Source organism: Adiantum capillus-veneris, chromosome 20 (genome assembly GCF_014529385.1).
Source record: "Adiantum capillus-veneris isolate H3 chromosome 20, ASM1452938v2, whole genome shotgun sequence".
In the NCBI taxonomy this organism is placed as follows: Eukaryota; Viridiplantae; Streptophyta; class Polypodiopsida; order Polypodiales; family Pteridaceae; genus Adiantum; species Adiantum capillus-veneris.
This window is the reverse complement of record NC_140950.1, coordinates 79,291,686-79,363,774: the sequence shown is the minus strand read 5'-3', so window position 1 is coordinate 79,363,774 and position 72,089 is coordinate 79,291,686. Positions and strand designations below refer to the sequence as shown.

General features: G+C 39.1%; 1 pseudogene; it reads right to left on the bottom strand.

Annotated features, from left to right (window-relative positions):
* Nucleotides 1-59,392: 59,392 nt before the first annotated feature.
* Nucleotides 59,393-70,450, bottom strand: LOC147432805 (uncharacterized; annotated as a pseudogene).
* Nucleotides 70,451-72,089: the final 1,639 nt, after the last annotated feature.

Sequence of the window (72,089 nt, the reverse complement as noted above, 5' to 3'; positions counted from 1 at the left end):
ATATTCCAAGGCATTGACTGCATATATAAGACAATGAACCCACCCTGACACATCAAATAGGAGGCCCTCTCTAAGAATGGTGGAAGATTGCCCTCGAATCCTCCTTAGCACCTATATAGGCATTACGAAAATGGCCGATTATTGGTTTGATCAGTTCCTCGATGCACTGATGGAGGAAAATCTTGATCCATCACCGCGTCCACAAAAAATGGTTCCGAGCCTTGAGAGAGAGTGTGTGAGGGAAAAGGTAGGTTCGCTTTATCCAAAGCTTGTTCAAAATGAAAAATGGCCGGCTCAGTTTGGGCAAGAAGGTACTCTCGGCAATTCAAATTATGGAACTTTTAGTTATAATATGAGATTTTTAGTGTGATTTTTAGCTTGTTAATATGCGTGTGAAAAGGTTTCAAAGCCGGGTCCACAAATAATGTTTCCCTAGTCCTGATTTGAGTGTGTGTGTGTGTGTGTGTGTGTGTGTGTGTGTGAGAGAGAGAGAGAGAGAGAGAGAGAGAGAGAGAGAGAGAGAGAGCACTCGGAGTGTGCAATAATATATGCTTCATTTGTGCGCAATGATAGGGGCATAATATTCATAGCGCACAAATCAAGCATATATTATTTCACACTCCAGTTAAGCAAATAGTGGTGGTCACTCATGGCGCGGCACTAGTAGATGCTTTTCAAGATTTGAGACTACTCGTGGCACTAGCATATGCTTTTTGAGAAGTGGGAACCATCATGGCACTAACACATGCCTGTGAGGGGGATTTAATATTTGAGAGTTTTTCATTTCAAGTTTTTTTGACAATTTTAGCAATCTTTAGAGTTATTTTAACTAAATAGGTGTCATAGCATAAAGTATTTATTTAATATAATTTCCAATCATCATACGACTCCATATATGTGTGGTTGACGGAGAGAGAAAGTATAAATTCTAGAGAGATAGTATTTATGCGCATTATCATTGGAAGAAGAGATCATAAATACTCGAGATATCACTACGCAAAGAGAGAGAGAGAGAGAAAGGGCATAACGATATGAAAATGTAAACCAAAAAAATCACCATTTCACAACTCATACCATTAGAGTCAAATATATTCACAGCACATGTCATCAAAGTCAAATAATCCATAGCATATATACATGCGATAAAGTAAAAAATCATGCTAAATAGAGATAATACTATTTTCAGAGTTAAATAATCCACAATATATACAAATGCAATAAAGTCAAAAATCATGCCAAATAGAGAGAATACTATTTTTTTTCAAGCTTGATATTTTTTAAACAACTTAAGTTTGAGGATGTAAGTACATTCGCTAAACAACCACAAGATAAGACCAAAATTAGAGTACAAAAAAGGAATAGTCGCCATAAATGTAATGGTCACTCTAAAAGGCAAGTAATTTTCTCCCAAATAGCTTGCAAGTTGCTTCTATCTTTTGCTTGAAATTTGAAATCTTGTGCTGCATAAACAATGTTTTTCTAAGATAGATAATCACAAGTGAAATAAACCAAAATAAATGTAGAAAAACACTTTAATATCATAGAATAATATTATAGTTTAGTGAAAGATGCATACCAAACCAGTTATAATTAAATTGAGGGAGAAATCCTCCTTGGTTATCCAAGAATAAAGGCGATGTTCGTTGGTGAGAGGGTTGGCTGATGAATAATCATGTACTCCTTAGGTTCAAGTCCGAGCACTTTTGTGTACACATAGTACATATGCTTGCATGCCAAAAAGGATTTGTTGGTCTTCTCTTGCTTTTAAAAATCTGGACACGTGCATGTTGGACTCTCTTTTATATGACTCTCATAACTATTTTTAGTGAGAACTCGGAAAAGTACATGCTCTTGAGACATCCAAAAATATAACTGTCATACTATTACATGCTTCCAATTTCTTGATGGCCTCTTTAGAGATTCCATGCCTCCACTTTTTCTTCCTTGAGCTACCACCACCTTCTTCGTAGTTTTCGGCTAGAGGTTGTGGATTTACCATTGAATTCTTTGTCCTAAATCCACTTTGATGCAGTGTTGTAAGTTCTTGTGTGGAGATATCTCTCCCTCTTGCTACTAACCAAACATTCAGAGCAGGAGGTAAATCTTTGACTTGTCTTTTGATTGATCGAGTATGCAAAATATCATGATTACAAAACCATAACCATTGCTGAATTATTTTACCCTTGAATATTCTTTCGGACCATATACATGGAGCAACAAGACCAATTGAGCAACTATGCAAGATATTGTCACATTTTTTTCTCCCTACTATTCCAAAACATTTTCTTTGACTTTAAATGGGCATTCTCCTGAAGGCCCACTGAGTGCGTGGTACATTACTCTCAAAAACATTGTTTATTTGAGATGACAAAGGTGTGGTTGTTTCTTTTTGAGATCCAATATCATCATCACTATCACTAATTTGTAGAGGAATGTTAGAAATACTTGGTCCTTGGGTATCAAACCTGATTTTTTTTTGGTCGACCATGATGGTTTTATTGCTTAGATTCCATGACATATTCCAGTCGATGGAAGCTACTTGTTCCTGTTCTGCCCCTCTTTTTGCATTGTACTGTTTCTTTGTCTACATGCAAAATTGGATGCACATACATTGGAGTCCCTGCAACAACAGCCTCGTGTAATAGATGGGCCACGTTGGTTGGAGTTGGAGTTTGTTGAGATTCAACTCGAGAAAGCAAGGTCTCCATTGTGGGACTCGTTCCTATAAAACACCCAGTAGTATATCCCAAACGCTTTGCACATTGAATATATGAGTTTATGTTACACAGGTATCATACAAGGAAATTTTTCTCTTTCCACCTTCACCTGCTAACCAACTGGCATGCACACTTTTTGATAAATGAACATTGGGAATTTGTGCCCGCTCCCACGGACTTAGACCAGCCTATGAAATTCAAACAAACATGAATCAAAAAATATAAATTTCATGTATGCAAAGTTTACAAATTTTGCTCAAAATATAAACTGTCATGAAGTTACTTACATCTGTTCCAATTCCTCCCCAGTGTGAAATTCGTTGCTCCCACCATTCAAACCATCTGCTCACTCTTGTGATGCTCTCTGTATATAGATACTGTCTCCACCATTTTTGAATTGAAAGTGCCTTTTGAGATGCAAACACAATGGTCTTACAAGCTCTCCATTCCTCACACATATCAATGTGTTGATTTGTTAGATGTTGAGGTATCCACTTTTTAGCATATTTGTGGAGACTCTGCTCCCAATGAAATAGGTAGGACTTCACATCCCTCCATGATATTAGCTGGCCTGCCATTGAAGATTGTTTGAATATCATTCCAATTTGCACCAGCCTCAACACACAGAAAACTTGCAAAGTCAGCTGTACTATGTCCATACTTTTCCATTGTTGAATTAAGGTTCTCCCAAAAAATAACTTGAGTCTTTGCATCCTCCTCTTTAGTTTCACATATAGCAATTATTTGCAGTGATTGTATGCTGCAAGATATTCAACATAAACATTTTCACACATATTCTCTTATTTAATGATAAAAAAATACGAGATATTTAAATACTTAAAGATTACCTTGGATCAAAAACTGAGCATGACATTGTTGCCCATCCATCTATTCTATGGGTAAAATCAAAATGTATCCACACATTTCTTAACTCACTAGTTTTAGTTCTTTTCATTCGATTTACTAGATCAATCCTAGAACCTGGTCCCTTAGTGGACAATTTAAATAGGAAGCACTTGTCATCCTCTTCACCCTATATAGGAAATCTACTCCGATGGAAGAAAGGAAACATGCACTTTTTTTGAAGCAATAAAATATTATCATATCCATCCCCAATAACAACACCTTGACTCTTCCTCTCCTTTAAAACAATTGAAGAAAACCAACATGATGCATCACAAGAAAGTTAAATCCATAATAGTTAAAAAATTAACAAATTCAAGGAACAAAATTGAGTTTCTCTTACCCTTTGGTTTGAACAAGTGGCATCATTTCTTCCAAAAAATCATTGAATTGTACATCGGATGTAACTTCAGCTTCCTCAACAATCAAGGAGTGGAGCATAAGTTGTTGAGCCACCAACATTTGAATTTTTCTTGGGCCACCCTTTTCAATTTTTAGTAATGCACTTACCAGTTTCTGCACTCTTGAAATAGCAGCCCTACAGGTTCCTGCCTTAACATTATGACAATGTTTACCAACATGTATTGCTAGTCCCGACATTGTACCATCTCTAGGCAAAACATAATAGATTTTGCAGGGACAAGCAGCAACACAAGAAACAACCTTCTGACAATAATGACAAGTTATTGTTGTTTTCTCTTCCATTGCAAGGTAGTACTTGTTGAACTGTTTGTCCAAATATCCATGAAAATCTTTACTATTAAATTCTTGTTCTTTAATATAATGATGACATGTTGAATAATTGCAGTGCATGCACCCCAAACAGTGGCTTAGACAAATTGTGCATGCTATTGCCATGGTTGTAACAGATGGGCGAGTCCACAAGTGACCATCAAAGCGTTGTTCCATCCTTGATATTTGTTTTGTTTTATCCTGAGTTGCAGGCAACTCAAAGCACAAATCTCCATCATAATGTTGTGGAAGTTCAAGAACTTGCAAAGGAGCTCCACATAATGTCAACATATCATTTAACTTTTTGGACCCTGGATTTTGTTGAATCCAAATGACGGTTGACTGAGTTTTGACCTGTTCTATATAATCACTACTACTTTGAAGATGCACAATTCTTAAAACATCTTCATATATCTCTTTATCATTTTCTTTCTCACTGTCAGATACCTGTATAAATGTGTCTGAATGAAGAAACTCAAACAAGCTCGACAAAGATCCATCTATTAAGAAATGATGATGACCTTCAATATCCCAGTGTGGTTGCAATAAGACTTTTGCTAGGCCACAACCACTTTCAATAAGAACAGATAGTGATTGAAAATGGCAAGATGGAGGCAGCAAACTCTGCAAATAGTAAGCACTAAGCAACAATGAGTTTCCCTTCAATTGAATGTCGTGGTTTACTATCTGACCACAAACCTTCCAAGTTATTGTCACTTTCATGTTGAACATATTCTGTCAAGCAAAAGATTACAGGGTGGAGGTGCGAGAAAACTGTGGTGAATTAAATGAAGGTGGTGAAGGTTAATGAAAGTTAAAGATGAAGTGAAGGTCAATGAAAGTGGTGAAGGTTAATGAAAGTGAAAGATTGGTAGGTAGACAAAAAGACAATTGCATAAGATCTTGTGACAGCTCAAAGAATAATGAAAATCATAATTGAAGAAGTGCACTTAAACTGGCTAGTACGTCATTTAATGTATGACGGTTGTGAATGTATGTGCATTCAAACTAGTAAATAAATACGTACCAGTGGAATATGTCATCAAATTTAAGGGGCCATTTAATTTCTAAATGGTGGTTCAAGGACTGCTTTAATGTAGTCTAATAGTGCCTCCATATTTTGTGTGTGTGTGTATGTGTATATATATATACTGATAGCCGTTTTTTCGGCTCTTTGTAATTGCCACAGTGAGTTACCTCACCCTACCAAAATCACCCAAACACTGTGGCTATCCCTACCATTTCACTGTACATAGGCGTGCGTGAGTCACGGGACTTTTCCCATATCTTCTTAAAAACCCTCAGCTAGCTAGTCACTGGGCTAGGTGAGCCAAAAAAAATTAAAAAAATAAAAAAATAAAAGTATATTATGGCCTCTTTGTGTGTAAATATTTCATTGTATATATGGCCTAAATATAGGGATTTTTAATAATTATTTTGGTATTTTATTTAAATATTTCTACTTAGGTGTGTGTTTTATTAAACCTATGTACACCTTCTTTCATCCTCTTACACCATAATTATATTTTTTTTTGCCAATATGTACATACTCTAACCTCATATTTTTCCTTTATACAAATCACTCCCACATTTTCACCCTCACCCTCGTGAAAACAAAAAAGTGATTTGTACTCATTGGTTACTTTTATTATATTATTTACTTGCATACCTTTTCCTCTTTCACCCAAAATAATTCGAGGGACCATATCATATGATTCCAATATCTTTCCATATCCATAACTCCTCCATATTTTTATTATTATTTTTACTCATTATTCTAACACCATGTGCTCATTGAGCTAAAGTCTGGACCTAAAGTCCGAGCTAAAGTCCATGAATAGTCCATACACTAGTCCCACCATGTATATATTTCTTATTTCACCAATAATCCTCCTCCATGCATGGGTCAAGGGCAACTTGAATGCTTTGTATTATAATATGACAAAGGAGGGGCTCACTCTTGGATGCATTGTACAAATTCAACAAAGGAGGGGACCACTAAAAGACTTTTGCAGGCATACAAAACAGGCTTTTTGGTGAGAATTTTGGCACCTATCTCCACTCTGAATTTGGAGTGGAGGTCAAAAGAGAAAATGTAGCCCACGCTCTGAATAATCACCCCAAATTTTTTCATGATTTTTGGAGCTACCAACTGTGAGCTATGATTTTTTTAGTGGACCCCAGTTTTCCCATGCTATGCAGCCACACTCTCTCTTCCACTTTATCATTTTCCTCTTTCACACACACTTCTCCACTCATCATCCCCATCTCTCTCACCACTCCTCTCTGCACACTACTCACCTTCTCCTCAACCTTGAAGAATAAGAGAAACCATGGTGAACTCATACCTCCCACACACAATTCCATTCCAAAATTGACCACCTAGTCTCATTTTTCCTCCTCCAAATTACCCATATCTATCAAAAAACCCCAAAATTCAGCCTCTTCTCTTAAAACACAGCATCATGGTCGTTGATTACTCAGCTTCAATTACCTTGTCTCTCAAGGAAGGTCAAGAGTGGAGAAAAAATGTACCGTCAAAGCTAGTGAACCGTCAACAAGCATCAAAATTGGCCCTACTCAAGACAGTTGGAGCATCAACCTTGTAAGAAATCCACCTTTTCTTACCTCTTAAGAGTTTTTCCTACTTATTTGTATCCTACATGGATACTCCCATTGTAAATATTCAATTCCATTTGTAAATTAATACTAACTCTACTAACACTAACCCACTATGAAAAGTCCTATCACCTCCATTTCTCTCCTCTCTCTTTCCCCACCAACTTCTTGATAATTCCAAGCAAAAGAAATTAGATAAATTGCTGAAAATCTAACCCAACCATGGTTAGAGGAGTAACCCTAGCCTTCAAAATTGCTATAAAAGGAGGGTGTAGCTAGCATAAGGAGGGGGGGAGCCATAAGCAAGAGCACTATGCTATAGCTTGAGAAGCCAAGCTCAACCTCTCTAGAAGGAGCTCTTGAGTGGAAGCTCATTGTCTTATGCATGTGCATGTGTTGTAATAGGGGATTAGCAAGGGAAATCTATGCCATTGTAAGAGAGAGAGTGATCATTCAATTGAGAGTAGGAAATCTATCATTTCTCCTACTAGTGTAAGCCCAACATTCGCTGAATCAAGGAGGGTGGATTTGGACTAAGCTTGGATACTTTGTCTCCCTTCCAACGTGAAGAAATGGACAACAATGATGCGTAAGTGTCTTGGTGTTTTTTTTTTTGTTAAGTTCTTGATAGCTTGTCTCTGGTGTTGTCATCAATCTAGCCATAAATCCCACATACTGTAAGAGGGCGACAGGGTGGAGAGGACTCCCCTGGCCTTAAGACAGTGATTGGGGTGGCTTTTCTTGTGATGTGTTGTGGTGAAATTTACGCAAGCTATGTTGAACAAGTACTAATCTCACTTTGATTTGTCATGATAGATTTGTAAGAAGGTATTAATGCAACAAGCACCCCCTCCCCCTTTCTCTCTCTTTCTTAAATATATAGTTGTGTTTGCTTGATCATTGCCGATACGTTTCAAAGCAGCCCGAGCACTATCTCTCTCTCTCTCGTGTTTTAGTGTGTGAGAGTATTCCATTGGTGTTAGGGTTAGTGTAAATTCCTTGCTTGTTTGTGGGTTGCTCTAACGATTCTCCTCTTTTGCGTCCTAGTTCGCTCTTAAACTAGGTGGTGCCCCTTGTGTAGTTGGGATTTGGCGGTGGGTTTGTTGTTTTGGTTTGTGTTGTGTTGTGCCCCAGCCCCATTGTGCTTGTCCCTTTGGACCTACAGCTTGTGCAAGGTGAATTGACAGGCTGCTTAAAGATTCGTTTAACTTCTCAATTACTTCCGCTGTTACCTCAGGAAGCTCCCTCGATGTTGATGCTTGTGACTTACCTTTGGGTCTAAGACCTTCTATTGGAACCTCTCCCCTTAAGCACTTGAGTTTCCTATACTTCTCAGCAACCCTAGTTTCAGCTGCATCAAAAGTAGCAGGTGCACCCGCCTCAACTTTTACCTTAAGGTCAGGAAAGAGTCCGGCTATGAACCTCTCCTTCTTTAAAAATTCTGCACCATCACCAGGGTTAGCAACATTTCGTATCCATAGAGCCCAAAGACGTAGAAACTCTTGCTTGTACAAGTAGTAGTCATCTAAGTCTTTTTGCTTATGAGAAACAATGTCTTGCCATAGTTTTTGAGTGTTTTGGGGATCAAAGAAGTATCTCTTAAAACGATTCAAAACTTCTGTGTAATTCCCCTTAACTTCCTCAGGCAAAGAGTCAAACCAAGTACTAGCATCTTTCCTAAGGACCACCTCAAACATTTCTACACGTTCTTGATCGGTTACTATCCTCTTGATACGGCAAGACATCTTGAAATTTGCTAAAAATAATTCTGCATCCTGTCCTTGGCCCCGTGGGGAGCCAGGGAGGCCTAACTTGAATTACCCAGTGATGAATGCAGGTGAAGGAACTGGTCAACAACCAAGGCTTCTACAAAGGCCAAATGGACCAAGAGCACCTCCACAAGGGGTAGAAGGAGTTCCACCTTTGCCAGATCCAAATGTGCATGTGGTAGAGGTGACAAATTCAAATGAGGTTGACATGGAAGCCAATGGAATTAAGCGTGGCCGAGGAAAAGGTAAAGAGAAAGAAGGAGTCACATCACAGAGTGACCATGGACAAGGCAAGAAGGCAAAGGAAACCAAGGAAACCAAGAGGACTCGACGTCGTATCAACCTCCAAGACTTCCCTCTTGGACATGGTATGGCTCCGTACAACTTGTTGGAAAACATGAGAGGTAAGGGTCCTGATATTTCATGGCCTCAATTTCTTGCATTATGTCCACAAGTTAGGAGGGATTTAACAAGGGCAGTTAGCACTAGGAGAAAGGTAAAAGAGAGTGTGCCTGTTGTAAAAATTGCACAAGCTGAAATGAATGAGGACATTACACCGGTGCTAGACTGTTACATCAAAGGGAGATTGGTTAGGAAAGGTCTAGTGGATGGGGGTGCACAAATTTGCATCATGACAGAGGGACTCATGCAAAAACTAGGCATGCACATCCATGAGACACCTGAAATTAGGGTCAAGATGGCAAACAATAGCAAGGCTAGGTACGTAGGCATTTGTAAAAATGTTTTTGTGGAGGCCTTTGGCATTAAGAAGGCAGTGGATTTCTATGTCATGTCTACCAAGGGAAATGGTTACCCATTTATCCTAGGAAGACCATGGCTAATGAAAATGCGAGCTTTGCAGGATTGGGAGAGTGGAAAGCTAATTTGCAGGAATGAAAATCACAAGAAGGTTGTCTTTGACATGAAGGAGCAACGCCAAGAGGAGCTCCATGAAGAATCATCTCAAAGTGAGACGGAAGAAGGTTGGACCGATAGCACTTCAGAAGAAGAAAGTAGCGGCAGCATTACTGAAGAGGAGTCTTCCATCGAAGTCATGGGGGTAAGGTTTAAGCCAAGCAACCAAGAGACCTCTTGTCAAGGCTTGGAGGAGGTAGGTCCTCAAGAGAACGAAGGTGATCAAGATGAAGGGATGCTGGAAGGTATGCTATCAACAACACTTACAAAGGATGAAAGAGAGGAGTTCAAATGTGTGCTAAGGAAGTTTCCTAGGCTTTTTGCTAAAGACTACACCGATGTGCGTGGAGTAGATGCTGTTCAACACAAAATTGAGTTGAAGCCAGAGGCCACACCTAAGGCTCAGAAGCTACGAAGGCTAGGAGTCATCAAGGAGCAGGCTTTACTCAAGGAGGTAAGAAAGCTTCTAGCAGCAGGGTTCATTTATCCAGTGGAGAATTCAGAGTGGGTCTCTCCTGTTGTTGTCACTCCTAAGAAGAACGGCAAGTGGAGGGTGTGTGTGGATTACCGTCCCCTCAATGAGGCAACAAAGAGAGATCACTTTCCCCTCCCATTCCAGGATGAGATACTAAATGAGGTAGCTGGTCATGAGAAGTACACTGTGTGCGATGGTTACTCAGGTTACTTTCAAATAGGGATTGCACTGGAGGATCAATTGAAAACAACCTTTATCACTCCTTGGGGTTGTTATGCTTTTAGAGTCATGCCATTTGGTCTGACAAATGCTCCTGCAACATTCCAACGTTTCATGAATATGGTGTTTCAAGCATTCTTTGGAAAGTCAATTAGGGTGTTCATTGATGATTTCTGTATTTATAGCTCAAAATCATTGCATCTACAAAGGGTAGAAGAAGGTTTAAAGAAGCTCTACGACATGGGAGGTCAACTCAACCCCGACAAGTGCCATATAGGTGAGGATGAAGTAATCTTGCTTGGTCATAAAGTTTCTTACAAAGGCATTGAAGTGGATCCTTCGAAGGCAAAGGCTCTTATTGAGCTACCATCACCCAAGAGTCTTAAGGAGGTCATCTCATTCATTCAAAAGGTGAAGTATATGTCATGCTTCATTCACTTAGCCTCGGAGTTACTTCACCCTTTGCAAAAGTTGACACAACAAGTAGAATTTGCATGGTCTGATGAGCTTGAAGAGTACTTTTGTAACATTAAAGTCATTTTTTCAGAGCTACCAACACTCATGCCTCCTTGTTGGGAGTACACATTCTTTGTTAGCTCTAGTGCTGGGAAAGAAACAATTGGTGCTGTGTTGCTACAACAAGATCCCCACAGTACAAGGATGCGACCCATCTACTTTGCTAGTAGGGTCATGAATGCTTTGGAGAGAGACTACACAGAAGCAGAACTCATGATGCTTTCTCTCATGTTTGCGGTGAGAAAGTTTAGATCCTACCTGCTACCAAAACCTTTTGTAATTCTCACTGCAGAAAATTTGTTCCCTTGGGTGTCATCTCAAATGAATCTTAGTACTAGGATCTCAAAGTGGATCATGGAGTTGCAAGAGTTTCAATACTCTTTCAAGGTAGAAGATAGTGTGCGTGCACAATTGGCAGGGATTCTCACTTATAGGGTGCACAAAAAGGAGATTAAGGTGCCTGAAGTAAAGACCCTACCATTGCCACCACCAAAAAGTATTCCTAATGCTTTTACTTTGTTCTTTGATGGAGCTTTTCGTCGAGCCACAGGAAAAGCAGGGGGAGGGCTAGTGTTGCTCAACCCAAGTGGAGAGGTGGTCATGAAAGAGAAGTTCAATCTACCAAGTTCAGCTAGCAACAATGAAGCAGAATATGACACTCTACTTCATGGTTTGAAGATGTGCATTGGCCAAGGGATACAACGCCTCATGGTAAAGGGAGATGCACTTCTCATTGTTAAACAGATTTTAGGCATTTGGACATGCAAGAATGAGAGCTTACGGACAAAAGTTCATGCCATTCGTAGATTGTTTAATCAATTTGAAGAAGTGCAACTATATCATATTCCTAGGAAACAGAATGAAGATGCTGATCATTTACTTGCACAACAAGCCGTTGCATGTGTAAAGAAAGAAGTGCAGGTCATCATGGTGGCGGCTGCTGTGAAGCAACCGAGGTACCAGGGATTGGAGTCATTGGCTCCCATCATTGGCTACATTTTGGAGGGTGAGTTTCCACCAGACTTCACAAAAGCTCAGAAGAGGAGACTCATGAAGAAGGCAAGCGTATATCTCTTCCTAGAAGGCTCCCTCTATCAAAGAGGGAAGGATCAAGTGTGCAGACGAGTACCAACTATCAAGGAAATTCCAGCCATTCTAAAAGGTTTGCATGAAGAGGCATGTGGTGGTCATTTTGCCCAAGAATTAACTGTGACGAAGATTTTGCTTTCGGGGTATGTTTGGCCAAGTTTGCATGTGGATGTTCAACATTGGTGTAAAAGCTGTCACACTTGTCAGATAAATGGAAATAGAAGGTTGGTGCATGGCCCGAGGCAAATAGTGCTTACAAATGGACCCTTTGAAAAGTGGGGCATTGATGCTATGGGTCCTCTGCCTAGGACAAAAAATGGTAAACTCTACATTCTAGTGGCTGTAGACTATATGACTAGGTGGGTGGAAGCACAAAGTGTGGCAAAGGTAAATGAGAAGACAGTGAGCAAATTCGTCTACACTCACATTTGTTGTAGATTTGGCACACCTTTGGAGATTGTTTCTGATAATGGTCCAGGGTTTAGAAAAGGATTGCTCACAGAAGTTTGTGAAGAGCTTCACATTCTACATCGTCATAGCACACCATACTACCCACAGTCAAATGGTTTGGTGGAGAAGGCTAATGGTGTCATTGCAGGAATCATTAGAAAGATGATGCAAAACAAGACAAAATTATGGGATGACTTCTTGGATGGTGCCTTGTGGGCATATCGAACCACATATAGGGAAGCCACGGAGTTCACACCATTTCACTTGGTCTATGGTCAAGAGGCTTTGCAGCCTATCGAGCTCAACATTCCAACAATGCGACTTCATGGCAAAGGAGCACAAGATGATCAAGAGGTATGGATGGATCGACTTCTTACGTTAGTGGAGCTTGAGTGGAAAAGAGAAGCAGTATATGAGTGCTACAAGAGGAAAGCCACACAAGCGAAAGAAACGCACGACAAGAAACTGAAGGACAAAGGCATCAAGGAAGGAGAGCTTGTGCTAAGGTATGACAATCGACTTGACAATCGTTTTGATGCCAAGTTTGAAACAAGATGGCAAGAGCCATACATAGTCAAGAAGGATTTCAATTCAAGTTACTATCAGCTTATGGACTTGAATGGTAAAGAGCACTCCAGGAAAGTAAACGGGTATCGCTTGAAGCCCTATTTGAGTCTCCTTCTACCAAAGGATCTACCAAAGATCTGTCCAAAGGCCGCTGTCTTATGTAAGTATTGTTACATGAAGCATGAGTGTAACTCCAGCCAAAATTCTGAGGGGCCAAACAATGAAGATCTCGTCAAGGACTCTGAAGCACTCTCTTTGGAAAAGATGCTCTATGATGGTACATGAATATACCATCATCCAGGGGGAGGGCTAATGATAGCCGTTTTTTCGGCTCTTTGTAATTGCCACAGTGAGTTACCTCACCCTACCAAAATCACCCAAACACTGTGGCTATCCCTATCATTTCACTGTACATAGGCGTGCGTGAGTCACGGGACTTTTCCCATATCTTCTTAAAAACCCTCAGCTAGCTAGTCACTGGGCTAGGTGAGCCAAAAAAAATAAAAAAATAAAAGTATATTATGGCCTCTTTGTGTGTAAATATTTCATTGTATATATGGCCTAAATATAGGGATTTTTAATAATTATTTTGGTATTTTATTTAAATATTTCTACTTAGGTGTGTGTTTTATTAAACCTATGTACACCTTCTTTCATCCTCTTACACCATAATTATATTTTTTTTTGCCAATATGTACATACTCTAACCTCATATTTTTCCTTTATACAAATCACTCCCACATTTTCACCCTCACCCTCGTGAAAACAAAAAATTGATTTCTACTCATTGGTTACTTTTATTATATTATTTACTTGCATACCTTTTCCTCTTTCACCCAAAATAATTCAAGGAGGGACCATATCATATGATTCCAATATCTTTTCATATCCATAACTCCTCCATATTTTTATTATTATTTTTACTCATTATTCTAACACCATGTGCTCATTGAGCTAAAGTCCATGAATAGTCCATACACTAGTCCCACCATGTATATATTTCTTATTTCACCAATAATCCTCCTCCATGCATGGGTCAAGGGCAACTTGAATGCTTTGTATTATAATATGACAAAGGAGGGGCTCACTCTTGGATGCATTGTACAAATTCAACAAAGGAGGGGACCACTAAAAGACTTTTGCAGGCATACAAAACAGGCTTTTTGGTGAGAATTTTGGCACCTATCTCCACTCCGAATTTGGAGCGGTGGTCAAAAGAGAAAATGTAGCCCACGCTCTGAATAATCACCCCAAAGTTTTTCACAATTTTTGAAGCTACCAACTGTGAGCTATGATTTTTTTAGAGGACCCCAGATTTCCCATGCTATGCAGCCACACTCTCTCTTCCACTTTATCATTTTCCTCTTTCACACACACTTCTCCACTCATCATCCCCATCTCTCTCACCACTCCTCTCTGCACACTACTCACCTTCTCCTCAACCTTGAAGAATAAGAGAAACCATGGTGAACTCATACCTCCCACACACAATTCCATTCCAAAATTGACCACCTAGAATCATTTTTCCTCCTCCAAATTACCCATATCTATCAAAAAACCCCAAAATTCAGCCTCTTCTCTTAAAAGACAGCAGCATGGTGGTTGATTACTCAGCTTCAATTACCTTGTCTCTCAAGGAAGGTCAAGAGTGGAGAAAAAATGTACCGTCAAAGCTAGTGGACCGTCAACAAGCGTCAAAATTGGCCCTACTCAAGACAGTTGGAGCATCAACCTTGTAAGAAATCCACAGACACTTGGAGCATCAACCTTGTAAGAAATCCACCTTTTCTTACCTCTTAAGAGTTTTTCTTCCTTATTTGTATCCTACATGGATACTCCCATTGTAAATATTCAATTCCATTTGTAAATTAATACTAACTCTACTAACACTAACCCACTATAAAAAGTCCTATCACCTCCATTTCTCTCCTCTCTCTTTCCCCACCAACTTCTTGATAATTCCAAGCAAAAGAAATTAGATAAATTGCTGAAAATCTAACCCAACCATGGTTAGAGGAGTAACCCTAGCCTTCAAAATTGCTATAAAAGGAGGGTGTAGCTAGCATAAGGAGGGGGGGAGCCATAAGCAAGAGCACTATGCTATAGCTTGAGAAGCCAAGCTCAACCTCTCTAGAAGGAGCTCTTGAGTGGAAGCTCATTGTCTTATGCATGTGCATGTGTTGTAATAGGGGATTAGCAAGGGAAATCTATGCCATTGTAAGAGAGAGAGTGATCATTCAATTGAGAGTAGGAAATCTATCATTTCTCCTACTAGTGTAAGCCCAACATTCGCAGAATCAAGGAGGGTGGATTTGGACTAAGCTTGGATACTTTGTCTCCCTTCCAACGTGAAGTAATGGACAACAATGATGCGTAAGTGTCTTAGTGTTTTTTTTTGTTAAGTTCTTGATAGCTTGTCTATGGTGTTGTCATCAATCTAGCCATAAATCCCACATACTGTAAGAGGGCGACAGGGTGGAGAGGACTCCCCTGGCCTTAAGACAGTGATTGGGGTGTCTTTTCTTGTGATGTGTTGTGGTGAAATTTACGCAAGCTATGTTGAACAAGTACTAATCTCACTTTGATTTGTCATGATAGATTTGTAAGAAGGTATTAATGCAACAAGCACCCCCTCCCTCTTTCTCTCTCTTTCTTAAATATATAGTTGTGTTTGCTTGATCATTGCCGATACGTTTCAAAGCAGCCCGAGCACTATCTCTCTCTCTCTCTCGTGTTTTAGTGTGTGAGAGTATTCCATTGGTGTTAGGGTTAGTGTAAATTCCTTGCTTGTTTGTGGGTTGCTCTAACGATTCTCCTCTTTTGCGTCCTAGTTCGCTCTTAAACTAGGTGGTGCCCCTTGTGTAGTTGGGATTTGGCGGTGGGTTTGTTGTTTTGGTTTGTGTTGTGTTGTGCCCTAGCCCCATTGAGCAGCACGGGAGCCTTGAAGGGTGTCTAGAGGCCACTCTTCTTGTTGCCCGCCCTGGACAGCCTCAATATATATATATATATATATATATATATATATATATATATATATATATATATATATATATATATATATATATATATATATGACTGACTTAGTATAAAAGACATAGCTTTTTTTTTTTAGTGTGTGTGTGTGTGAGTGTGTATGTGTATATAATGTTTTTTAGTTAAGTTATATACATGACTGTGTGTTTGTGTGTATATATATATGATTTTGTGGGTGTGTAAACAACCTAGCATTTTTTTAAGTTAAGATATATATAATTGTCTCTATCTTGTGCATGTGTGTGTGTATATATATATATATATGTATGACTGTGCACCTAGTTTTTTTGCCTAGTTGCTAATTCTCACCATCTTGTGTGTGTATATGTGTGTGTGTAAATAACTTAACTAAAAAAATTGCTACGTTTTACCTTTTGTTTCTTGTGTGTGTGTGTGTGTGTGTATATATATATATATGACTGTGCACCTAGTTTTTGTGTCTAATTGCTTTTTGCAAATAGTTTTTCTGCCTAATAGCTAAGTCTCACCATCTTGTGTGGCGTGTGCGTGTGTATATAACTTAACAAAAAAAATTCTACGTTTTTTACACACACACACACATACAATCATATATATGACTGTGTGTGTGAGTGTTTAAAAAATGTAGCATTTTTTTAAATATATGGCTCTGTGTGTGTGTACGTAAAAAAAGTAGTATTTTTTAGTAAAATTATATATATGAATCCATTTTATGTATATCTGTGTGTATATATATATGTATATGACTGTGTGTGTAAATACACAATGTATTATTTTTCTATATATTTATTATATTATTTCATTTACTAACTTGGTATAGAATTGTTTATGTGTTGGTTTAATGTATATATTTTATAAATATCTCACATTTTAATTGATATGAAAGTGGAGTTTTTCTGTGAAGAAGGAGGAGTAGAAGAAGAGAAGGTACTGTGTGAGTGTGTGTGTTTGTGTGTGCACATTTTCTACTCACGTGTGTGTGTGTATGTGTATCTGTGTGTGTTTACTTGTACTCGCCCGATCCACCGGAGGAGGTCCAATGGAGCTCCTATTGGACCTCCTCCGGTGGATCGGGCGAGCGCAAGTAAACACACACACACACACACACACTTGCATTATCACACAACAATGCACACACACACACACACACACTTGCATTCGCACACAACAATGCGCACACACACACACACACAGTGACACTCATGCATAGACACACACATTACAGTTGCATACATATACACACACACTCAGTAACAATCACACACACACATATACACACTTGCATTCACAAACATCAACACACTTGCACACATAGCACAAACACACACACAATCATGCACACACACACACACACACACACACATATATACACACTTGAATTCACACACATCAACACACTTGCATACATGACACCATGCAACACACACAATCATGCATACACACCCACACTTACAGTAACAATCATGCATTCACACACTTACAATAACACTTACAATGATACATTTGCATATTGCATAACTCGTTATAGTACTCGTTGTAGAGTAGAGCTATACAAATGTCGAAGTGGATTTTTATTTTTTCTTGCCGTGATCAAGTTGAGAGTGGGAGTTTCTTTAAATTTTCATTTTACGCCGTTATGCTGCCAAAATTTTAAAGTTTATATTTGTATTGTCGTTGCTAAGAAAATTTTTGTTGTTTATGGTTGATAGATAATGGTTCGTACACCATCTAAACGTGGCACGACAGGTATCTCTCAAAGTAAGTTCATCTATATTAAGCTATTTGTGTTCTTTTTATTTGTCTCCACATACTCACTAAACTAGTTGTGTTCTTATTGTTTATTTCTTTTAGGAGTAGGATACACATTAAGGTCTAGCACTACAGGGCATAGGGCCAATGCACGATCTTCCATTGCTTCTTCCAATGTCCGTCAGAAGGAGGATACTTGGGGTGATGTGCATGAAGAAGAGGAGCTATAGATATTCATGTTACACAAGGTGAATTGGTGGCCCAAAGTGTGTTTGAAGCAACGAAAATTGTTGCTAAACTTGCCGATCATCCAATAGTGTTTGGAAAGGATGTTCGTTGTGGAGGGTTTTTTTGTAAAGAGAGGTGGGGATCCTCCTCGCATTCCTCTCTGCACATTGATGGAAAATGAAGCCATTAGAGCGGTGGGTCTAGGAACTGACGGCTTGGTGAAAAGGTTTGAGATGTTTGGATACAGTGTGCTTGGAGCTCCATTTCTTGTGTCATTTAAGAAGCCAGGCCATGATCAATATTATGTTTTCGATTTAGTTAAAGATGAATGGCGGCCTATTTGGTGAGAAATAAGTGATGATTTTGATGATTCCCTTCCCTTCGAGTGGGAAGACTTAAGGGCAAAAAAAATTATTGTTTGGGATGGCAATCACCGCTTGAAAACTTGGATGCGCTTAATAAAAACACGTAAGTGATTTGTTTTTTGTTCAATGTAAAGTTGTCTTGTATTACTCTATGCTTTCTAATTTTCCTTTTGTTGTTGTAGAATTTTCAATGATAAAGTGGAGACATTGTTTTGTCAAGTGTCAATTTGTCTATGTTGATAGAAGTGCAGAGGTGAAGCTTATGCTAGCTTTGCACTCTCAAAATGAGTAGGCTCATTTGTTGTTTTTAAAGATATTGCTATTAATTTATCGATGTCATTCTCTTTCCATTTAATTTAAGATATTGTGGTTTAGGATTGGTAGAACCACTGTGAGCACAAGTTTTGGACAAGAGATCTTCTTGTTCCTAAAACTAGATGTGGCAAGCAAAGACTCTTCAATGAAATACTTTCCCCAAGATTGGGTTCGATGGATAGAGGTAGAGCTTGCTTCCAAGAAGAAGGCATCTAAAGGGAGTTGGTACAACACTCCTGATCTTTTATTGGGAATGCTCATATGGAACATATATTTTTTTGCCTTAAAGTACACTTTTTATGTAATTTCTAAAGCTTGCATAATTTTGTAAAATCTTAATTTTTTTTTTCACTTGCTCTACAAAAGGAAGACTTTGACTTGTCTCTTATCAAAGAGATGCAAGAGATAATTGATCCCTCAATTTCACTGCCAGAAAAGGAAATGGTTGCTCGATCGAGGAAGAGTAGAAAACATATTCAAAGAAAGAGCTTATAAGGTAAACACTTTCTCTTATCACCATTCATGTATGAATTTCCACAAAACTGTAAGTTGACATGTCATTTGGATTTGATTTATTGGATTGAAAAATTGATTTGATTTGATTTCGTGCTAATGCAATATAGATGTTGGCCATTGCCAACACCGCCAATGGCCGGGGGCTCTTCTCTTTGTTATTTAACTTCAATTGGATAAGAGAAAAGGATCAGGTGGGCCTTACAAGAGACAAGGTCCACTCTTTGGCAAATTCTAAAATATCACCGGAGAGGTAATAATCTTTGGATAAAAAATACACATGAAATCATCAAATGAATCAATGCATTTATGGTTTGGTTATTGTTTGCTCTATAGGAAAATGGAAATATTGCACTCTTTGATGCATTTCCATGTAGATGATGTTATTTTTGAGTGTTATATTAGTGCAATGAAGTTTAGAATGTACCTGCGTAAAGAGTGGTATTGGGGAAGTATTTTGAAGCAATGCTTGAGGATCAAAGGGAAAATGATTGAAGAAATGCCGGAGGGCTTTGAAGCATGGTTTCATTACCGATTGAGGGAGCACATTGATAAAGATTTTGTAGAGCTTTGAAGTAAGCTCAACACAAAAAATTCGGATGAAAAAATTCCAGAGCTTATGGAATCTTCAAGGAGAGTATTATTCACGTAATACAGTTGATATTTTTATGGTTGTTATTCTATTTTGTACTTAGAGTTTGTATAATAAATAAGTCACTTGGTAAAGGAACTCAAATAAAGTTAACTGCATTTTATGTAGATGGCTAATTCATCCTTACGATCAAATTCTTTTGGAGAAGTTGTCAGCTGTTGTTGAAAGTTGGAGGGACCTCTCTTGTGAGGAGTGTATGTATCCACTATGGATGAGAGATTATGATCGATTTAATTGCTTGGGAAATTGAGTATTGCCCTTGGTGGCTAGATTACACTCGAGGAACCTACCGACGTGATGAAGGGAACTTATATTTTGGCATTTATAAAAACTACAAAATTGTTAAAGTGCTCATACTATTTAGACTATGTTTGTGAGAAACATATTTTTGTTTGCTTTAGAGCACGTTCTTGAAAGAAATGAAAATGGTATTGATAGATATTGGCTCACCTTCCAAGAAAGCCACCTCTTCCAAAAGAGTAAACAATAGTGCAATCTACTCTATAAAGAAATGATTGGATTTTGTTAAATTCAAGAAGCCCAAGAAGTCTCCCAAAAAGAACAAAAAAGGCGCTCAAGGCTCCACATGTAAACTTGCTTGTAATGATATCTAGCTGTCACTTTCTGTCTACTCAACTAATTAAGAAAGTGTCCATAATAGCTTCTAAGAATGTGGCAGATAATGGGTGGTACATCACCTTAAGCTCCACTGATCACTTTGGCATTGTGTCTAGCCATGCCATCGAGATGGGATTCAAAATGATGCACACCATCCTTATTTTGATCCCCGATGGTTATGTGTGAAAGACCATTGAGATTGAGAGAGTAAGTAAATTTATTTTGCTGATTGAAAATCATGCTCGTAGTTTTCTTCAATTAGATCACATCCTAATTGTAATTTTTAGGTGAAACACTATTGTTAGGATTGTTTTATCATAAGGGTCAACGTCCTATCTACGATCGATTGACGAGATGGAGAGAGAGTGGTCAACAACTCTTTCGATGCTAAGTCTGGAATACTAGTGGAGCATGCCGACAGAGAGTACATTGGAGGAAGCGCTCTTAGAGGTGCTGGTGATGTAGCCTTGACTTATTTTGGTAAGAATATATGCTTCCTACTATGCTTTATTAGACTATGTTACATAAAGTAAAAATGTACATGTTTTTTTTCTTTTTTTAGCTGACTTGTGAGGACATTTACTGCGGAGCACACCTACATTGTTGATATGTTTTCTGGATGTGGTGGCTTGGGCCATGTTTGCACTGAGTTGTCCAGACATTGTCTCTGCATAGATAGTGATCCAGAGGTCTTTCAGCAGCATCTTTCACGCTTCAAGGCTCCATGTGTACGTGCTATTCTAGCAGTTGATTCAAATAGCGATGATGAGACTGACTAGCAACAATATGAGCCCGGATTACACTACCCTTAATTGACATCAACATTGGTATTATCTATGGTGTTTTCTAGTTTGTGATTTGTATGGGACGACGTGTGACAATGGTGTTTAGGTGCCACATTTTTGGTATTATTGAAGACATGTTGTTGGTGTTGATCGTCCTTATCAATTCAGCCATGATTTCATATTTATTATGCTAGATAGAAGTTAGTTGAGAGCTTTGGATTTACCAAAGTAATATACCAACACATGTTTTTTGCGTATGTAATTTCTTCTTCCCGTGAGCATTGGGCTGCTGCACGGAAGCAAGTATGGAATGGGGATTTTTTTTGTTTGAATTTTCACACCGTTATGCTGCTGAAATTTTGACTTCTTGTGAATATAATCATGCGTTTTGTTCATGTTTGGAAACATAATCATGGTTTCATGTATACACAAAAGTTAGGCAAGCTTTCACGGAAGCAAGTATGGAATGGGGATTTTTTTTGTTTGAATTTTCACGCCGTTATGCTGCCAAAACTTTGATTTCTTGTGAATATAATCATGTTTTTTGTTCATGTTTGGAAACATAATCATGGTTTCATGTATACAAAGCTTAACAAAAGTTAGGCAAGCTTTCATGGAAGCAAGTATGGAATGGGTTTTGTTTTTAGAATTTTCACGCTATTATGGTGTCAAAATTTTGATTTCTTATCAGTATTTCTTTACACTGTCGGTCTAAGAATATACATACATACATATATATATATATATATATATATATATATATATATATTATATCTATTTATTTACTTATTTATATGTGTGCGTTTATGTAAGTAAGTAGTTCTTCAACTCGTTAAAGTGTTTAAGTACTTGTTTATATAATATATATATTTATTTATATATGTGTGTTTATGTATGTAAGCAGTTCTTCAACTCAGTAAAGTGTTTTTATCTGCAAGAGTCTATGCGTGTATCATTACTTTGAGGTCTCTGCCCAAGCAAGTACATCAATATTTTTTAGATTCCTACTTTCAAATTGGATTATTAGGCATTCATCCTTGTTTGCAACAACACCTACATAGACAGGAAACAACATTCTACTAAAAGTAGGGTAAATACTAAAGATATGCTCATCTTTTACTTGAATTATATAAAAAACTCACATAGATTTGCTTTACGTTGTGGCTTTCAAATAGCTTGTAGTTACATTTGGCGGTTCGGTTTAGCTAGAAGATATCAATAGTACCCTAAGCTATGACAGATTTTGAAGATGTGTTAGTAGAATAGGCCGATTAAAAGTCTCATAGCTACTTCAATAGTATTATGTTAGACAGAGAGAGGGGACGGTCCCAAACTTTGACGTATGAATTATTCTCACCAAGGCACAGAAGATTGGAACACCATCATATAGTTCAAATAAGCATCATATAATTAAAATAAGTTGTTTACATGATTAGGTAGGGAATCAAACCTGCAGACACACACACACACAGTACAACTTGCATCACACTAGTACAATTTATCATCTGCTAGTACATATTTATTTACATATATTAATTAGTGCATAATTATTTAAATCTTGCCACAATATTCTACCACATTAGAGACACAGATGTTGACCAGGTTGATTGTGCGTTTGTAGACAAGTAAATGGTCAATCCCCGCCGACAAAGTGGCCTCCGAGAGTCATCTATGTATCCCCATGTCTCCCACTTGCCCAGAGCTTCTCGCATTGTCTCAAAGCCTTCATTGAGTTCCTGGTCTCCGGTGTTGCAAGCACAATCAGGGTGGTTGAACATCCGGATTGCCTTGTTTGTGTCACGCTCTTGCTACGTAAACATCTTCTTTTCTTCAAGGGGTGCGTTGGGGGGAGGAGTTTGTGAAGCTCTTCATGGATTTTACCAACGACCTCATTACAAGTAGTTTCATATCCTATATACATTGTATAAGTAAAGGAAAAATAAAAAAATCTCTCTTGATTGGCACCTTCGAGTCACTTGTGTTGCATATGTTGTTTGCCTCGTAACATTTATATAGGCTGAAGCGGCATGGTCTCAAAAAGCATTTGATAGTGATGGAAGAGTGGCATGTGGTAGTGACATGAGGGGTCCCACTTCTCAAAAATCACATGCTAGCTGCGAAAGTGGAGCGTGCAATAATATATGCATGATTTGTTAATATGACTATCATGCCCCTATGAATATTATAATCATCTACTAGTCCACCACTAACTAAAGTGGAGCGTGCAATAAAATATGCATGATTTGTCACTATGATTATTACTCCCCTATGCATATTATAAGCATTTAATAGTGCAATGAGCAACCACCACTAACTACCTCTCTTAAGGCTCGGGAAACATTATTTGTGGACCTAGATTTGGAACCTTTTCACATGCATATGAACAGGAAAACTCTAAATTTGAGAGCGATAATCACACTCAATATCTCATGCAGGTAAACACACACACATACACTCTCTCTCTCTCTCTCTCTCTCTCTCTCTCACACACACACACACACATAGGTAGAAAATGTGCACACACACACACACACACACTCACACAGTACCTTCTCTTCGTCTACTCCTTCTTCACATCAAAACTCCACTTTCACTTCACTCCACTTTCATCTCAATTAAAATGTGAGATATTTATAAAATATATACATTAAACCAACACATAAACAATTCTATACCAAAAACTACTAAATGAAATAATCTGAACCGGCTTGAGAACCTTCTTGCCCAAACTTGAGCTAGACATTTTTCATTTTGAACCTATCTTTTCTCTAGCACCCTCTCTCCCCCTCATCTCCCACTCTCAGACTCTCTCTCTCTCTCTCTCTCTCTCTCTCTCTCTCTCTCTCTCTCTCTCTCTCTCCGTCCTGTGTCACCAGCCCACATGGCGCAAGAAATCTCTCTCTCTCTCTCTCTCTCTCTCTCTCTCTCTCTCTCTCTCTCTCTCTCTCTCTCTCTCTCTCTCTCTCTCTCTTTCTCTTTGTCGGTACTCTCACACCTCGATCCTATCTCTATTTCACAAGTATGTTTTTCTCTCTCCGTCTAATCCTTCTTCTCTCTCCTTCCCTCGGTACTTATTTCACATACCACAATGGCACCTTAGTGAGCATATATATGAGTGAAATCCATGCTTCTATAAACTCAAAAAAGCATTACCTTAAGCCAAAAAACCACGAATTGATTAACTCGCAAATAAAATTAAACTGCCTGTGAGACCTTGCGCCACTTATCCATCACTATCAAATGCTTTTTGAGACCATGCTACTTCAGCCTATATAAATGATATAGAGGCAAGCAGCATATGCAACACAAGTGACTCGGAGGTGGCAATCAAGAGAGATATTTTTATTTTCCCTGTACTTATTACAATGCCTGTAGGATATGCAACTACTGATAATCAGGTTGTTGGTAAAATCCATGATGAGCTTCACAAACCCCCCCCCCAAACACACCCCTTGAAGAAAAGAAGATGTTCACGCAGAGGAAGCGTGACACAAACAAGGCAATCCGTATGTTCAACCACATTAATCGCGCTTGCAACACCGGAGACCAGGAACTCAATGAAGGCTATGTGACAATGCAAGGAGCTCTAGGCAAGTAGGAGACATGGGGATGTAAGGTTTACTTCTTCCACCCCAAACACTGACTTTCTCCCAGATAATGTAAGGTTTACTTCTTACAGCCTTGTTAAAATTCTATCACAATCATTGATGTGATTTACCACATATTTACGGCATCCCCTTGAATCCAAAGCCTCATCGTTTTTAGGTGAGTCGCATCCTTTGATTGGCACATCATCAAGGAAAGGCATTTTAATTTGAGGTATGAAGTCACACAAGACTTTGTTCATACCGTTCATCATGTACAAAACCAAGTTGGTTGCTCCCTGCGCTTTACCAAACCCAAGGGTGTTCTCATGGTAGTCAAGTCCCTACTTTCCATTGCATCTGGAACTGATCATACCCTAAGTACAAATCCCCCATAAAATATAATTCCATTCCTTCAAATGCTTCTGCAAACTCATCTACAACTGGCCATGTACCCATATTCCTGGTTGTGACTTTGTTGAGAGGCTGCATGTCTTGAAAGAAGCGTTGTAGAGCTCAATTTTTTTTTGGTATAGTGAACCATCTACTTGAGTAGGGAACACATGAAGGTTCCAAAATCTCCATCTTTATCTTTTCTTTGAGTAAATCTATAAGCTTTGGAAAGAGTGCTTTTGGCACTGGAATTGGTCGTAAAATCCAAGGCACATAAGGTACACTGAATATTACCATTGGTTTGACTACAGATGGATCCACACACCCTATTTCATGCTGCTCAAATGCAAAAGAATTTGCATGTTTGGAGAGTGTTTATTCAAAGCATTTTCTTTCAATCTCTATCAAGGAGTCATTGCTTCCAAATTTTAACATCTTCAATGACTCTTGCATAAACTTGTGTCCAATTATTTTTGGGTCTGGGAGACTAGGTTGCAAAGAAGCTAGATCTTTCTTTTCCTTGCAATATAAGCAAAGGCAATTCCACTGGTTTCACCTTCTTTGCTATAGTCTTGTACTTTGTCTCCACTCACACATCTAGATCTTTTTGCACATTGAAGCACTCCTCATCTTTGAAAGACTCGATGATCCTATACATGTCCATAGAAGCTAATTTTACCAGGTCATTTCCTTATTGAAAACTAGAACCTATTATAGCATTGAGATCACCCATAAAATCTACAAAAGAAACCTTTTCAAAAACACCTGAAAGTATACTCGTCTTCATCTAGCAAATCATGGTTTTTGTATTTTCTCTGTACACACTATTTACATATTGCTTTTTTCCCTTTCTTTAAATCTCCAAATATTGTAAAAGATACTGATCCATCCTTTGCTACTAGTGCACCTATAGAAAAAGCTTCGTCTCCCTTTGGATCAGATGAGAACCTTTTTCTTCTTGTACCACTATACTCCCGCTTTACAATGGTACTCAGCCTCATCTCCCTTTGATCTCAATACTCTTTGCTTGGTTTTGGTAGAGAGTGGTCCCTTAAGCTGTCTCACAATTTCTCTCATGGTCAACGCAGTTGTCAAGAATTGAACAAATCGTTTTCCATCTTCGCTTTTGACCCTAGCATAGGCAAATCCATCATCCAACTTTTGTCTCCATTCGCAATGGGGTGATGTATGGTTGTCCAAGGATTAGAGGATATCTTGACATCTCTTGAACAAAGAATTTTTTTTCAACTTTCACATCCCCTATGGTTACATATATTAACATTTGGACAAGCCCCATAGAGATCCTCGGATGAGTTTTTCACAACCCTAATAATCCACCCATGGTCAGTATCAATTGGCCACTTTCCCTTCATATAGAGATTCTTGGACATGAGGTTCATCTCCGAACCGTGTTCTATCAAGGACACGTAAGGCTCCTCAAGGTCTCCCACCTTAACTAAGGTTTCTGTTGTAGCCCTTTCCTAATGGTTTCTAGAATAGCGTCTCTTATGAGTGGCTTTGTCTTCATCTTCATCTTCAAATTTAACATGCCTATTTCTGCCGCCCGAAGATTGGAAGTAGCATACAACATTCTCATCTTCATCTCTTTTGGTGTACTTATATCACATGCATCTTTGAAGCACTCTCTTCAGCTTCTGATTGGATAAAGTCCGTTAAAGCTTGTCTCTTTCTTCTTATGATATCAATGATTTCTTTGTGGAACTCTCTCTTTGCAATGCGAAGGACTTATCCAAAAGTAAACTCCACCTTGCTATTTAAGATCCTTTCCTATAAAACTTTCTTTAAATCTATGGCAGCTTCAATATCTGATTATAGCTTGTATGATGGGCTTTTTCCTTTTATCTTTTCCTTATATTGCTTTCCCTTTGGTGCAGCATCTCTCATTGGTACTTCTTGTGATGGAGGTTCCCTTGCCATGGGCTCTTGAGAGGGACCTAGATCCTTTCTTTCTGCACCTCTAGTAGCTCTCTTTGAGGGACCTTTATCTCCGTTTTCTTTCTTACATTTCAATAATAGCAGAAACTGGAGCACCATTGTCTCTTCTGCGTTGTCTTTTTGCCAACAGGGAGACTGTATCTAGTACATCATTCCACCTTGTCTCCAAACCTTTCTCTCTGTATCTTTGTCTTCCAAGAGAAGCTGTAGCTTTTCTTGGATTTCTTTGCCCATTGCTTGTAGGAAAAGTTCTACCTTCTCCCTATGCAAGGAAGCTTGTTCAGTTTGTGATAGTTGAGCATAGAGTCGCTCAAACACTCTAAGAAGCTGTGTAGCAGAAATCCATTCTTTAGGCTTTACAACCCAATATAAGAAAGTTCTTTTGGTCACCCTCTCAGAGTCCTCCATAAAGTAATCTTCTTTTAGAGAAAGCTTGAATTCCTCCCAATTTCTTCCATGAGCATTTTTAATTGCCCTAATACGGTCTCTGATCTGTGGGACAAAAACTAGCTGAAAACTTCGGACCATGTCTTCCTCACACACTTGATTCCATTCCATTTCCTTCATATAATCTTGTACATACTTTGTGATTTCCTTGCCATCAGACAGTTCAATTCTCATCACAATGAAATGTAGTGCTTTGGTGGTTGAAATCTGGATTCTTTTTGCTGCTTGTTGTTGCTCCATATCCATGGGAAATGCTTGAAACATTTGCATTACTGCAGGATCAAAGTGCATCCAATGTGTCTCTATATTTTCATCCATGGATAGCAAAGTGTGTAGATCAATTCACAAAATCCCACCCCAACTCTTTCGCATTGGGTTCACGAAAAATGTCGGAATGTGTGCGGCCTAGTTGGGAAGGTGCAGAACCTCTGGCTGTGAGAGACTGTTTGTGATAAGATGATTGTAAAGCTAAGAGCATTTGTGACAAGATAGTTACAAACCCTAGTCCCCTATTATGCTTGGAAATTGCTTGTTTTCGTAGACGAGTTCATGATAAAATGATCACCAATTTACATCCAACTTTACTTAAAAAGAGAACACTAAAATTTCAGCCATGAAACTTCAACTCTCATAGAAGCACAAATTTCAATCAAAACCCAAACCTCTTTCATGGTATCATGTAGCCTTGCCCCTTATTACATAGTCATAACATCAAACAACTGAAAGGAATACACGAGCTTCCACCTTCATGAAGACCATTTTATGAATTTGTAGATATTTAAAACCTCTTTCATGGTATCATGTAGCCTCGCCCCTTATTACATAGTCATAACATCAAACAACTGAAAGGAATACACGAGCTTCCACCTTCATGGAGACCATTTTATGAATTTGTAGATATTTAGGAGCTTCCAAAGTTAATCCCACACACCATTTTGATAAGGGGAAACCCTAATTCACTCCCTCACAAGCTCAGATACAAGATTGCAAAGAGGCGGGACTGTAGCACACATAGATTGGGCAACCATGAAGCTATTGCACAATAGAGAAAAATTGTAGGTATTTTCTGTAAAAATAATCCCTCTCTCTCCCCATGGAATTTTCAGCTAATGTTTCAAGTTTTGGGCCATTTTGCTAACGTTTCAAGTTTTTCAGCTAATGTTTCAAGTTTTATGCGAGAAATCCCAAACGGACTCAAGAAAATCCCTAAATTTGTGGGATCACTTGCATAAGCATAGATAAGGATCATTTTTCATAAATATACCATTTTGGACTAGTTTCCATGCAATTCTGCAAAGGTGTTTGTTAGCTGCTTTTTTTGGCAGTTTTTTTCCCTCATCAGTCTTTATGGGCGAGATGAGTGTGACACCATGAAACACTGGAAATATGTACATAATAAAACCAAATTAGGCATCTTATCAAGTGCGAAAGCATGCAAAGGAGCCACATCGAGGCCCACTACTCCCCGGATAGGTATGTACATGATAGCGACCATAGTAGCCGCTTTAGCATATATCACAATATGTACATTATTGCTTTTTTATCCATGCATCGAGAAGTTCCAGAAGTGAGGTGAATGTTTCTATTTCACACTATGTATGTGCCACGGAATGACAATGCACTCTATTGAGTGCCTTGAGCTTTCTTCATCTTCTCCAAGCTGTGTGTGTTTTATTGCAACCCTAATTTAAACATCACCTTTTTTTTAGATGCCGTCTCTCGTCATCTTTGAACATTCACAAATTGGAAAAATTCTCATCATCTTTGAAATTTCAAAGATTGGAAAATCACGACTATGATATTATTCTCTTGTCCTTAGTCATGGCCTTCACCATGTATGGTGTGCAGATTTTGCGATCTTATCTTATATACCTTCTTGCAACCGGATATTGCTATGACTATTTTCGTTTGTGGTTTTTCTTCTACTTAGCGTTCTATTTCTCCTTTTCAAGGGGAAGGATCTCCTAGTTGGAAAGAAAAGATGCTATTAATTCTTGAAGGCAATGAACTCTCTAATGTTGTCCTTGGAAATCATGTATGCACGTTTCAACCTATTCATCCAAATCATGATAATGTTCTTGTCATTGAAGGACCTGTATTTGAAGTTTAGCATCTTGCATATACGGATTTGCAACGACGTGATAAAGCAGCTTGTTGTTACATTCTTTCTTTCCACATTAATTATCTTTTGCTTGATGTGTATGAACTTCTTACTCCCATGACATATGGAAGTACCTTATTGCAAAATTTCAAAAGAAATTTGTCATCATAGAAATACTTTATTAGAGATTTTTTCTTACCAAGTTACAATCTGAAGTTGATACTGCTATGACGAGACATATTGAATCTTTCAAATCTATTATTAATCAGCTTGCTTCTATCGTTGATCATGTTTCCCAAAAACAGTTGAATATACTTCTCCTTGATACGATGAAGGACTCTTCCTATGATAACATTGTTACCATTCTTTCAAATAAGGATGGTCTTGATTCTGATCAAACCTCCATATCTATAATTGAATACTCTCAACCTCAAAAACAACGCAATGCTAGTCATGATGCAGTTATGATTTCACAAGAGGAGACTGACTCACAATAGACGGAACATGCTTTTTATGCTCAAAGGCGTCCATTTCAACAAGAAAATTGCAGAGATAGTCGTTGCAGTAATATTTTCTCTCGTCTCAAATCTCCTAACAAGCACTATTCTTACGATAATTAGAAATGGCCAGACTAAGGACGATTGTTGGGCATGCCAATATGATGAGAACACAATATTACCAATAAACAACCACGTTTATCTAGAGATTTTTCTTCTTCTTGTGAATATTGTGGACCATCTGATCATCCCACTCATATGTGCTATAAGCATGGAGTTGAAGAGTAGCTTGGTTTTTATGTCTTCTTCCTCCCAAAACCAACTCACTCCTAAGGAAGAATACCTTCTAGGTCTTCTATACCCACTTGTAGAAGGATAAATTTTGAATAGATGAAGGGAATCTCTGGAGCTATTTTGCACTCATAGCAAATATTTCTATCAATCCATCTAGCAATAATCTTATTTCTAGTGAGAATATCTCCCCATAACACCTTCACATAAATAACTTCATGAAGATTGGCCATTTTACATCCTAGATGTTGTTTACACTCCTTAGCTGCCTCTATTGAAGAGCAAAGTGAACTAGTCTACTTTGTAAGCTAGCTTATTATATGTATCTAAAATTTTAAGAAGTGTAAAAATTCTATCTTTGGGCCAATGCCAAGCATTTTACTCTAGCCCTTGAAATGCATTCATGGATGTGTGTGTGCATGTGGGGAAGGGGGAACAGCAGGAGCACAAAATTTGGGGGATCTAAGAGTGAGGATTACAATAGCTCGTCACTCCTTATTCTATTAGGCATTAAAGAACAAGTGTAGAGTGGTAATGGGTTAGTAATGGGTCCAGCCACTTGGCTTGAACCCCAACAATATCCCACTTAAATGCCAACATGGTCGCGGTAGCCCATGTATGTACAACATATACAACCATGAAGCATTTCAGTGGCTTCAACCTACACCTTTGAGGCTAGGCTCTTTTTCAAGGAGTCCACTATGTAAAAATTGCATATAGCATGTGCGAACAAGAGGTATTTAAATAGTCCCTTACCCCTATACTTTTAAGTATTATATGTACCCCTTATGTATGCATTTTTGTAAGAAAACCTAGCCCTTATGTATGAAAATTTTCTCTATCTCAATAATTAAAAAACCCTTTATGTTACATTTTTTAGTAACTGTACCTAATTATAAAATCCTTATTTTTTTTGCACATGCTATCTTACATATTTCCTAGTGGATGCCTCGGGAGCTCTTTGTGAGAGCATCTATGGGATTGTAATCCATATGAACCTTGACTGTCTCAAAAAACTTGCTAGCCAAGATGTCTCGTATCACATGATACCTAACCTCTATGTGTTTTGACTTGGAGTGAAGCACATGGTTCTTAGATAGTGCGGTAGCACTCTGGCTATCACGCTGCAACACTGCATCCTAATAAATGCCAAGGTCTCCCACTAGAGGAGCTAACCATACAATTTCCTTGCTAGCACCAAAATCTATAACATTAGTTTGGCCTTCGTGGTGGACGACAAAGTGCAATTCTGACGACATGATCTCCATGACACGGGTGCTCTAGAAAATAGGAAGATATAGCTGCATGTGGTTTCTTGAAGATCCATACAAGACCATATTCTGCATTTGTGCATCCCACTATGGATGCATCATTTCTCCCAAAGCATAAGAACTCATTAGTTGTACCTTTAAGGTATATCAAAATGTGCTTCAGTGCCTCCTAGTACTTCTTACCAGGATTTTCCATAAATCTGCTAGCCACTCCCACTGTAAATGCAATGTTTATTCTAGTGGCCACCATGGTGTACATGGGATGGGCCTACTATTAAGGATTATGGACTTTTGTCATGCCAAGGGCAACCGTGGAGATCAAGGACTGGGTCAACATCCAGTTGCCAGTGGGAAGGGATCCTAGTCCAGGTGGCTGTAAAGGGAGGTTGGGTGGAGGATTCAGGACACAATAGTCCCAAGGGCTTTTCATTAGTATCAAAGCTATTTTGGGTGCCTGGGGGTCATGGACCTCCTCTTGCATGCTTTTGCATGATCATGCAAAACAACGAAAATTCGTGGAGAAGAAAGGTATGTACTGACCCTAACTTGGAAGACAAAGGATTCGCCGGGGCCGCAAACATCAACTCTAACAAGGGGGAACTTTTGGGGACAGCTTGATCAAAAGGGCACATTTCCCTGAGGCATTAAGAATTTTTTGTCACATGGTCAAGGTCCGTGGAGAAACCCATCAATCGCTCGCTTTCTCTACAGTAGCAGAGGTCAAAGCTCACCATAGTCATCTTTGGAGATCAAAGGGAAAAACTCCTTCAGGATTTTAAAAAGAAACAAGAGAGGTTCTCATGGCAGCCTCCCTACAACTCTACTAGTCTATCGTACTTGATCAAGACTCCATTTGGAGTGTAGGCAAGCACAAACTGTAAGGTTTCCAGTTTCTAAAACCTTAAAGATTGTATAAAGCTTAATTAAATTGATATGATTATTGAAAAAGCAATGTAGAATTGTCCGACCATGGAAAATATTGGTATTTTTGGAATCTTAAGCACAACAAACCCCAGGGTATAAATTTTCAGATTTAAATTCGGATAAAAACTAACCCCGCTAGTCCTTCTGGAAGATTCAATGTAAATTAAATTATTAAGAAAAATTGAAGGGTTGCAGTTTAAGCATAGACTTTAATAAAGGCCTCCCAGATATTTACCAGATATTTACAAGATATTTACCAATTAAGAAAAAATAGGTCAAATTATAGCAGATTTGACATTTTAAAGCCTTGCAGGTAATGGGAGGGTCATCACTGACCTGCCAAGGACTCATTTAGCAGTAGGGGGCGTTTTTTGACTTGCTGGGGACTCCTTGAACTGCAAACAACTGCCTTTAACAGCCTGTGAGAGCTGGTGAGTGCCAAAAAACTATAAATAGGATCCCTTGCTTCACAAATTGGACGGACTCGGAGCCTTGACACTCTCTCTCTCATCTAGAGAGAACGCTACGTAGAAATCACTAGAGATTAAGCTCTAGTTGATTAACCTAAATGGTAATTAGCCTAGTCCTTCTTAATTAGCAAGGCTAGATTAATCTATTTTGTTAATAAGATTAGGCCTATGTATACTCATAAAATAATTAATTATTCTCTGTTGTTGTTGTAATTAAGCTTGGTAATGTTAAGCTAATTAATTATCCTATCATATTAGGGCTGAAATTAGCCAAATTAACCATGAATTAATGGGAAATAAATTAATTAAGCTTAGATTAAGTTGAGATAATTATCACAGCTGCATTAGATAGTCATTAAGCTAGGAAAATTATCCTATAATTTTTTGAGTAATTTTCCTAATTCATAAGGAAAAATTACACTGCTTTTTAGAGAAAAATAAAGAAAAAATAAACAGATCGATTCAAAATGCTTTGAGCTATTTATCAATGGTTAATTATATGCTAAGGAACCCATGATAATTAGGAGAAGCTCAAATAATTAATTTACCTAATTACTTGAGCACAAATACTCTATTTTTAAGACAAATTAAATAGGGAAAATTAGAAAATTGATTTCAAATGCTTTGAGATATTTATCAGTGGTTAATTATATATTAGAAAACTCGTGATAATTAGGGGAATCTCAGATAATTAATTTACCTAATTACTTTAGCGGAAATACTCTAATTTTAAGACAAATTAAATATGGGAAACAAGTAAATTGATTTCAAATGCTTTGAGTTACTTATTAGTGGTTAAATATGTGTTAAGAAACCCGTGATAATTAGGGGAAGCTCAGATAATTATTGACCTAATTACTTTAGTAGAAATACTCTATTTTGAAAACAAATTAAATAGGGGAAATTAGTAAATTGATTTCATATCAGTGGTTAACTATGAGCTAGGGAGCCTGTGATAATTAGGAGAAGCTCATATAATTAATCTACTTAATTACTTTAGTAAAAATACTCTGTTTTTAGGACAAATTATATAGGGGAAATTAGTAAATGGATTAAAATTGAATTGAGTTATTTATCAAAGGTTAATTATGTGCTAGGGAACCCGTGATAATTGGAATAATCTCATATAATTAATTTATCTAATTACTTTAGCAGAAATACTCTGTTTTTAAGAAAAATTAGCAAATGGATTCATATTGAATTTAGTTATTTATCATAGGTCAATTACATGTTAGGAAACCCGTGATAATTAGGAGAAGCTCAGATGATTAATTTATTTAATTACTTTTGTTTTTAGGACAAACTAAATAAGGGATACTGACAAATGGATTCAAATTGAACTGAGTTATTTATCAAAGGTTAATTACATGTTAGGACACCCATGATAATTAGGAAAAGCTCAGATAATTAATTTATCTAATTACTTTAGGAAAACTACTCTATTTTTAGGACAAATTAAATAGGGAAATTAGTAAATGGATTCAAATTGAATTGAGGTATTTATCAGAGTCTAATTACATATTAGAAAACCCATGATAATTGGGAGAAGCTCAGATAATTAATTTATCTAATTACTTTAGAAAAAATACTCTATTTTTAGGACAAATTAAATAGGGGAAATTAGGAAATAGATTCAAAATGACTTGAGTTACTTATCAGAGGTTATTTATACCTTAGGGAACCTGTGATAATTATTGTAGCTCAGATAATTAATTTATCTAGTTATCCCATTAAAATTACATTAGTTTTAAAGGAAAATAAAAGGGGAAATATAGTCAATTAATCCAAAAACCTTAATATAAATATCAAAAGCAGAACACACCTTGGGAAATCCATGATAAATACCCCAACCTCAGATAAATATTTTAGGTATTTATCTTCAATAAAATTAATCAATTTGGAAATATAAAATAGACAAGGGAAATTAGTAAACGAATTTATCTAATTACCAAATAAATACCTGAGGTCCAAAATCACTATTGAAGGGTGGGAAAAATACCTCAGAATAAATGGATGGTATAACAAGTTACTATCAGTAATATCTTACCTAAATTATACCATAAGTATAGGAGAGAAAGGTTATAAATTAAATTTATGAAAATTCCTAGAGATAGAACATATTCAATTACAATTTAGGGTGAGTAATCCATTAGCCGATAGAAATTTATAACTTAATAAGGCTAAAATGGAATATAAACTAAGGATAAACCTAGTTAACGGGCTATCCAAATTAAAGGTAATTATGGGAAATTACTTATAGCATAAATAAGTTACAGGAGGAATATCTCATCAAATTGACTATCAACGATTCCTACTTACTCCAAAAACCCTTAATTTTGGGTTTTTAAAAAAAGGAAAAAGAAGATTATTTAATTAAACTTCTAATCGCTTAAGTCTTTTTATAAGGCTGCCGACATGGCTCCAAAGAGAACCAAGGGAAATCCTCTTACCGAGGAAGAGGATGTTAGCACAAACAAAACAAGGCCACTAATGACCATGAGACTGGTCCTAGCCATAGGCCGACGGAGGAAGGTTTGTATACTCCAGCCCAGCAGCACAAGGAGGAGCAGTCCTAGGTGGGTTTCGCATTATTCAATTAAGTTTTTTATAGTTTAAGTTCATTTTTAAGGTAGCATTGCATACGTAAAGTTAGGAAGGATAAACTGGATGAAAACGAAAGGTAACTTCCAACGTGCATTTGTTTATAATGTAGGAAAGAATTGTTTGGCTTAAAACTGGTTGAAATAGGAAAGATATGATTGATCATCCTTAAGACAGCTTGTCTCAAGACACCTCCGACTCCTTATTATAAATTGATGATAATGATTGGCTTTCTAGCAACGATTAAGTCAGTTACCCCCATGAACGTTGAGTTTCTACTCTGTGTCATGTCTTGATGTTTCTATATAAGTTAGGATACCGTTTTTTTAATCCTAGGGGAGCCGCCCGGTTCTATGGGCAACTGGTTTGGTGTATGGGCACCCGGAACCTTGGGTGGGGGTTTAATCCATTCTGGATTTGAATAAGGAATGGGTGTCGTTTTTCACCCTTAGGTGGTCTTGAGACAAGAAGAGTACTGGTTATGGTTATTATGGACAATGTTTTGATTGACAGTACCCTGTCTTACGTTTAAAGATGTCTGTTTTCTAAAAGAATGCTTTTAATTTTGTCTTCAAGGAATTACTGTGATGGAACGTGAAAAGAAACCGTTATTTTAAATGTTTAAAAAATGTGATAAAAAGATAAATGAATCTTGTGTGACTGCGGGGTGGTAAGTGGGGATTGACTAAGGTTGTCAATCATGGACGGGTGGACCTGATTAGTTGGGTAACTATCCATCCCTGCGCACTAAAACATTTAGAAAACTACTTCACTTGGAAGAGGAGTCCACCAGCGGCTATGACCTCACATCTGCTAGGGAGAAAAAAGCGTTGGTTGAGGATACCTTAGCCCAATTGTGGCAGTTATAGGGCCGAAATAGTTTTTTGGGACTTTTAAAAGGTTGTCCCATTTCCGCTGCGAGATAGGACTAGGTCTTCTTCTAATGCTATAGACCCAAGCCATTGTCAATGGTAAAGGTCTATTCCTTGGATTTTTCTTGTTTAGGGACTTTGATTTTATCAAACCTAGAGACCTGTAAAGGATCCCATCCCGATCTTCATATTGGCGGGTTGGGGACCTTACACAAACACACGGATTCAAGGAGTCCAAGGGAAAACCAATCAACTATTTTTCAGCAAAAAAAAAAATATACCTATAATTGGTGTCGAACATCTCTCTACGAAGTGAAATTCTACTTTGGCACCAAATACAACTGGCTTTGGATCTATCCAACCAACGAAAGATCAACAGAAACTTGACAATAGAGGATCAAATTCATTATGGTTTTTTCCAACAATCATTTACGACTTGAAAACATAATTAGCACGGCTAATTATTGGCGCTCGTAGTGCATACTACGGCTATGAGTTATTTTTAATCAAGGTATTCTTATTTCTCTTATTAGCATTGCATAGAGTTGCCATGGATTTCATTATCAATATGAATTTTGATTTTGAGCACCATACGCCCAATCCTCCCAATGATGGCTCGTGGTTGGATACTCTCACGGAGGGTACCCACAAAGCTATGGGAGGAGATGACGCTTACAAATTGCTTGATATTCATGGATTTTGAGCACTTCAAGCACACATATCGATGATGGAAAATAATTTTGCATCTCTGAATGAAAATGCGAGTAAATTATCCACTTTAGTGGTGCAGTTTATGCAACATCAAGCCAAGGGCCCTATTGATACACACATGTATGAGTGCGTAGTTGGTCTGGGGCAGGGTCCTATTGGTTAGGTACAAGGTCTCCCCTTGGATTCTTGGCTCTCTCTGTCTCGAGAGGAGGTGGACTAGATGTTGACAATAACAAAGCCACCAACATTTAAGGGAGAGGAATGAGAGAGCAATAAGAATGTAGTGAACATCATTCGTAGCAAGTGGGAAGGAATTCATAACTTAAGACGTATTCCAAATGTAGTTAACGCATTGCACACAAGTCTAACTCTAGAAGGAAAGGCCTATCAATTATAATGGTGCATGTCTCTCAAGGAGAAGAACATCATACCATAGACTTGGACAGCCTTTGAGGTTGTATTTAGAAAAAAGTCTCTTCCCAAGAATGAGGCAGATAGAAATTGGTCGGCTTGGGACACATGCACCATGGAACAACATAAATCATTGTTGGAATATATATTGCACTATTGTGTAATGGAATTGGCCTATTGAATTTGAGAGTAGCGGATATTAATGAGAGTACTTTAAAGAAATGACTTTGTGAGCATAGCGTGAACATAATTGAAGATAGCAACATAATCATAGCAATTAGTTAACTTGGCATGAACAATACTTTTGCAAGAGAGAGAATTTAGAGAAGATGACAACAATTGAGGACCCCCCTCCAATAGGCATTTGTATTATGATTTCTCCCATTAAGAGAGACTTGTTACAATACAATCTTTGTGTTCCTTGTGACATAGGTGATGCAATGAAGATGGAAAGATTCATGCATCACAGACATAACATAAACTTTAAGAAAGCTTTCACTATCCCAAGCCTCAATCCCAAGACCTCAAACACCTTCAAAGGTGGAGAGAGCTAGTAGGGAATAAGGGTAGGGAAGAGGAAGAAGAAACATTTCGTAGGAGAAAGAATTAGTTCCTCACTTATCATAACTCTTGTTGTCAGCATACATAATAGCATAGTAATGAATAAGAAGAAGATGGCAAGATTATGCATTGAAGCATGGCTCTTGGTTGGATTTGCACTCCATAGCCAAGAGTGTTGGTGTAGGCTCTCAACCTCTACTTGCTTGGAGAAGGAGAGGGAGATCTTGCCCTTTGCATAGCACACAATGAGAGTGTTTGTGAGTGTGTGTGGGTGAGTATACCCCCTAAGCAACCCCCTAGATTGCTTGGGTCGACCCCCCCTTATAGCTCATGCTTGAAGCTCATTGGACCCCTCTAGGCCTAGCCAATCATAAGCAGGAGGCATTACAAGCAGCAAGGGTAGCCTTGAGACAAGTGTCCCCCTTTCCCCTTTGAGAGAGAGGGATAGATAAATGCAAAATCAATTAATTAAATCTCCTAAATTATCATTGTACCCCTTGGGTGGACCACCAATAGGCTTCAGACACACCATGGGGGCAACATGAGGAGGAACTTGACAAGTGTCCCTTTTGCTTTGTTTGTACCATGCATGCCTTGTGTGAGTGTGTGGATGCTCTCTCTCATCCCCCCTCATGTAGGGATTGCCCCTCATTGTAGGGATTGAATATTTGACTTTTTGACACCTCAAGCCTCTCATCCATAGGCCCAGTTCCCACCACAAGCTTGGCTCTTAAGCACTTTAAGCTTGGGCTAGGTTCTCACCTCAAGTGCAACCCTAACATCTCAAGCATGTCATGCACCTCAAGAATCTCAATCATTAAGCACCTCAAGCATATCAAGCACCTGAATCATCAAGCACCTCAAGCACCTTAGTCATCAAGCATGACAAGCATGACAAGCAGGACAAGCACCTCGAGCTGGGTTGGGTTCCCGCGCCTCAAGGTCAGCCCTAGTTTACCTAAGGTCAAAGAACTTTTACAAACATTATTGGACTTCTTCAATGAAGCTAACCCTAAGGTGGTATGCTCCATTGGTTAGCCTTTCTCTCATTTGGGCCCCTTTACCATTGGCCGCGTATTGAGATAGATCTATAAGCACATGTCTACATCTTAACCCTTGTTCCCATTTATTTTCCCACATTAAAGGATCATTTTAATATGAGAGAATCATTTGGGTTGGTTAGATATTAAATATTAGATTTCATGACATTACCTCTCTCTTGAAATCATAGTTGTCCTGGACAATGAGGTAGAAGAGATAAAACCTTAGTCATTAGTCAATTTAGTTAGCGGGTAGAGGATCCCTTTTTACCCTATGACATCTTTCGAAGATGGATGACTAATCCATTTGGTTCTTGAGACATAGCTGCCGCAAGCATGTCTCCTCTTTAGTCCATTTCATTCTCCCAAAGTAGAGTGACAAATTCTACTTGGTGTTTGAGAGACGTCGTCATCACAAACATGATTCTAAGCATGCATACTAGTTAAATTTGTGCACAATTAAAAAGAGAACTAGTCTTATAAGATAAAAACATGAGTCATTTAAAAGAAATCTGTACATTTGCTTACTCTAATGTAGCATTGTAAGCATTGACAAGGTTCATACTATCCTTAAGCTGTATTCCTTGAATCCATCTAGCATCTTTAAAAGGATAATTTTTGAACTTAATAAGATACCGTCGGATAATATTACCATGTCGTAGTACCTTGTATTCATGCCGAAGGATAGCTTCGGGTTGTAGCACCTCTTCTTGGTCTTCAAATTCGGGAGGGTCTTCAATAATTGGTTCAGTTGGTGGCTCTCCTTTGTAGGGCTTAAGTAGGCTTACATGAAAGGCATTGTGTATGAGCCAATGGTTGGCCAACTTGAGTTGATAAGCCGTCTCATTGATGGGCTTCAAGATTTGGAAAGGACCATAGTATCTTTTTGCTAGTTTAGCATAATGCTTTTGATGGCCCGTAGGATTTTCGCCCGTCGTTTGCCTTAATCGAGCCTTAAGAAACTTGAGTAAGACCCAATCATTTTCTTTGAACATTAAGGCTCTTCTGTTCTTATCAGCAACAACTTTTTGCCTTTGTTGAGAGATGGATATATCCTCCTTAATCTTTTGAAAAGATTCTTGTAGGTCACGGCTATACTCATCGGCGGCAAAGATCTTCCCATGTACTTTGAGTAGAAAGGGACTTTTAGGTCTTCCCTCAATGATATCAAAAGATGATTTTTCTCGTAGAAGTATGTACAGTATTATTGTAGGCATACTCTACAAGAGGTAAGTACTTTTCCCATTGTGAGCGCTGATCTACTTCGGCAACACAAGTCTTGAGTAGATCAAGTATTGTAAGATTGGCTATCTCACTTTGGCCATCCGTTTGTGGGTGATAGGCCGAAGAGAAATTCGATCTTGTTCCTAGATTCTCAAAGAGACCTTTCTAGAAATTACTGGTCATTCTAGGATCTCTATCTGACATGATGGATGTGGGTAATCCATGGTACTTGAAAATCTGAGTTATGAAGAGAGTTGCCATTTGATGTGCCTTAATAGTCTTTTTGACAGGGATAAAATTTGCTTGCTTACTAAACCTGTCGACTATTGTCCATATTCCTGTATTCCCATGGATAGACTTGGGTAATCCAAAGATGAAATCCATGGATATACTCTCCCATGGTGAATTTGGGATAGGCAATGGCTGGAGTAATCCAGGCTGCTTCCCACTATCATACTTGGTATTTTGGCATACTACACATTTTGAAACATACTCTTGTATGCCTACTTTCATGGTAGGCCAATAGAAGTACGTCTCTACTCCTCAAAGAGTAGGTTGAATACCTCTATGCCCCGCATATGGAGGAGCATGGGATTCATACATAACTTTCTCATGAAGGGAATGGGTAACACATAGCCTATTTCTGTGGAGAAGATAATCATCCTGAAAGGTAAATGGTTCCTCTTTCTTCCCCAAATCAAGGGGTGACATTATGTCTCTAAAGTCAGGGTCAGTAGCATACTCATCTATCATAGAGGATATATCATTGTGAGTAGCTATATATACTGCATTGACTTTTGGTCATCTTGAAAGTGCATCCGCCACTTGATTGTGATTACCAACTATGTGAGCAATATGGAAATTAAATCGCAAAGAAAATTTGCCCACCTTATTTGTTTGTCGGAAAGCTTGGTTTGCATCATGAAATACTTTGAGACTTTGGGGCCGGTCCGTAGGATAAATGGAGTCCCCAATAGGTAGTGCTTCCATGTGTCTAGGGCATGTAGAACAGCTAAAAGATCTTTCTCATAAATGCCCAAGACTCGTTCATCAATATTGAGCCTTCGGCTCTCATATGCTATGGCATGCCCTTCTTGAAGAAAAACTGCTCCAAGGCAATCACCACAAGCATCACATTGGACCTCAAACGGCTTTGAGAGATCCGGAAGCATGAGGACTGGTTGGGAAGTAAGCTTCTCTTTGAGCTTATCAAAAGCATTTTTCTCCTTCGCAGTCCATACATACTTAACGTTCTTCTTAGTTAAGTCGTGTAATGGTCCTGCTACTTGAGAGAATTTTGCTATGAAGCGTCTATAGTATGCGCACATACCAATAAAGCTTCTTAGCTCATGTAGATTTCTTGGGTTAGGCCATGATTTTATTACCTCTAACTTTGATGGATCCATACGGATACCATCGCGAGAGATAATATGACCTAAGTATTGAATCTCTTGAAGGAAGAATACGCTTTTCTTTTGGTTGAGAAAAATCTTGTTCTCCCTCAATGCTTGAAAAATCACTTGGAGATGTTGCTTATGTTCCTCCAAAGACTTGGAGTAGATGATGATATCATCAAAGAACACTCCAATGAATTTGCGGTATGGTCTAAAAATTTTCTCCATCAAACGATTGAACGTAGTTGGTGCATTAGTCAAGCCAAAAGGCATGACTATATATTCATAAAGACCAAATGTTGTGCAAAACGTGGTCTTTAAGATATCTTCATCCACTATCCTTATTTTATGATAGCCACTCTTAAGGTCAATCCTACTGAAGTAGGTAGAGCCTTGTAGCTTATCAAACACATCTTCTACCCGAGGCACGGGAAATCTGTTTTTGATGGTGATATGGTTTAGTGCTCGATAGTCTACACACATGCGTTATGTACCATCTTTCTTTTGCAGTAAAAGGATTGGAGAACAAAAGGGAGAGGAACTAGGCCTCACCATCCATTTGTCTACCAATTCTTGTACTTACCTCATGATCTCCTCTCATTGATCTTGTGAGACTCGATAAGGAGGTTTGTTAGGTGGTGAGCTTCCTGGAAGGAGCTCAATGTGATGGTCATCATCCCCTCGTGTTGTAGGTAAGTCCATAGGGATATCATCGATGGACACATCTTGGAATCCTTTTAGAAAAGTAGAAAGTTATAACTCTTCGATTCTTGATTCCTACCATTTACATTTGATGAAACATTAGTATCTTTTAGAGACTCTTTGAAAAAAATCATGTACACAGAAACTGAGCTCTTCATTGACAAGTGGAATAGTGCGACCATGCTCACTAGCATCTATATACATGTTCTTTCCCCTGTAGGTAAAGTAGATTCTCCTTTCAGGGAACTTCATGTTGGCAGCCATGCGATCAAACCATGGCACCCCTAGGATAGCATCCTCATGTTGGAGAGGAGAGATGAAGAAGTTTCTTTGCCAACATAGCTTTGGACATGAAAACTCAACTTCCCAATCAAGGGAGTAACGGAGGCTTGTTGTCCCTTGAAAGAGCTGCGTCAGAAATTACCATATCTCCCATCTCAAAAGCTTGAATGCCCAGCTTGGTGGCCAACTCCATTGATATGAAGTTCAGAGTAGAGCCAGGGCAAACAAGATGAATGCATCATTCTCTGTTACCTTTCCCCAAGCATAGGAAAGTGATGATCCTTTGCAATGAGCATCCTCTTTTGGAGCTTCGATGGTGGAAGCCCTAGGAGTCTCATTGCAAGTATTCTTCTTGGGGAAAGAAGGATAGACATGTCCTTGCTCCCCACACTTGAAGCACTTATGGTCCTTGAAAAAAGCTTCAAGCTCTTTAGGAGAGATTTTGTTTTTACCTTAGTAAACTCCCTTCTCCTTGGACCGATCCTGGTTTTTGTTGAAAGTGACTTGGGAAGTATTTTGAACATTGGTTTTCCCCTTTGCATCATTTTTATCTTAGTTTTCCATGGGCTTGACATTACGTCTAGACCCTTGATGGAAATTGATGCGTGAAGCAACCATGGTGTGATGGATTACTTCGCTAATAGTACGAGGCAGTTGAGATTTGATGTATTCAGCCATCCCCTCAGGTAATCCCGCATAGAATTGCTACCTTTTCTCGCAAAGTATATCTTTTGAAAGACAGTAGTCTTGAGATGTAAATCCCAAAATTTGTCTACGTACTTGTGGATAGACTCATGAGAGAGAAGCTTCAAGCTGCACCATTCAGTAAGCACTTTGTCTTTTACATCACTTGCAAGGAATTGCTTCATGATGGAAACTCGTAGAGTTTTCCATGTCTTTGGGGCTTCACCATTGCCACAAAGGCTAGCCCACCATTGACGAGCTGATTTTTGGAAGTTCATAGCTACATGGTATAGCTTGGAGGACTCTGTGAAGACCTCATCTCCAAAGGCCACATCATATTGCGGGATGAAGGCCAACACTTTGTCAGTAGCACCAAAGGTGCCATCATACGTGAGAAAAGAGATACTCTTTCCTCCCTCCTTGAACTTATTTAGCTTTTGTGACCTTCTACATGCAGGAAATGATTTGCGATGTCCTCCCTTCTTGTATTCTCTAGGAGAATAGCCATAACTTTCATCGGAAGAGGAGGAAGGTGAAGAAGAAGGAGAAGAGGGTGACCTCTTCCTAGCCCTTTTCTTCCTTTTTTTCCTCTCTTGCCTTTCAAAGTGATGAGGAGAATGACTATATATGTGTTGATATTTTCCTCTTGGGAGGAGTGGGCGATCGTCTAGACCGCCGTCTTCGTAGAGCCACATCTTCAAAGGAACTTAAACTTTCATTGCTTTCTTGCTCTTTGGATTCCTCCTCTCGAATGGGAGAGAGCCTTCTTTTGGGGGTCTCTTCAAGAGGCCTCCTAAGCTCTCTCTCCTCTTGGAGAGGAATGGAAATTCCATAAGCACAAAGTTGTTGAGTAACTTCCGCTTGCAAAGCAGGGTTACTCATATCTTGTTGCAACCTAGTGACAAGATAATTCACAAACATGGGAGCATCATCATTAGCACCTTCATGTGCAAAATCAAAGCTATCAATGTTCGTTCTACTCTCTTGATTATTATCAGCCATGTTAACAACATTTATGTATGTACTTAGGGTATGATTTGACAATTAAAAACTTAGTTGCCACTCCTCTTAGCCTTTGAAAATCGGCTCTTAAGTATCTACACCCACCGCTCGAAGTGGTTAATTATAGAGAGTAGAGGAGTAGGTGTAACATAGCAGAGTTGTCGAGGGCTAGCTCCTTTTGGACTTCTTATGGCTCAATAATGGTAAAGCCGTAGGAAAGTCTAAAAAGACTCCATTATTAAATCCAAAGCTCCCCAGGTTTGCACCATCCCTCACATAGTGGACTCAAAAAAACCGATAATAGATCCCTATTTCACTTACCCTAATATAATTAACAACACCAACCATTGAAAGGCTACTTAAGGACCTCTCTTCTTAGGGAAGAAAAGAGAAACCAAATGCTCAATGTAATGGAATTGGCCTATTTAATTGAAAGTAGCGGAAATTAATGAGAGTACTTTTAAGAAATGACTTTGTGAGCATATCGGGTGAACATAATTGAAGATAGCAACATAATCAAAGCAATTAGTTAACTTGGCATGAACGAAACAGAGAGAATTTAGAGAACATGACAAGAATTGAGGACCAGATTTACGTGGAGCTGGTCCCCCCTCCAATAGGCATTTGTATTATGATTTCTCCCATTAAAAGAGACTTGTTACAATACAATCTTTGTGTTTCTTGTGACCTAGGTGATGCAATGAAGATGGAAAGCTTCATGCATCACAAATATAACATAAAATTGAAGAAAGCTTTAACTATCCCAAGCCTCAGTCCCAAGACCTCAAACACCTTCGAAGGTGGAGAGAGCTAGCAAGGAATGAGGGTAGGGAAGAGGAAGAAGAAACATTTCGGAAAAAGAATTAGTTCCTCACTTATCATAACTCTTGTTGCTAGCATACATAATATCATAGTAATGAATAAGAAGGAGATGGAAAGCTTAAGCATTGAAGCATGGCTCTTGGTTGGATTTGCACTCCATATCCAAGAGTGTTGGTGTAGGCTCTCAACCACTACTTGCTTGGAGAAGGAGAGGGAGCTCTTGCCCTTTGCATAGCACACAATGAGAGTGTTTGTGAGTGTGTGTGGGTGAGTATACCCCCTAAGCAACCCCCTAGATTTCTTGGGTCGACCCCCCCTTGTACCTCATGCTTGAAGCTCATTGGACCCCTCCACGCCTAGCCAATCATAAGTAGGAGGCATTACAAGCAGCAAGGGTAGCCTTCAGAGAAGTGTCCCCCTGTCCACTTAGAGAGAGAGGGCTAGATAAATGCAAAATAAATTAATTAAATCTCCCAAATTATCATTGGACCCCTTGGGTGGCCAGCCAACCAATAGGTTTCAGGCAAACCATGGGGGCAACATGAGGAGGAACTTGACAAGTGTCCCTTTTGATTTCTTTGTACCATGCATGCCTTGTGTGAGTGAGTGGGTGTTCTCTCTCATATCCCCTCATGTAGGGCTCACCCACTCCTTGTAGGGATTGAATATTTGACTTTGTGACACCTCAAGCCCCTCATGCATAGGCCCGGTTCCCACCACAAGCTTGGCCCTTAAGCACTTTAAGCTTGGGCTAGGTTCTCACCGCAAGTACAACCCTAGCATTTCAAGCATGTCAAGCACCTCAAGCATATCAATCATTAAGCACCTCAGGCATCTTAAGCACCTCAATCATCAAGCCCCTCAAGCACCTTAGTCATCAAGCATGACAAGCATGAGAAGCACCTCAAGCTGGGTCAGGTTCCCGTGTCTCAAGGTCAGCCCTAGCTTACCTAAGGTCAAAAGACTTTTACACACATTATTGGAGGTCTTCAATGAAGCTAATTCCTAAGGTCTTATGCTCCATTGGTTATCCTTGCTCTTTGATAGACCATCTCTCATTTGGACCGCTTTACCATTGGCCCCGTGTTGAGATAGATCTATAAGCACATGTCTATATCTTAACCCTTGTTCTCGTTTATTCTCCCGTATTAAGTGGTCAGTTTAATATGAGAGAATCATTTGGGTTGTTTATATATTAGATATTGGATTTTATGACAATGGAGATTCTATCCTCAAGTTGGAAGGGTTAGAAACCTTTCAACAATTGCATGGGTTTATCCGTGGTCTAACATTAGAGCTTAAGAAGCACGTCAAGAATCAAGACCCCAAAACACTTGAGGAGGCTATAATGCAAGCTCACACCCATGATAACTCATGTGATAAGAAACCACACTGTACTGACATTCCTGATACTACATATAGTAATACATACATAAAGCATAGGCATAATAAAAGAAAGGTTCTAGTAGCCAACTTTGAGGTGGTCAAGAAACCCAAAGGGTCTCAAGGGGCTCTCTCCACAAAAGAGTTCTAGAAGGCAAAAAAGGAAAAAAAAAATCAATGTTTAGGAAGTGGCCATGGCAAAAAGGATTGTCCCAAGGAGAAATCTTTTGTCCAAGGCAAGGCTAAAGTAGTGCACATGGTGCAATTTTTGCCTCTTGAGTCTTCCTTACATTTTTCCAAGGTGGAGGTAACACATACCGAGGTGGTGCATGAATGTTGTATAATAGCTTCCATCTGATAGCAGACCTTTGGTCCACATGAGATAGTGTGTATGCATGGATCTATCAAGGACACAAGTTATACATCTTGGTAGATGGCGGTGCTACTCACAATTTCATTAACTACAGGTTAGTGAAATGGCTCAAATCGGCCCAAAATCCTTTCTGACTCATATGCCTAAACAAGTTATGCCACAACTTAGTAGAAGATAGCTCAACAACATAAGTGGAATTCTCTTTCACAAAAGATACATAGAAAGAGTAGCCTTTCAAAATGACCAAATTGCCCTGGAGAATCATCAAACAACCATTTTCAAAAACTATAGTAAAGTACAAATCATCAAGCTGACCTACTGACACTAAGCTCTTAGTCAACTTTGGCACATATCTGACATCTCAAAGCATAAATGCAATGATGTTACACATGCATGACTTCACAACTCCAACTCCACAAATGTCAAGTTATACAAGTTGCCAAGTTGGAGTGAACCATGCTTCAAAGCATAATTGGAGAACCATTCCCTATGGGAGCTAACGTGGAAACTTTCACGTGATTCAATGATGTACCTTGTGTATAACACTCATTAAGAAAGCATCTAGACTCAAATTACTAAAGATTATCAAGACGTTTGACAGATTTGACACATCAAGAACAACCTTAGCTCGTGAAGACTCAATGACATTGAGCTTCTCAATTTTCACATTGCTATCATGAGGCTCAAACTTTACAATGGCTTTGCCCTTTTAAAATTACAAAACGTAAAAGAACTCTTCAAATTATATTTCTTGTGGCAATGATAGCACTCCATATTTTGTAGATCACATCCACAACTCTTGCTACAAGCATTGTTGAAATACTATGATCGACCATGACTACAAAGGCAACTTCTTTTCCTTTGATGATCATCACCATGCATGACAATTTCCACTAGTGTCAAGAGACTCATATCTAATCTATTCCATAAGCAAAGCACTAGCAACATCATTGTCCTTGGGGACGGAACTACTAATGGTAGTGTTAAATGTATCCCACAACAAAGGAAAATAACATAGCAAGAAAATGGTTTTCATCTCATCATCAAAATTGAGCCCCTTAGATGTAAGCTACCAAAATAAGCTGTTGAACTCATTCAAGTATGAACTAACATTGTTGCTCTCTTTCAAATGCATGAGATTTTTCATAAGAAAAACTTTATTGGATGCACTCTTGCCATTCCAAGATGAGCAATGACTCCCATAATTCCATTGTAGTGGTCTTATCCATAGTGGTAAAGAGAATAGACTCACCAAGGTGTAGGAAAATGGTTACCATAGCACAAGCATCAAGATCTACCCATTGATCTTCATCAATGTAAGCATCATATTTATGATCTTTCAATGGAACCACAAAGCCCTTATTGACCAAAACATCAAGCATATGTTGCTTCCATATCATGAAGTTTGTGCCATCAAAAACCTTGATAAATATAATACTCTTCTTTATCAAAAGGTCTAGCCATAATAAACAAGAGCAAACGCAAGAGAGTGACACCAGAAATTCATGGCAAAATTTTTATAAACATTTTGGCATATTATTATCTATTAAGAGATCAAAATCTAAAGTAGAACTCACAAAAAAATTTGATTCATAAACTATGAAAGAGTGTTGACAAGGCATCAATTGGCATACATTGCTCAAAAACACTATCAAAATTGGAACCAAAGAACCTATACCTATTTATACATATCCTATGGTGAGGCCATGAATGGGGACCTCTAGCAACCTAATCCACCTCACAAAGTTGGTGCAACCAAAGTTGGTCAACACTAGAAGTGGTGCAAAAAAAGTACTATGGGTGTCTACAGGTGCATGAAAAGATGCTAGAGTAGGTATGAAGACCCTAGGAAAGTAAAGGGTAGTGAAAATGTATGACTTGATGCAATTTTTAAGGCTGAAAGGACTCCAAAAGGGTCCAGTTGGGATGAAACATTTGGGTGTCTAAAGTATGGAAATGATGCCTTGGAATATAGTGTTGATATGCTCAAGAAGCTAGTCCATAAAACTCTTCAAGCGGAGCTACGATATGGGAGATATGGTGGTACAAAGATGGAATGCATGGCAGAAACCCAAGAGACAAGGCAAGCGGGGACGGGTGTCCTGAGTTGGTGTGGCTGGATAGACACGAAGTACTCAAGTTTTTGTTGAGGGCACAATGGAAGCAATGGGATCGCAAATGGCCATGGCAATGGAGAGGAGTGTGTGCAGAGAAGAGAGAGTTGGAGGATAAGGTTTGACAATCACACACTGAAAAGAGGGTTTTATTAGATCTTCTAAGCCCTTTAAGCAAGCATTACATGTTGTTCACACAATGTGACTGCCCAAGTTGGGTTGACCCTAACAATCACCCCCTTCAGCCAAACTTGGCATGATCATCATCATCATTATCATCATCATACGCCCCCTTGATCTAAATTCTCCCCTCTCATGACACAACAATTTTTTGGTATACTCTCCCCGTGAGTTTTAGGTTTTCTCACAACCAAGGGTTTTAGTTTTCCCATAACCTGTTGCTACTTTTGAGCTACCAACACAAGGGATTTTTGGTTTACGCCCAAACCCTAGAGTTTTTTGTTACTCTAGCTAACCTTGGGTTTAGGTTTAAAGAGTTTCAAATTTGGGAAGGTCTTACCTTTGGCCTCTTATTTTTGTAGCCAGGGTAGTGTCTAATTCCATCACAACAACAAGGCACATGAAAATATACTATAATGAGAGGGGGGGCGGGGGGTGGGTTTGCAACCAAAGTATCATAGAACTTGTTGCATGTGAGCCTACTTTCATGAAAAATGCACAAAGAAAAGAAACAGCATGGTGGTCTCATTATAAGAGATCCAAAAATAGCACTACATCAAATGGCCTATTCCTATCAATATCTCTATAGATAGTGATGATACAAGGCATTGGATCGTAATGGTGCTACCTATTGCTATGGGAATGAAGGCTTAAGTATAAAGGTCTTCATAGCTAGGTGACTTTTACATATTGACAAAAAATATATAATAGGAGATAACCAGAGTTGGCGTGGATGATGTGATCAGGGATGTACCTACAGTGTGGGTCCAGGTGTTGACGATGCAAAAATTGCAGACAATACCAGCACGCGAGCATGGGGCATGTTGAAGCTCATAACCGCATGGTAGGATGCCAAGGATTGGTCAGTAGCTTCCTTTGTCTCTTGTCTAGTTTTGAATTCCGCAAAATAGATGTTTGTTAATGCATCCTCAACTTTGCCACAATAATCTTGGATGTGTTTCACATTCTAATCATTTCCTTGTTGTCCTCCTTATCTTCAATCAAAGATAAAATGCACCATTCAGCCCTGCAATAACCAATCACATTCTTGTATCCATTTTAAAGCAAGTTTCTTTCTTCCACTCTCAACTTAACATCCAGCTTGGTAACCTTCTTCATGAACTCAACCATTTCGTTGTAAAGATTCAATTTGTTGATGCAAACCTCACAATAGGCACATAATGTGCTGAGGTTTGCATCCCGCTGCTGCTGCAGACACATAGAACAATTCATTCACCAAAACATTACGCACTACAAGACATACGTTTGCAATTTTGTGGACCTGCTTCATGAAGCTTGGCCAAAATCAGAGAGCCTTTGAAAGGTTTCTACCCATGTAGATTGTTGAAGAAATTTTATACACAACGGCTCCACAACTCCAATCTCTTTCTTTTCTCTCAAGATCTAAACTTCTTTTGCTCTGATACCACTTGTTGAGCATGCATGGAAGCGAATGGCATTGCAAATGGACATGGCAATGGAGAGGAGCGTGTGAAAAAAAGAGAGAATTAGAGGATAATGTTGCATGATTCACACAATAAAAAGAGGATTTTATTAGATCTTCTAAGCCCTTTAAATAGGCATTACAAGTTGTTCACACAATGTGACTGCCCAAGTTGGGATGACCCTAACAATTTTGGAGCATGACGGTCTTTTTGGATCATTAGTTAGAGCTCAAATGGGCAAGTTATGTGGCACTTTGACCACGTTAGTAGACATGCCATTTGGTGGGTTTCTGGGCTTGACCAAGTTCCAGAAGAGAGTATGCTTCATGTGAAGATAGTAAACCTCAATGGCTTGTCGATCAGAGACACAAAGGATGAGTTATGGCCCACTCAAGATTGGTGCAATTAGCGCGGTGAGAAGGTGCCATGTGACTTTTTCTTATTTTGGTGGCCTTGGTATGCGGTCTTGGAAATATTGAAACGAAGCAACGATTGAGCGGATTTGAAGTAAGAAAGGCGAAGCTCCAAGGGATTTTTGTAGCTCAAACATTGAATGTGGGACCAGTAAATGACAAGGCTCTAAATTGTGGGGACAAGAAGGTTTTTTTATATGCAACCACTTGGGATTTTATGAAGGTTTTGGGAGATATGCACCGTGGTGTGCCAAGTGTCAAGAAAATGAAGCCACATGCAAAATGAGACACTAGGAAGCGTGTTACAAGGCCTAGAATGGCACCTTCTCCAGGGTATCTTGGGAAAGAGAGAGCTCTTATGGAGCTTATGGCCATGGCCTGCTTTGATCGGCATTGCGCCGGCGGCCCTGCATCGGCTCACGATGGCCGTTTTACGTTGTGGTGGTGGCTCTAAGCACCAAGTCCCTATGGCCTTGTTCAGTGCCGTGAAAGAAATTGATGATGTTGGTAGCCCACGTTTGGGGGTGGGTTACACAACCCATTGGGACCCGATATGTATTGAAGGGAAGCTAAGGAGCACAACGCTCGCCCCACGCCCCCGTCCCCGGAGCTTCTGCAAGTGTGGCTCAGAGAGAGAGAGAGAGAGAGAGAGAGAGAGAGAGAGAGAGAGAGAGAGAGAGAGAGAGAGAGAGAGAGAGAGAGAGAGAGAGAGAGAGAGAGAGAGAGAGAGAGAGAGAGAGAGAGAGAGAGAGAGAGAGTGAGTTGGTAAGTCGATCCAAAAGCCTCAAGGCTTGTCTAAATTGCCACTTTTAGCCTAGCCCATAGATATTTTGATTAAGGGAGACCTTGAAGGTTGCATGGGGATGGTTTCCATTATTTTTTCAACATTCCTCTTTAGTCTTCGTCTCGGCAGCGCTTCTTCTCTTTCCTTTTTGAGTTTGGATCGTGGGGGTTTTTCTTTTATGCTGGTAAAGACATCTCCAATTCTTCTGTTGGTGTTTCTTCCCCAAATCTTAAAACTATCCTCATGCAATTTTCTCAACTTCTTTGTGCATGTCTCACCAAAATCCGGTTTACACTAAAAGTGTCTTTTTCTATTCTACAACCCCAAACAATCAATACTATACTCTCTATGATTCGGTCACAAATAAGGCATTAGAACTAGCTACTATAATTAAACTTTAAAAATCTATACATATTTAATGTTATTTATATATATATATTTTAAAGAAACATAAGTATACCTCTTCTTTTGTGTAGATATATACTTTTAAATATAGAGAAAAAATACGAGTATAACAAATTAAGAAGCTATTGGCTATCCCATGTGATTAATGCTCCTCTATAATCTTTATTAATCAAGAGTATTTTCAAAGCAAGAGAATGAAAAAAAATCACTTAGCTCGATCAGTATATCCAAGTTCTGTAGTTTTTGGAGGCGCTGCCTATTGCTCTGATGCCACAACTACAGCCGGAGGGAGAGAAGGCACTGCAAAATATTCAAAACTACATATGACAGTCCACAAAACAAATAGATTTGCATGCCTGGCAGATTATGTGAGCATAAAATCAATGTTTTACGCAAATAGAGAGAGACATAGAGTAACAGATAGTAAGAAAGCAAGTTTGATGCACCTCCTAGAGTGGAGTGCTACATACGGACAGCAAGAGACAAGAGAGGAGAGGAGAGAAGAGGTGAAATCTCCCCCCGTGCAAGAGAGAGCATTTTCCTCTTGCACGTATTTATTTCTAGATTTTTGAAAGGCTCAAAGTGAGTATAGATTGCTCGGCCAGACACGATAAAGTTCATAGCTCATAAAGAACACTTGAATAATAAAATGTACATAATGTATATTCTTTTGCATAGTCCATAGCTCGATCAAGCTTTTCCACCTATCAACTGGAGTAAATAAAAAAATATCAATTCCATTACACCAACAGGTGAAGAGAGTCTAGAGGAGTGGATCGTCGACTTTAAGTTGTATATAATGCTCATGTATATGCCTAAGCAGGACAACAGGATGTAGTCTTTTCCATTGGTGATGCGCAATAAAGGTAAGGTGTGGTAAGAATCATTAAAGGGTGAGCTAAGGCATGCTTGACCGGCTATACGGGTGCATTTTCTATATGATTTTTGCAGGAAAACATCTCCGATCAAAATGGATGCAAAGCTTAAAGCTCTGACACACCACGTAACTGAGGATTTTAGTGTATTTTTTAATTGTTTTGAAGCATGTTTTGCAAAGTTAGCGGTAGACATGCAGCTGGCTAATGGTGATTACTTCAAGCTAGAAAAGTTCCTAAAGTGAGGGAAAAGGTCAACTTTGAAAGACCGAAGAATTACAATGGAGCATTGGTGATTGTAAGGGAAAAGAGAAGGAAGACCAAAAAGAATATTGAGCAGGGTGTGTTGAGCTATGAAGAAGTGGCTCCTACCCAACCTCAGATTCCATGAGAGGTTGTTCATGATGAGAACCATCGGAACCAAGGTGTAGTATTTGTTACACAAAATTGCATGATCTATCCAAGAAAATGCACAAGCTGCATCTAAGCATGATGGATGAAGGACCACCGAGAGGAGCAAGAGGAAGGATGAGGCCATTGTGGAGAAGGTGTTACAATTGTGGAAAAGAGGTTCATTATGCAGTGGATTTCCCCCAACCACTGAGAGAAAGAGGTTCTATTTACTCCTTGCTTGATAGAGGGAGATATCAATGGTAGTTCAATGGCTACAAAGAGTAGGTGGTCAAGATTGTAGTGCAAGTAGCTCCGCTAGAAGGTGGTGAAGTCCCTAGAATGAATATCATTGGAGTAGATAAGCAGGATGTTGAGATTTTGGCCAATAGAATAGAAAGAGATGAAAGAAAAGCAGAGATTGAGCAAGAGACGAGAGCTCGTAAAGGAAAAGAGAAGGTATACAAGGGTAGAGAGTAGCTAGAGACTAGCAAAAGAAGAAGGCCCTACAAGATCATCATAAGCCCTACATTTGCATACAAAATGCTCATCATTCTTGTCCTAAAATCTAATATCTAACTTTACCAAATGATTTTCTCATATTAAATTGATCATTTAGTATGGAAAGATAAAAGAAGAATGAGTTAGTATATAGATATGTGCTTCTAGACCTATCTCAGTAGGGACCAACAGGAGAGATGGTTGCATATCAATATGGGTCCAAAAGGAGACGGTCTACCAAAGAGCCATGTGCAATAAGTGCTTCTAGACTTATCTCATCATGGGACCAACAATGGAGATGGTTACATCTCAATAGGGGTCCAAAAGGGGATAGTCTATCAAAGAGAAATGTGCATCTAATGGAGCTTAAAAGACCTTAGGTTAGGTTCATTAAAGCCTCTAAATATTAGTGTTAAAAGTCCTAAGACCTAGGACCATTAGGTACTTTAGACCTTAGGCAAGCTAGGACTGAGCTTGAGGTGCTTCAAGTAATTGAGGTGCTTGTTGTGATTAATGACTAATGTTCAAAATTAGAAAGAGACCTATCAATGATATATTCATCATAAACATGACGAACAATGCTCAAAATCAATCAGCATATAGACAAAATTATGTATATCATCATTTGTAACGTTTATAATTGATGATTCTAAAATGGAAAGCTCCTCTTTGGAAAAGATTCACCATCATTAAAGAATGGAATAACCAGAAGCAAAGATTTGATATCATGAAAATCGTCCATGGACAATATACCTCCCAAAAGTTGTTCATTGAAAGTAGCATCAAGGTTTACTAATACTTTCTTAGAGAATGAAGATTATGTAGCCTTTGGAAGTGTGAAAATTATGTCCCAAAAAAATATCTTTGAGTCCAAGATCCTTATGCTTTATTTGCATATCTTTGAAGAAATACATCCGAAGTTTCAAAAATGAGATATTGAAGGGATTTTTCCTTCAATGCTATGATGGGTTTCTTACTAGAAGGAGCAATAGTGGGAAGATGGTTATAGAAAGATATGTCTATAAAGATAACTTCAACCAAGAAAGCATGAGATAACCCAAAATAAATTAGGATTGTACGATTATTTTGTTGAGAAACACCATTTTGTTGAGGCCAATATGGAATAGTATGTTTATGATGAATATCTTGTTTAGTACAATATCATTATCGTGTGAAATTTATTGTCCACCATCGTCACTGTGAAATTTATTGAGATGATATCCCGTTTGAATTGTTGCAACCTTGTGAAATCTTTTTAAAGTAGATAACACATTAGATCTTTGTTTAACCATATAAAAAAATGTATACCATGACTAATCTGAAGGCAAAGATCCACAAATATCAATAAAAAACAAATCTTAAAGATTGTGAGAACGAATTGCACTTGAGAGGGACATAAGGGTTTATAATTATGTTTTTCAAGGGCACAAAAGTTAGAGATTTTGTTGTGAGGGAGAGCTTTAGTATCCATGCCATGTATAAGATTACAACAAGATGGAGGTCAAGGAGTTTGAAGAAATCGATATACAAGGTGGTGATGCCATACATTACACTCATGATCACTTGGATTAGTGACAACATTTACTGTAGCATCATTAAGAGAGATTATTGTTACGAGGGACAATTTAAATAATCAGTCCATCTTTTGCCAATTTGGCATCTAGTATGATTAAATCTCGATAGTGTACCAAGATAAGAGTACTCTTCATAACTACAAAATGATATTTGTTTATCCTCTTACATTGATATGTCATATTTTTTATAGCACTAGAATAATAATAAGAATTGAACAATCACCTACATGAAGTATTCTTTCCAGAGGAACCGGACATAAAACATAGTTTATTTCTTGTAAAATGCTATCACGATGTTCAATAGCATATGCTCTATTTTGATCTCCATCAAACTAAAGTTTAAAGCATATGTGTGTGCGATGATCAAATTTTCCAAAACAATCATACAAAGAAGAAATGGAATCTGTTGATAGACAATGGTTGGTTTGTGATAATGTTTAACTCTTTGGCATATTGATGTATCCACCAATCATCTTTGGTATGACCATATTGTTAAGTATGGAGCCTGATTTACCCTTGTAATTTTCTGTGGTAAAAGCGCACATTTGTAAGGCCCCATTATGAGGAGAAGCCATCGTGCGTGAAGAAAAATCACTCACCGGAAACCAAAATTTTCACAGTAAAAAATCAGGGGCAACTTTAGGGGCCTCGGGGGCGGAAGCCCCCGATGCTTTTTATCCCCTCACCGCCTCACCGGAATATTATGGCCGGACGGCAGCTGGAAAGTGGTTGGAAAACAACCATCGGTTGGCCGGTGGCCTGTAGTCAATGGCCGGTGGCCGGTGGCCGAATTCAAAAGCGGACTTGTCTTCTCAAGGGCGGCCACACATGGGCGGATTGGAGGGTCCGTTTTGGACTTATTCACACAAGGGCGGCTACACATGGCTGCCTCTCATAAGAGAGGGCAACCCTTTTGGCCTATAAAAGGAGGCCATTTCTACACACATTTCATAGTGTGAAGTTGATGCAATAAGGTGAGTGTGAGGTGGTGAGAGTGCAGCAAGTCGGGAGCTCCATTAAGGGCATAATCCCTTTGTAAACTACTTCTTGTTTTGAAGTACTAAAGCCATTGAGTGGCTGCTTTCCCGTGGACGTAGCCCACATTGGGTGAACCACGTATATCGTGTGTACTCTCTCACTCTCTACTCTATAATCACGTGTATGTAAATCTGTCTCTCTCCATTAAGTAATCTACTCAATTATCTATTTAGCTACGGCTTATTTGCTAACACATATCTGTTACACTAGGAACAATGCTTGCTAGGAACTTTGAGATGGAGGTAACTACCACCGAGATATCTATCTACGGCTTAATTGTTGAAATGGAAGCCTTGAAATATTAAAAGCCCATTTTACATGTTGTGACATAGATTCTTTTTGTAAAATCATAGCTGCATCTTAAATAGAATTATGTTTTCTTTGACATTGATAGTATTCAATTAAAGATATGCATGCTTGGTTGAAATCCAGATTGTCCTTGCTAAAAATAATTATGACAATGTTCTCATAATAAGAATCCTTATTGTATCCCCATTGGAAACCATCTACATGACTTTGTTTGTCAAATGCCATGTGCATGCCGTCAAGAATTTTGCCTAGAGGCGATCCCAATTTTTGAGTTAGGTTATGCAACGAGCTTTTTTTTTTTTTTTTTTTGGGGAGGGGGGGGAGGGGGTGTACACTGGACTATTTCCACCCTCCTTGGCCGCAACAAAGCTCCCTAGTATTCTTTGTGAGGTTTGGGGTTTGTCGCACCCTTGGCTCTGAAAAATGGGTTGTTCTTTATTTGATGCACCATGCATGTATATGTACATATGCGCAATCCCTTGCTCCAAAAAACTCCTGACAACGGTACTCCAATTCTAAGCTTGTATAGATGTGTTAATAACATTTAAGAGCATGAATTTACGAATGAATCAGGGCAAAATCCACATGGGATAGCTTAGCATTAGATAGAAATTACAAAAGTGGTCACAAAAGCAAGTCTATGATAAGATAGCATTCTTCACTTGTCATCGTTAAAAGGCTGAACCAACTTCCAATTGATTGCTACTTTTGCAGTACATTATAGGGTTTAAACGATAACACCGCCCTATTAACTACTACAAACTACAATTATGAACATGATCATTGGTAAATAAACACTTCCATAATTTCAATGTCGGTAACAATGAAATACAATGGTTTCATAACTCTGTTATTGATAACATGGGGTGTAATAGTCAACAAGGTTATGCTTGCTGGGTGAAGATGGGAAAAAGGGAAAGAAACATTCCAATATTTGAAAAAGAGCTCCCACTAGGCAGCCTAATGTAAACGTGATCGTTTAGATGGGACCAATAATGGATAATATTATTTGGATGATTGGATCTCATTTGAAAAAAATTGCTTTTGTGTGTGATAAGCTTTAGCATCTTGGTATTTGGTTTAGGTCAATCCTCAATAACTATATGAATAAACACCTTCATGAAGACCTTGGGAACTAGAAATATCGAGTGTTATAGGAACATAAGGACCTTTACATTCATGAAATCCGTGTGCAATCATAGAGGACCTCGTACACCATGATAGTCTGGTAGTATAAATATGAACACTAGTAAGAAATTGGAATGATATCCTTCATTTGACAAAAGTATTGTGTGTGTGTGTGTGTGTGTGTGTGTGTATATATATATAAATATATATATATATATATATATATATATATATATATAGAGAGAGAGAGAGAGAGAGAGAGAGAGAGAGAGAGTTCTTGTGTTGATCATTGCCTTCAGCTCATGGTGTCTATCTCAATAGTAAGGATCATCTTGGCCATGGTCTTGCGGTCTTTTCACACCTTTCCTCGTGTTGATTATGGGTAATAAATATCTATTGATATCTCCTATTCAAATACTACTTGCGTGGCTAGTATCATGTAGACTACTGCTATCATGTCTACCATCAACACGGGGAGGTTTGGGGGGGGCTAGAGAAACTTAACACCATTCCCGACGATTGTATAAGGATTGTAGGCATGCTGAGAGATGTACATAAGCGATGTTCAACCTCTACTCTAAACCAAGCAAAGTTAGCACATAAGGAAGCACCAAGTACTAACCCAGTCACAACAAGTAGAAAATATTGAAGACTAGAATAAATAGTAAGTAAAGAGGAAATATGATGCTCTATATGCATCTCACAAAACCTGCATGCACAATCTAACAACTGCAAATAACTTGTAGAACTTGTGATTACCTATAAGTTTAAGCCACTATGAATATACACAAATGTTACTGCTACGAGAGTAGGAGTAGGAGTAGATGCATGACCATCAACCTGTATCCAAAACTAAAAAAAGTTGTGAAAGTGAGAGCTAAAACGTTATCCATATCTAATTGGGAATCGCAATCAACCACTACAAAATACCAAAAACTGGTACTTGAACTTGTATCGACTACATGAAACCATAAAGCAACCATGAGAGCCAAAGGCTGAACAAATCGAAACGTTGAAGGCAAAAAGAATGGATCAATCATAATGGCATCCACCCTGGCCTGCAAACAAAGAAAGCGAACGGTGGGTTATTATTCGGTGCACAACAAAATGAATGAGAGAGATAGAGAGAGAGAATGTTATTTACTGGGATCCGTAATTGAAATAAGCACAGTGCCGCCAAATCACAAGTGACTTTCAAATTTTTATCCCGGCGACCCTTTCAGTAACCGTTGAAGGAAAAAGACCCATGTGCCCTGTCATAATAATCAATATCTAAGTTTCTCATATTAAACTGATCATTTAATTTGGGGAAGTGCCACGGAGAAAAAGCTAGAATATTGGTTAAGCTAGCAGAGCGGACACAGTAGGGATCCAAAGGAGGGAAAATACGGATCCAATGGGGGGGCCATCTGCAAAAGATCCATGTGCAACAATAGGCTAAAAAGACCCTAAGGTTCAGCCCATTAAGACTTCCAAAATGCTAACGTTCCAAAATTCAAAGGTTGTGTCCAAAGGGTTAAATCTTAGGGGGAATTGGATGCTTTGTGTGCTCTCCAAAGTCAATGCATATCCCTACATGGGAGGGGGCGAGCCCTTCTTCTAGGGGATGAGAGAGAAAGCCACACACACACACACAGGCTCCCTTTACACAAAGGGAATGAGGGACACATGTCAGCTCCCTAGGCCAGATGCCCACAAGGTGTGCCCAGTTTCTATTGGATGACCCTTAAAGTGGACCAATGAGAATTAAGCTAGAGTAAATCTAGTTTAATTAATTTAAAAACATTTAATAAAAGAAACCAATGAGAATTAAGTCTCCTAGAAGACTATTGGGCAGTCTCACAAGGGGTCCAATGAGCATTCAGGAGCCCAATGGCTTGCCTGATTCCTATTGGCCAGGAGGCAAAGGGGTCCAATGAGAGTTTAGTTTAATTATTTAATTACCTAAATCTCTCACAAAAGGGGAAAGGGGGACACATGTCAAAAGGCTATCACTTATGCTGCTTAATAGTCAATGGCTTGACTTGGGGAGAGCCAATGAGGGCTCAGCAAGAGCAAATAGCGAGAGGGCTCGCCCAAGAGAGAGAGGGGGCTGATTTTTGCAAGGCATTATCACACACACACTCACACAATCTCATGTGTGAAGAAAGAGAAGACTACCTCTTCCCAAGCTTTAATGGAAAGCTTATCACCTACTCCAAGCTTGTGAGATAGAAGCCTACATCAACACTCTCTTGGCATGTGGATGCAAATCCAACCAAGAGCCAAGCTTCAATGCATGCTCATCTCCTCTACCAAACTAATTACTAAGCTAATCTATGCTAATATGAGTGAATATGTGAGGAGATGTACATCTTTCTCGTAAGATATTCCTTCTTTCTCTCAATCTACTCTCATACACTGCTAGCTCTGACCATCTTCAAAGGTGTGTGAGGTCTTGGGTCTGAGAACGGGGATAATTAAATTTGTGTTTATTAAGTGTTTTGATTAGTGCATGAAGCTTTCATCTTCATTGCACTAGCTAGTCTTGAAGGAACACAAAGAATTGTATTGTACAATGTCTCTCTTGATGGGAGAAACCATAATACAAAGCCTTTTGCAGGGGGGACCGGCTCCATGCAAATCCGGTCCTCAACTGTTGTCAATAGCTTAATTTCTCTCTCTTTTGAAAGTATTGTTGATGCTATCTAACTAGGTGTTATTCTTTTTGTTGCTCTCTCCCCCCAAGCACTCTTGTAATTCTCATTAGGAATCTATTCTAATGAAATTTCCACTATGTTCATGCTAATTTCTGCTACACATAAGTTTTTGGACCATTAAATGTTACATTGGTATCAGAGCACAAGGTTTCTCTTTTCTTGCTCAAGAAGGGAGGTCCTCAAGCTAGCTATAAATGGTTGGTATTATTAATTGCCTGTGAGTAAGTAGAATAGGGATTTTTCAACCTTGCAGTGCGCCTGCCTTCGTGCAGTTAACGGGGCATCACCGTCGAGAGCTATGGTCTTAATAGTGAGTCCTATGGGGCTTGCCTACGGCTTAACCACTATTGAGCTATTAGAAGCTTGACAGGAGCCGATGCTATTTTGGTGTCGAAAGACCCTCTCTTCTATTCCTTGCAATTAATGGTATTCGAGCCGCGGATACAGTAGCTTGAGTGCTTTTTCTAAAGGGGTAAAGAGGAGTAGAAACTAGGGCTTGAAGTGCCAAAGTACACCTAAAAGGTTTACACCTAAAAGTTGTTAGAATGGCTAACAATAGTAAAGAGAGTGAAATTAATGTTGATAACTTTGATTTTGCTCATGAGCAAGCTACTAATGATGCTTCAATGCTTGTTAACTATCTTGTTTCTAGGCTTCAACAAGCCATGGGCAATCCATCTCTCCAAAGTGAAGTGCAACGGCAGCTCCGTGCTCACGGGATTCTCCAAGCTCATCACCATGACGAGAGAACACCTAGGAAGCCTCCTTATGAGACTATCAAAAGAGGTCTCTCTCCGATTTGGGAAGAAGAAGAGAATCCATATGAAGGGATCAAGAATTTACTTCTTGATGATGCATCTCCTTCCCAAAGGAGAACTCAAGAGACTCCACCAAAGGAACGAGAAAGAAGCGAGTCTCCCGCCACCTCGGCGGAGATGGATCCACGAAGACGGCGGGCTAAACGCTCTCCATCACCACCAAAGCGGAGAAGACCATCATATTCTTCTCCTCACCACAATTCAAAGAGGGATGATAAAAAGCAAGAGAAGAAAAAGGCGAGAAAGAGGACACCCTCTTCTCCATCTTCTTCATCCTCTTCCTCTTATGAAAGTGATGGTGAAGACGACAAAGATCAAGACAAGAAAAAGGCGAGAAAGAGGTCACCCTCTTCTCCATCTTCTTTAAATTCTTCACCTTCTAAAGAAAGTGATGGTGCAACCTTTGAACCATCAAAAAGAAGAGGCCATAGGAAATCCTATGCCGCATGGAAGAGGTCGTCCAAGCTGAAGAAATTCAAAGAGGGAGGGAAGAGCATTTCTTTCCTTACCTATGATGGCACCTTTGGTGCTACGGACAAAGTCTTGGCCTTTATCCAGCAATTCGATGCGGCGTTTGGAGATGAGGGCTTCATGGAGTCCTCTAAGCTATGCCATGTAGCTATGCACTTTCAAAAGTCCGCCAGACAATGGTGGTCTAGCCTACGAGCCAACGGTGAAGCTCCACGAACATGGAAAGCTTTAAGATCTTCCATTATGAAGCAGTTTTTCGCCACTGATGCCAAAGACAAGGTACTCACCGAATGGCGAAGCCTAAATCTCTCTCCCAATGAATCCATCCACAAATATGTAGACAAGTTTTGGGACCTACAACTCAAATCCACTATCTTCAAAAAGTTGGATTTTGGAGAGAAAAATCAACAATTTTGTGCTGGCTTAACCGAAGAAATGGCGGAGTATGTCAACTCCCAAAGGCCACATACCATATCGGCGGTAATACACCATACTATGGTGGCCTCTCGAATCAATTTCCAAACAAGGGCTAAAAGAAATAATAAGCCCCCGGAAAATAATAAGTCCAAAAGTCCTCTAAGGGCAACTCCAACAAAGCTAAAGAGAAGGGAGTTTACAAAGGTAAGAACAAACTCTCTCCTGAAGAGCTTGAGCATTATCGCAAGGATAACCGGTGTTTCAAGTGCGGTGAACAAGGGCATGCGTACCACACTTGTCCCCAAAAGAACAACCGCCAAGATCCTCCTAGAGCTTCCTTGGTTGAAATCCAAGAGGAGGAGACTCACCAAACTCATCACAAAGGATCTCCTCTATGCCATGCCTCGGGAAAGGTAAGAGAACATGATGCTTTTATTCTCTTTGACCCTGGTTATACTCACAATTTTCTATCTATAGAGTTGGCCACCAAGCTAGGCATACAATCCTACGAGATGGGAGATGTCCTACCCGCAGACAGTGCCTTCAAGGGGCAAGAAGCTTCAGTCACTCCCTTAATCCGGAAATTGAGGCTTCATGTCCAAGGCTATGTGGACAAAGAGGACTTCTTTATCTCTCCTCTCAAGCATGAGGATGTAATCCTAGGGGCACCATGGTTTGACCGCCTGGCTTCTGATGTTAAATTTCCTGAAAGGAGAATCTCCTTTAAGTTCAGGGAAAAAGACATGTACATAGATGCTAAGGAAATGGGTAACACTATCCCCATTGTACATACACCAGCTTTCAACAAGTCAATAAAGAGCTCTATTTCCGTGTACATGATTTTTGTTAAAGATTCTCATAATGAACCTAATGCTTTAACAAAAGAAAATAAAAGCAACCAAAAGGAATTAGAGTTATCCAATTTTCTCAAGGGGTTTCAAGATGTTTTTATTGACGACATCCCTTGTGAGCTACTTCCTAAACGAGGTAATGATGACCATGCAATTGAACTTCTTCCAGGAAGTTCACCGCCTAACAAACCTCCTTATAGAGTTTCTCAAGCTCAACAAGAGGAGATTATGCGGCAAGTGCATGAGTTAGTTGAGAAGGGTATGGTTAGGCCAAGCTCATTTCCATTTTGCTCACCTGTGCTATTAGTGCAAAAGAAAGATGGCACATATTGTATGTGTGTCGACTATAGAGCACTAAATAGGATCACTATCAAGAAAAGGTTTCCCGTTCCACGGGTAGAAGACCTATTTGATAAGCTACAAGGATCGACCTACTTCAGTAGGATTGACCTAAAAAGTGGCTATCATCAAATAAGGATAGTTGATCAAGACATTGTAAAGACCGCATTTCGCACCACATTTGGTCTTTACGAATACATTGTCATGCCTTTTGGCTTGACCAATGCACCAGCCACATTCAACCGCTTGATGGAGAAGTTGTTCAGGCCTCATCGAACCTTCACTGGAGTGTTCTTTGATGATATTATCATCTACTCTAATTCATTGGAGGAACACAAGCAACACCTCCAGGTAATATTTCAAGTTTTGAGAGAGAATAAACTTTATGTTAATCGAAAGAAAAGTGAATTTTTCTTGCAAGAGATTCAGTATTTAGGTCATATTATCTCTCAAGATGGCATCCAAATGGATCCATCAAAGTTAGAGGTGATAAAAGGATGGCCTAAACCAAGGAATCTTCATGAACTAAGAAGCTTTATAGGTATGCGTGCATACTATAGACGCTTCATAGAAAAGTTCTCACAAATTGCGGGACCATTACATGACCTAACAAAGAAAAGTGTTAGGTATACATGGTCTACTAAGGAGAACAATGCTTTCAAAAAGCTTAAAGAAAAGCTTATCTCTCAATCTGTGCTTACACTACCGGATCTCTCAAAACCATTTGAGGTCCAATGTGATGCTTGTGGTGATTGCCTTCGAGCTGTTTTGCTCCAAGAAGGGCACGCCATAGGCTATGAGAGTCGAAGGCTCGACCCTATTGAGCAAGCTCTAGGCATATACGAAAAGGAACTCCTTGCAATTCTACATGCCTTAGACTCATGGAAGCACTATTTATTGGGGACTCCTTTCATTCTTCGAACGGATCACCAAAGTCTTAATTACTTCATGACGCAGACCAAGCTCTCCGACAAACAAATGAGGTGGGCAAATTTCCTTTTGCAATTTCATTTTCATATTGCTCACATTGCTGGCAAGCATAATCAAGTAGCTGATGCACTCTCAAGACGGCCGAGAGTGAATGCGGTTTCCATAGCAACTCACAATGATCTATCTTCAATGATAGATGAGTATGCTAGTGATCCCGATTTTAGAGATGTGATTTCAGCCCTTGCATTAGGGAAGAAAGAAGAACCATTTACCTTACAAGATGGTTATCTTATCTATGGCAATAGACTATGCGTTACTAACTCACTACATGAGAAAGTAATGTATGAATCTCATGCTCCACCTTATGCAGGGCATAGAGGGATTCAATCTACCTTAAAGGGAATTGAAACATATTTCTATTGGCCTACCATGAAAGTGAACATACAAGAGTATGTTTCTAAATGTGTGGTATGCCAAAAGACAAAATTTGATAGAGGGAAGCAACTTGGATTGCTTCAACCCTTGCCAATCCCTAATTCACCATGGGAGAGCATATCCATGGATTTTATCTTTGGATTGCCTAAGTCTATCCATGGGAATACGGGAATATGGGCGATAGTAGACAGGTTCAGTAAACAAGCTCATATTATACCTGTCAAGAAGACTATCAAAGCCCATCAAATGGCAACCCTCTTCATTTCACAAATTTTCAAGTAACATGGCTTGCCAATGTCCATAGTGTCAGATAGAGATCCTAGAATGACCAGTAATTTCTGGCAGGGTCTCTTTGAGAATTTAGGGACAAGGCTAAACTTCTCTTCGGCCTATCATCCACAAACGGATGGCCAAAGTGAAATAGCTAACCTAACCATTCTCGATCTACTAAAAGCCTATGTAACGGAAGTAGATCAAAGATCCCAATGGGAGAAGTACTTACCCTTAGTGGAGTATGCCTACAATAACACTGTACATACTTCCACGGGAAAAGCACCTTTCGAGGTAATTGAGGGAAGATAAAAAAGTCCCTTGCTACTTAAGGTACATGGGAAGATCTTCGCTACAGATGATTATAGCCAAGACCTACAAGAATCTTTCCAAAAGATTAAGGATGCTATCTCTATCTCACAGCAAAGGAAAAAGGCTGCTATTGACAAGCACAGAAGAGCCCAAGCCTTTAAAGAAAATGATTGGGTCTTGTTATAGTTTCCCAAGGCTAGATTAAGGCACACGAAGGGCAAGAATCCTACGGGCCACCAAAAGTACTATGCTAAACTAGCAAAAAGGTACTATGGTCCCTTTCAGATTCTTAGGTCAATCAATGAGATGGCCTATCAACTCAAGTTGCCCAATCATTGGCTCATACACAATGATTTTCATGTGAGCCTATTAAAGCCTTACAAAGGAGAGCCACCTCAAGAACTAACTATTGAAGACCCACCGGAGATCGAGGACCAAGCGGAGGTGCTGCAACCCGAGTCCATTCTCCGACATGAAGACAAGGTACTAAGAGGCAGTAAGACTATCCGACGATATCTTATTAAGTTTAAGAATTATCCTTTTGAAGATGCTAGATGGATGCAAGGCATACAATTAAAGGATAACCTAAACCTTGTCAATGCTTACAATGCTTCCCAAGAGTAAGCAAATGTACAAAATTTAAAAAATGAACAAAGTTTTTTTTTGTCTTATAAGACTCTCTTTTTCTTTATTGTGCACAAAAATGAAGTAGTATGCATGCTTAGATCAAGTTTGCGGAGACGACGTCTCCCAACCACCAAGTAGAGCTTGTCACTCTACTATGGAAGACTGATAGGACTAATTTGCAAACATGCTTGCGGCAGTCTAAGGCTCTCAAGCGCCAAATGGACTAGTCATTCATTGTGGAATGATGTCGTAGGGTAACATAGGAATCCTCTACCCACTAAGAAAAGGACTCATGAATATGCTTTATCTTCTCTACACCATAGTCAAGGACGACTATGATTTCAAGAGAGAGGTAATGTCATAATAATCAATATCTAATTCTCCTAAATGATTTTCTCATATTAAACTGATCATTTAATGTGGGGAAGTGCCCGGGGAGAAAAAGCTAGAATATTGGTTAAGCTAGCAGACCAGCCACAATAGGGATCCAAAGGGGAGGCCATCTGCAAAAGATCCATGTGCGACAATGGGCTAAAAAGACCCTAAGGTTCAACCCATTAAGACTTCCAAAATGCTAACGTTCCAAAATTCAAAGGTTGTGTCCAAAGGGTTAAAGCTTAGGAGGAATTGGATGCTTTGTGTGCTCTCCAAAGTCAATGCATATCCCTACATGGGAGGGGGCGAGCCCTTCTTCTAGGGGATGAGAGAGAAAGCCACACACACACACAGGCTCCCTTTACACAAAGGGAATGAGGGACACATGTCAGCTCCCTAGGCCAGATGCCCACAAGGTGTGCCCAGTTTCTATTGGATGACCCTTGAAGTGGACCAATGAGAATTAAGCTAGAGTAAATCTAGTTTAATTGTTAATTAATTTAAAAACATTTAATAAAAGAAACCAATGAGAATTAAGTCTCCTAGAAGACGATTGGGCAGTCTCACAAGGGGTCCAATGAGCATTCAGGAGCCCAATGGCTTGCCTGATTCCTATTGGCCAGGAGGAAAAGGGGTCCAATGAGAGTTTAGTTTAATTATTTAATTACCTAAATCTCTCACAAAAGGGGAAAGCGGGACACATGTCAGAAGGATATCACTTATGCTGCTTAAAAGTCATTGGCTTGACTTGGGGAGGCCAATGAGGGCTGAGCAAGAGGGCTTGCCCAAGCGAGAGAGGGGGCTGATTTTTGCAAGGCATTATCACACACACACTCACACAATCTCATGTGTGAAGAAAGAGAAGACTATCTCTTCCCAAGCTTTAATGGAAAGCTTATCACCTACTCCAAGCTTGTGAGATAGAAGCCTACATCAACACTCTCTTGGAATGTGGATGCAAATCCAACCAAGAGCCAAGCTTCAATGCTGCTCATCTCCTCTACCAAACTAATTACTAAGCTAAGCTATGCTAATATAAGTGATTATGTGAGGAGATGTACATCTTTCTCGTAAGATACTCCTTCTTCCTCTCAATCTACTCTCATACACTGCTAGCTCTCACCATCTTTGAAGGTGTGTGAGGTCTTGGGTCTGAAAACGGGGATAAGTAAATTTGTGTTTATTAAGTGTTTTGCTTAGTGCATGAAGCTTTCATCTTCATTGCACTAGCTAGTCTTGAAGGAACACAAAGAATTGTATTGTACAATGTCTCTCTTGATTGGACAAACCATAATACAAAGCCTTTTGGAGGGGGGGACCGGATCCATGCAAATCGGGTCCTCAACTGTTGTCAATAGCTTAATTTCTCTCTCTTTTGAAAGTATTGTTGACGCTATCTAACTAGGTGTTATTCTTTTTGTTGCTCTCTCCACCCAAGCACTCTTGTAATTCTCATTAGGAATCTATTCTAATGAAATGCCCACTATGTTCATGCTAATTTCCGCTACACATAACTTTTTAGACCATTAAATGTTACACGCCGCCAGTTTTTCAAGCTCGAAGCAGGCCTTGCCTGGCTAGATGGACTTGCAGATGCTATCATCAACACCACATGCATAATCCAACGCAACCTGTAACGCTTTTGTGTTGGCACTTGGATTAGCTACACACCAATGGTTTACATGAGAATTTTGCCAAGATGAGCCTTCATTTTCGTTGCCGTTGTCGTTGTCATCGCCGTTGCCTGAATGACCACCCGAGCCTCCATAATCACCGTTGCCGTTGCCGTTGTCATCTCCATTCCCTCCAGATTGCTTGGGTGACAATGGAAAGTCAAGTGAGTTGTCCTGCTCCCTGCCGTAAGTAACCCTGATTGAGCATCCAATTAATAGGGCCTCCATCATGAGAAGTACGCCGCGACGATTGTTGAATGCGACCATTTTGTTCTGCTGCTAGGATTTATGAATATAAATAGGAACACCGTGATAGTTTGGTAATAAAAATAGGAAAACCGGTAGGAAATTGGAATCATATCCTTCATTTGACAAAAATATTGTGTGTATATATATATATATATATATATATATATATATATATAGAGAGAGAGAGAGAGAGAGAGAGAGAGAGAGAGCGCGAGAGAGAGAGAAAGTTCTTGTGTTGATCATTGCCTTTAGCTCATGGTGTCTATCTCAATAGTAAGGATAATCTTTGCCATGGTCTTGGGGTCTTTTCATACCTTTTCTCGTGTCGATTATGGGTAATGTAATTCAATTGTTATCTCCTATTCAAATACTACTTGCGTGACTAGTATTATGTAGACTATTGCTATCGTGTCTACCATCAACACCGGCGGGGGCGGGGGGGGGTGTGATGAGGTAGTAGAGAAACTTAACACCATTCCCGATGATTGTATAAGGATTGTAGGCCTGTCAAGAGATGTACATAAGCAATGTTCAACCTCTGCTCTAAAACAAGCAATGTTAGCACATAAGCAATCACCCAGTAATAACGCAGTCACAACAACTAGAAAAGATTGAAGACTATAATAAACAATAAGTAAAGAGGAAATGTGATTCTCTGTATGCATCTCACAGAAGCAGCATGCATAATCTAACAACTGCAATTAACTTGTAGAACTTGTGATTACCTATAATTTTAAGCCACTATGAATATACACAAATGTTACTGCTACAAGAGTAGGACTAGGAGTAGATGCATGACCATCAACCTGTATCCAAAAATAATAAAAGTTTAGGAAGTGAGAGCTAAAACGTTATCCATATCAAAATGGGAATCACAGTCAACCACTTCAAAATACCAAAAACCAGTACTTGAACTTGTATCAACTACATGAAACCATAAAGCAACCATGAGAGCCAAAGGCTGAACAAATCGAAACGTTGAAGGCAAAAAGAATGGATCAATCAAAATGGCATCCACCCTGGCCTACAAACAATGAAAGCGAAGGGTGGGTTATTATTCCGTGCCCAACAAAATGAATGAGAGAGAGAGAGAGAGAGAATGTTATTTACTGGGATCCGTAATTGAAATAAGCGCAGTGCCGCCAAAATCACAAGTGACCTTCAAATGTTTATCCCAACGACCCTTCTAGTAACCGTTGAAGGAAAACGATGCATGCGCTGCCAGGTTGTCGGGCTCGAAGCAGGCCTCGCCCGGCTGGATGGACTTGTAGATGCTATCGTCAACGCCACAGGCATAATCCAACGCAACCTGGAACGCTTTTGTGTCGGCGCTTGGATTAGCTACACACCAACGGTTTCCATGAGAATTTTGCCTAGATGAGCCTTCATTTCCATTGCCGTCATCGTTGTCATCACCGTTGCCGTTGACATTGCCTCAATGACCGTCCGAGCCTCCGTAATCACCGTTGCCGTTGTCATCTCCATTCCCTCCAGATTTCTTGGGTGACGATGGGACATCGAGTGAGTTGTCATGCTCCTTGTCGTAAGTAGCCCTGATTGAGCATCCAATTAATAGGGCCGCCATCATGAGAAGTACGCCGCGACGATTGCTGAATGCAACCATTTTGTTCTGCTGCTAGGATTTATGAATATAAATAGGAACACCATGATAGTTTGGTAATAAAAATAGGAACACCGGTAGGAAATTGGAATGATATCCTTCATTTGACAAAAGTATTGTATATATATATATATATATATATATATATATATATATATATATATATATATATATATATATATATATATATATATATATATATATAGAGAGAGAGAGAGAGAGAGAGAGAGAGAGAGTTCTTGTGTTGATCATTGCCTTCAGCTCATGGTGTCTATCTCAATAGTAAGGATAATCTTTGCCATGGTCTTGGGGTCTTTTCATAGCTTTTCTCGCGTTGATTATGGGTAATGTAATTCAATTGTTATCTCCTATTCAAATACTACTTGCGTGACTAGTATGATGTAGAGTACTGCTATCGTGTCTACCATCAACACCGCGGGGGTGGGGGTGATGAGGTAGTAGAGAAACTTAACACCATTCCCGATGATTTTATAAGGATTGTAGGCCTGTCGAGAGATGTATATAAGCAATGTTCAACCTCCACTCTAAAACAAGCAATGTTAGCACATAAGCAATCACCAAGTAATAACGCAGTCACAACAACTAGAAAAGATTGAAGACTAGAATAAACAATAAGTAAAGAGGAAATGTGATGCTTTGTATGCATCTCACAAAAATAGCATGCATAATCTAACAACTGCAATTAACTTGTAGAACCTCTGATTACCTATAAGTTTAAGCTACTATGAATATACACAAATGTTACTGCTACGACAGTAGGACTAGGAGTAGATGCATGACCATCAACCTGTATCCAAAACTAACAAAAGTTGTGGAAGTGAGAGCTAAAACGTTATCCATATCAAAATGGGAATCACGGTCAACCACTACAAAATACCAAAAACCAATACTTGAACTTGTATCGACTACATGAAACCATAAAGCAACCATGAGAGCCAAAGGCTAAACAAATCGAAACGTTGAAGGCAAAAAGAATGGATCAATCATAATGGCATCCACCCTGGTGTGCAAACAATGAAAGCGAAGGGTGGGTTATTATTCGGTGCACAACAAAATAAATGAGAGAGAGAGAGAGAATGTTATTTAATGGGATCCGTAATTGAAATAAGCGCAGTGCCGCCGAAATCACAAGTGACTTTCAAATGTTTATCCCGGCGACCTTTCTAGTAACCGTTGAAGGCAAACGACGCATGTGTTGCCAGGTTGTCGGGCTCGAAGCAGGCCTCACCCGGCTGGATGGACTTGCAGATGCTATCGTCAATGCCACATGCATAATCCAACGCAACATGTAACGCTTTTGTGCCGGCGCTTGGATTAGCTACACACCAATGGTTTCCATGAGAATTTTGCCTAGATAAGCCTTCGTTTCTATTGCCGCTGTCGTTGCCTTCGTCGTTGTCATCGCCGTTGCCGTTGCCGTTGCTTGAATGACCACCCGAGCCTCCGTAATCACTGTTGCCGTTGTCGTTGCCATTGTCATCTCCATTCCCTCCAGATTGCTTGGGTGACGATATGGGACGTTGAGTGACTTGTCCTGCTCCCTGCCGCAACCATTGCTGAATCCAACCATTTTGTTCTGCTGCTAGTATTTATGAATATAATTAGGAACACCGTGATAGTT